Source organism: Pollachius pollachius, assembly GCF_949987615.1.
Source record: "Pollachius pollachius genome assembly, chromosome: 3".
In the NCBI taxonomy this organism is placed as follows: domain Eukaryota; kingdom Metazoa; phylum Chordata; class Actinopteri; order Gadiformes; family Gadidae; genus Pollachius; species Pollachius pollachius.
In genome coordinates, this window is record NC_136936.1 from 28,029,927 (window position 1) to 28,102,015 (window position 72,089).

At 42.4% G+C, this 72,089-nt stretch overlaps 1 protein-coding gene across 1 annotated transcript; it reads left to right on the plus strand.

Annotated features, from left to right (window-relative positions):
• Positions 1–4,296: 4,296 nt before the first annotated feature.
• On the plus strand, positions 4,297–35,282 carry cwc22 (CWC22 spliceosome associated protein homolog). The gene is made up of 20 exons (XM_079731338.1): positions 4,297–4,387; positions 4,757–4,811; positions 5,430–5,749; positions 5,833–5,996; positions 10,527–10,784; positions 12,184–12,312; positions 13,783–13,951; positions 18,733–18,786; positions 19,253–19,388; positions 20,512–20,718; positions 21,256–21,318; positions 21,699–21,779; positions 21,854–21,938; positions 22,025–22,085; positions 23,365–23,442; positions 32,114–32,266; positions 32,457–32,584; positions 32,867–32,968; positions 33,066–33,235; positions 33,583–35,282. The coding sequence occupies exons 1-20, from the start codon at positions 4,385–4,387 to the stop codon at positions 34,212–34,214; spliced, it is 3,048 nt and encodes a 1,015-aa protein (XP_079587464.1). The 5' UTR covers positions 4,297–4,384; the 3' UTR covers positions 34,215–35,282.
• The last annotated feature ends 36,807 nt before the right edge of the window (positions 35,283–72,089 follow it).

Sequence of the window (72,089 nt, forward strand, 5' to 3'; positions counted from 1 at the left end):
TCACACATATTCAATTAATTGTTTCAAATAACCCTGTCTCGTTAAATCAATGAGCTTGGTGTTTTGCTTTCAAGAAAAGGTTATAGGCTATGTCACTATAAAATGTGTCCATGCTCTCATCCTCTCAGAGTGACGTAACAAACCACCAGACAGCGATTTAAAAAAAAACTATTCAAGTTCATTAAAAAAGTAACTTATTAATTAATAACTAATTAATAAGTCTAAACTGCGGCAAATAACATATTCCAAGGTGCCTTATGAAGTAAACCTTGGAATATCTGTCTATTTCCTAACCAGCGAACCCTAGGTCACGTGACGTTGACGCAGGCCCATTGAAAAGAAAAGACCAAAAAAACATATGCATGTCACATGTTTAAAGCCGTTATTGTATTCAATTAATTAAATATTAGAATATATATTATATATATACAGAAATATACAATTATTTAGTTATAATATTATAAGTAGACCATAGCTTTTATTCAATTATCGTTATAACAAAATCTGTATCATGACCATTGAACAGCCTGAATGAAATTCATATTGACGGTATGGCACTATATCCCTATTCTCGCACACCCATCTTGAATTTAATAGACCATTCTCGTTGCTTCGAGGAAGTCTGGTGGTCTCCGTAGCCTATATAATAAATAAATATCCTAAAAACGATCCAATAGGAAAGATGCTCACGGCGTCTTAGAGCCGTAGTCGGGTTAATAGGGCTACAGGAGTCAATGGGCTGCTGGAGCACCCACTCTGAACGTCAAACATCGCCGGGGATGCCATAACATTGTAGTGAACTGAACCCTCTCTCCGTCTGCAGACGACGCCAAAGGGTACTTTTCCCATCAGCGAACGACGGTAAAGTGCCCTTGCCAACAGTTGGTATACGTTCTCGGAATGAGACTGTGTTGTCAATGCACACCCAGTACACACTAAGGAGGACGAATGACCTCTCACACATGATAACTTAATGAATTATTTTAAACAACCCTGCCTCGTTAAATGTGCCAATGCACATCTCTCAGAGTGACGTTATAGCCTAGGCCTACTAGCCACCAGACATTGATAAAAAAAAAGAAAGGAGTCATGTTGAACACAAAAGAAACACATTAATTACAAGTCTAAACTGTGGGAAATAGAACGATATGGGGGGCGAGAGCGTGCACTGCGCAGCCCTTCTGAAGTCGAAAAAATTATTGAAATGCATTGGTTTAATATTGAATTAATTAAATATTAAAATATATATTATATAGACCTATATATATTTTTTATATATAAAATGATGTAGTAATAATGTTATAAGTAGACATGTAGGCCTAGCTTGTATTCAATTATCGTTATAACAAGATGATGCTTAAGCGTGCACTGCGCAGCCCGCCCTCCCTTCTGAAGTCAAAAAAAATCTGAAGTTGAAAAAAAAAAAAAGAAAATCTGAAATGCATTGGTTTAATAATGAATTAATTTAATATTAAAATATATATTATATATATATAAATATACAAATATTTGGTTAGCCTCTAATATTTAGACCATGTAGGTCTAAATATTATGTAGACCATGTAGGTTTTATTCAATTATCGTCATAACAAGATCTGTAGCCTAATTGACCGTTGAAAATCCACTTCCACCAATTTGTAAGTGTGGTTCAGGTATACCAGAAAATATGAAACTATTCATAATATAAAAACGATGTAGAAAATAAGGATATGGGCCGAATTCGGTTAAAATTCAGCCTCTGCTGGCCCACAACTAGATGACAACGAGAATGTATGTTTAGTTTATTTTATGAACCTCGACATATTAGATGACATATTAGATGATTGTATATTGTATAATTTATATGTTATTATTGTTTTTATAGTTTGTCCGCTAGCAACACAAGTGTTTTGTTTTACTCGTGCAGATCCTGCTGTACAAATCACAAATATACCTTTGAAAGAGACCAATGTGTTTGTCCTGTCTTTCAGTCCTTTAGACCCAATCACAACCGTTACATATACTTACTCAAAAAGGGCATTCAAATGTTAACAGGTTCCATATTAACCTATGAGTGACGGCTATACTTGTATGAAAGTTGAATTAAATTGATGACAGAGTCTAATAACTTTTGGATATTCAATGTCTTCGTTAATTGTTTATTTTGCATATGGCCTAATGTTGAGAAAGTACCACATTATAAAGGGGCATGCCATAGAGCAGAATCCTTTCACAAAATCATATTATGTTCACATCTGTTATCTCAGTGAACACAGTAAGCGTGTTATAAAGACGTTATAGGCTCACAGGATATGGCATTCCCTCTTTAGCTCCTTCCCAGTCTCTGACTTCTCAAGTCAGAGACTTCTGAAGTCTGTTACTTAGGTCATAGGCAGCTGGGCCTGTAACTCTCACAGACAGACGGGTACAGGAGTTCTATTAAGCACACGTTGCGTTGTTAACAGTGCACACTTAATCGTTTTACAGACATAGATACTGGCTTTAATTTGTCTGTATAGATCTCAGTGCTGACCCTTGGGAGACCCAAGACTATTTTACCACTCACAGGATCATCTATGACCTCATAAGGAAACTGTTACAAGATAGCATAAGCAATCAACATAGTAGGTAGGGATGTCCATTGTTAACCTGTTGACCGTTAAGAAGATCTTTAACCGGTTAATACTAAAGGTTAAACATTAAATAATCTAAATGTTTCTTATATCTAGTTATTACTCCAAGTGTGCTACTGCTGCGTGCAGGACTCTTATTTTGATATCAGTAAACCGGATGTAAGAATGCGTACTTCAGGCAAATAATTAAACAAGTCGTTTAGGCTGTGCTTAACTTTATAATAGGTCCATAGTACGCAGCAAGAAAGATAGCTAGTCATAATACTCCCGTACCATCTGTTTGTATAATTTAATTAACAGCGTGGGCTCCTGCTAGCTTCACATAGTATTACCATTACTCTTGCATTAACAAGAGCATTAGCCTACGGCGGCAGCAGAAATCTGCTCAATCCTCAATGTGGACTGAGTGCCCGCCCCTCAATGTTGGCTCCGTCTGCGGGCTGCATGGACATGTTATAGAATGGGACACCGGATTCCAAAATGGCGCCCATTCATTCCTATGTAAACTGCTCAATGGCGCAGGGCAACGTCAAGGACAGGCATGCTTCCGCATCATGGGAGCCCAGCTACGCCCTAGTTCATGACGTACCGGATGCAGAAATATTCTTGTTTTTTAGCATTGTTAGCATTGTAGCATCATAAGCGAGAGGTCTGAGCGATCGCAGTTGCATTGTTGACCAACCATGGAAGTATAAGTTAACTTCATAAATATGAAAGATTGCTCCATACAACATTTAATACCAACAACATAGTAAATGTATGTTGGCCTAGAAAACAATACAGTTCAATGTTATCGCTTAAGAAACAGATTCCATCCAACTATTTACGAAAAATGCTATCAATAATTTATATACAAATAAATGGTTACATATCGATCAGCAACGAGGTTGGAGTAACCTACCCACATGAATATTTGCAAAAGGCTTACACAGACATTGTTAACTGTCATACATACCTAAACAAGCAAATGAAAAAATAAATACTAACACAACTGAAATGTTTATTAGGCTATTAACAATATTGAAAAATGATACCGTAATGCACCCGTTCTTTGTCTTGGATCTTTTGGATAAATGGATCAATAAATGGAACGTGAGAGTCATTGAGCAGCAGCTGAACCAGTCTAAAAATCCCTTTATCACTAAAACACTTTTGGTGATTAAAAGTCACCACAGCGCCTAAAAACCATCAACGTCATTCATGTTAAGTAAAAGGAAAAACCTCGGACACGAGAAGTTAACGGAGCCGTGCACTAGGCCCTCTCGAATGCCGGGCCGAACAACATTTGTTTCACTACGACTCCTTTCAGCTGCCTATCCCTTCTTCTCCAGCAAAAAATAATAACATAAAACGGCTAATAAAACGCTTGAGGTGGCATTTTGAAAAGAGAAAACTTATATATTTTTTAGTACATGGCATAAAGATAATTATGAGCCTTGGATTGATATCCAGTCATTTTTTTGCGGAGACACATTCCTGTTCCACATTTGTATTGGAGTGAACGGAGATATCTACTTCTGGTCCCCTTGAATCGGGGGACCCGTCCACAGACCGCTTAAACAGCTGCAATACCAGGCTTGGCCGCTTGGCACTGGTGGATTGCGGAAGTATGCAACTGTTCCTGGGGGCTTGGCGGGCTGCAGTCAGGGGCTTCTCGAGCAGGAAGCTACGGCCCCGCTCGGGTCACAGTGAACCCGGAAGTACTTCAACACTTAGTTTCCTTCTCAGGAGCCAGCATTGTTTTGGCGCCGTAGCTAAGCATCAATAAAGTAATGGTAAGAGGCAAGACTAACATATATCAATCCCTTGAATAACAGGTCAAACGAGCAGGATGGTGGTGGTGGTTACAGCTGAATTTATGGAGTTATTTATGGTGGGTCAGAATCAGAGAGCTAACTTTAGTTAGCATTGGAGAGCTAACGTATGAAGGAGCCCCGCGCCGCAGGAGGAACGACCTGATTAAAGTTCACTTTACATTAGTCATAGAATCATAACCACAATAATAAACATATCTCGTGGTTGCCCTATGATATAACATTTATAATAATATAGCCTTGGTGGTTGTGCTATATGTGTTTAAACAATTCTGACGATGTTCTGAATATGTATATATAATATAATATTAATATCTAAATCTTGCCCAGATGGCGTCATCGGAGAAAGGTCCGCCGTCCGTGTCTGAGGAGAAAGATTCCAACGGTCAGTCCTCATGTGTTCATGTTGAAGTGTTGGTCCTTATGTGTACATGTTGTTGGTACCCGTGTTCGTGTTAGTGTTCATGTTTTTGGTCCTCATTGTGTTCATGTGCTGGTCTCATGTTTTCATTTGCTGGTGCTCATGTGTTTATGTGCTGGTCCTCATGTGTTCATGTTGAAGTCACATGTTCTAGATTTTTTTATGTTTTCAGGTTTGGCCTGTTGAGCACTGCTATAGAGACCTGAACATGTGTTCATGTTAAAGTTTTGGCAATTATGTTATCATTCCTCACATATTGTGTTCATACTCGTATTACTGTTGTAGATGTGTTAAACTGAATTATGTATATACTCGTGTCTGGCGAAAACACTACACTACTCCAATCCCTGCTCAACCAATCAGAGTTGACTTGAAACCCCCGCAGAGAAAGGGGACGCGATGGAGAGCTCTGGGGTGCGCTTTCGCTGACGCGTCGGCCATTGTCCAGCAAGCAGCAGGATTTCAAACTTCAATAACGTTTAAAGGGATTGTGTTAGTCCTTGTGTGTTAATGTTAATTTGCAGCTCTAATCTGTAACCACAATGTTGTGTACTGATAGTGTCAAACCTCTTACCTCTGCAGCCTTGGTGGACGATCAGTGTAGTCCTCAATATCGCCAGGCGTCACCAGCCAACAGCCCCACAGAGGAGGCCCTGATCCTGGTCTCCGGCTCTAGGGGGTCTACTGGGGGATCCAGCCCCAAAGAGATGGCCCCTATGGGCAGGTCCAGCCCCAAGGAGGGGGGGTCTACTGGGGGATTCAGCCCCAAGAAGGGGGAGTCTACTGGTGGATCCAGCCCCAAGGAGGGGGGGCTTATTACAGACAGCTCCTCAGACAGTAGCAGTGATGAAGAAGAACTGGGCATCAAGAGGAAGATTAGGAGCTGTGTTGCTCAGATCAAGGTAGAAACTTCAAGGTGATAATAGCTAACCTACAACCTTTTAATGTCTCCTTCAAGCTGACAACTGTATACTTGTTCTTCCAGAGAGCAGAGCATGACACCTTCCTACCCAGCAACCGCTCTCGGTCCCAAGGGAGAGACCGCTCTCGGTCCCAAGAGAGAGGCCGCTCTAGGTCCCGAGAGAGAGACCAGTCTAGGTCCAGGTCCAGAGAAAGAGACCGGAGTAGAGACCGAGGACGCCACATAAGGTGCAGTCACTGCATACAGTAGGGTCCATATAGTAGGCTGCATACAGTACAGACGCTGCATACAGTAGGGTCCATACAGTATAGACGCTGCATACAGTAGGGTCTATACAGTAGTAGTGCTGCCACTAACGACAAATTTTCTAACGACTAATCTTTCGACAAATTTCTCGATTAGTCGACTAAACGACTTATAAAAATAATAATAATAATTACACGCTGAAAGCAGGTAGGCGGCAGCTATATTGCTCGTGTTTATACTTGCATGCATGGGGTTTAAAACATTACTGCCAAAGTCATTAAGTCATCTAACGCAGGTGCGCAGCGCACAGATGTGAATTACCGTGAGCCGTTTGAGACAGAAGAACAAAAGCAAATAGGCGGTCAATAGTAAAACGACTCTTCAACTAAAGAAATTGCCATCTGCTAAATTTCATTGTCGATCACGTCAACTAAGTCGACTAAACGCGGCAGCCCTATACAGTAGACGCTGCATACAGTAGGGTCCATACAGTACTGACGCTACATACAGTAGGGTCCATACTAGGGATGCACCGATATGAAAATTTTGGTCGATACCGATATCCGATATTAATTTTGCTGTTATGGCCGATATATCGATATGTTTTTTAACAAAAGTTTCTGAGATGATACAATCTTGATACAATCAATCCCAGTCTTCCTTTATTTTCAGTACGTATTTAACTTCCAAATAACAAGGTTACAGGGCTACCATAAAACATAAGTAACCAACCAACCTATACTCTAGGGTCTATAGCATATAACCGCGTTGTCTGATTTCAGTTTAATTCATTTTTCACAATTTACCAGCTCTCGTTTTGAGAATAATCACTGCGCCATTTGTTTCAATGGGAATCGCGACGGTCTATACTTTCAACATAAAGTGTACATATTTATAATTTGAAATTCGTCCCAACCTTTATACTAGTGATCGACCGATATATCGTCTGGCCGATATTATCGGCCGATATTTGTGTTTTTTACGTGTATCGGTAGTACATGAAGGTCTATAGCATATAACCACATTTTCTGATTACAGTTTAATGCAACAGTAAGCTGACAACATCGCTAATTAACACCGCAACCACACGGAGATAACCATGGCAACTGATCAAACAAATTTTCTTTTTGCAATCATTCTGCACGCGCATCCGCCGTGTTGATAAACAAATAATCCCCCTATACACATGGCCAAATCCCCCTCCCCCTCCTGACACACAAACAGCAACTAGAGGATATCGGTTGTGGATATCGGCCCAATTTTACTCATTGGACCGATGCCGATATGTTAAAAAATTACGAACATCGGCCGATACCGATATTAATGCCAATATATTGTGCATCCCTAGTCTATATAGTAGGCTATATACCACACTGCATACAGTAGGCTGTATACAGTACAGACACTACATACAGTATGGTACATACAGTAGGCTGTATACAGTACGGGCACTGCATACAGTAGGGTACATAGAGTTAGGGGTGTACGGTATAAACGGTATAGACCGTACACCGGTGTGAATTTGCACCACGGTATGGATTTTGACGTTGCCGTTTGACCGGTAGACAGTGTTGTGTGTAACGCGTTATAAAGTAAGTAACGCGTTAATACAGTAACATAACTACTTTCCATGTAAAAAGTTAAGTTACGTGCCACTACTGAATATATGGTAGCGAAACGTAGTTCCTTTTTCAATACGGCGCAACATTGCTTTTCCAAGGGACAGATTTGACAGCGATACTGCCTCCTCAGGCAGTATGCTATTGCGCAAGCTCGCAGGCGCGCTTGCTGCGTGCCTGCACAATAGTCCCTTCACTAGCTCTCATTCCACAACGTACGAGACAGACGCTGGTAGCGTGAAGCTGTCTCTGCATCTCAGGCATCGCTTCCGCAGGCATTTTCCAAAGCCAGTCCTTATGACAAAAAAAGCCAGCGGTGGAACGAGATAACAAACGCCGTCACTGTTTACCTGTGTAAGGACATGGTTCCCTTTCAAAATGTCGATAGGGCTTTAAAGAGATGGTCAAAACACTTGATCCTACCTGCCCGCACACATTTCAGCCAAATTGAGACCCTAAAACTATATGGCAAGGTCCGCAAGCAAGTGGAGAAATCAATCAATACTATTAAACATTAGTGTTTTTCAGAGATGGAAGTAACTTGAGAAAATTTTTAAATTTTTTTTATGCCGTTTTGCTGTCTTCACAGTATTTTACCCCTTCAGAAGCATTTATATCGAAATTAGAAGATACAATTAACATACCGTGATATAATACCGTTACCGTCTATGCCTCAAATCATACCGTGATATATATTGTAGTCCATACCGTACAGCCCTAATTTAGAGGAACAATCTTATGTTGAATTCGAGGTAAGTCAAGCTTTTTGGCGCAAAAACAGCTATTTGTTTGCTTGATTCAACTAACGTTAGCTTCCGCTTTTTTGATGTGATATAATTTGCAATAATATTGTATTTTTAGGACTGAGTCAACGCAGAGTACTGCACAAACTAGGGGTGTAACGGTACACAAAAGTCACGGTTTGGTACGTACCTCGGTTTTTGAGTCAGGGTACGGTATGGTTCATAGTTAAGGGGACAATTTAAAAAAACTGCTTGTTTGTCAACAACGGAGAATGGCCATAGATCAGCAGCAATGAAAACACCAATACACTTGGTTATGGCATTTGCATTTCTGAATTCCCAGACAGGGGTTGTTGAAATAGTGTCGTGAGCTGGGTTTCCACAGTTTTTTTGTTTTTCCACAACAACAGTGATATTAACACCTGGATGGGGCCTTTTCAAATGCGTGTGCTAGGGATGTGCATTTCTGGCAAAAATACAATTCGATATTCGCTGAGAAGTATTTCAATAATATTCGAAAATCGCTCAATCAAGAACCCCCCACGCACGCACGCACTTCGGATACACGCACACACAATGACACAGGAAGTGGCTTTTATGATTTGTATGAAATCAATCTGTTTATTTCAACATCAACGCCATCAACATTCAACATCAAAATTATTTCAACGTGGGCGTAGGCAGATAGACCTACATGCGCCAAAAACTGATCGCTATTTAATAATTTATTTATTTTACTGAACACAGCCTGCACGACGGTGAACTAGACGCGTCAAAAATATAACTTCACACGGTGTGTCTTTTTACAATTTATTTGTTACCAGCATTCGTAGTGTTGATCAGCAGAGAAATAGTCCGCCAAAGACGTTGACGTCGCTTAGCAACCGAGGACGCTATTCACCACCGGTAGTTGTGAAGGCCCATGCGAGTCACGGAGCCTTCAACAGCATTGACAAGAGCCGTATAATAAATAGCGATAGTCCCATTCATTATTCAATATTCTACGTGACTCCCGACTATTCGACGATCGTTGCCCGCTATGTACGCCACATTTACGTACTGCGGTACACCTCTGTAACCGCTCCGAAGTGCCTGTACCGTGAAGGTTCGGTACAAATACGTGTACCGTTACAACCTTAGCAAGAACGTAGACCTTGCATAGTTAGTAAGTTAGTAAATTCTAACAACATAGGGCTATTTAGATAAATAATCTGGCAAGGGTGTTGTCCTAGGCTAATGCACCAACAGCAAATTTCTGTATAATAAAGGGCTACAATTTGCATCCAAGTCTTTCATTTGAAATCTTTCCATTGTATTGTGTACTACAACCACCGTAATGAATATTCATGCTAAATCCCGCCCAGGGTAGCTCAGATATTGAGTAGCCGTATATCTCGAAACACCGATCAGTCCTTGGACCGATGATTTTCACTTTCCTCCCCCCCCCGGTCTGAGTACACACTAGGGACGTTGAGATTGAATGATTTCACAGATCAAGTGATCACATTATGTAATCTATTTCAAATCATTTACTCGCATTGGAAAGAATCTGTTTTTTACTTGCACACATAACGTCCTTTTGTCAACAACCCGTTTAGTTTTGCAAGGGAATACTGTTAAACTTATCACAGCGGTGCACTTCCATCTTAACCTTGTTAGTTCTAAAGTAATAGAAACAAACTATATAATACCAACGAATCAAGCTGTAGCCATACTCTATAGGTAAAGCGGGGTTAAGGTGGTGCTAATGCAGAACCCCAGGCTGGTTCTCTGGGCATTTCACTCGCTATCTGGTACAACAAATTGCACCAGTCCATACAGTTGAGAAGCCCGCGTTCAAAGTCAAACTACAAGCTTTTGATCGCTAATTGGCATTTTGGTTTTTGGTGATAATTGCCTAACCGCTGCGAAGCATTTATTTTTCACTGGGTTAAGAAAACATCCATACCGCTAAAGCAATGACATGCACGAGACTAAATGTACTCCTTACATTACGGTACAAACAGTACATGCAATAGGGTACATTACAGACAAAATATCTTCCTTGTTTGTCCAGCTCCACTCAACTAGTGTTGTCCCCTGTGTAAGGGACAACACGCGCTATGCTACTACTGCTCACCTCGTTTCTCCTCCCTGCTGCTCTCCACAGACGTCGATATGACGACCACCACAATGATGGCGACAGGAGTGGGCGGTCTGATCGGTGGTCCAATAGAAACGCAGAGACAGACCACAGGAGGAGGGGTCGATCCTCTAGCCCAGCCAATCAGGAGCCAGCAGCAGGAGAGGAGCCTCCAGTGAAGAAGAAGAAGGAGGAGCTAGATCCCATCCTGAGCCGGACGGGAGGAGCTTACATCCCCCCCGCCAAGCTGCGCATGATGCAGGCCCAGATCACGGACAAGACCAGGTAAGACAACTGACTAGACCAGGTTAGACCCAGACAACTGACTAGATCAGGTAAGACCCGGACAACTCACTAAACCGGGTTAGACCCTGATCACTGACTAGACCAGATTAGACCTGATCACTGACTGGACCAGGTTAGACATGTTCACTGACTAGACCAGGTAAGACCAGACCACTAACTAGAACAGGTTAGAACTGACCCCAGACTAGACCAGGTTAGGCCAAGGTCACTGACTAGACCATGTTAGACCTGTTCACTGACTCCACCAGGTTAGACCAGACCACTGACTCGACCCGGTTAGACCTTGGTCACTGATTAGACCAGGTTAGACCTAATCACTGACTAGACCAGGGTAGAACTGACCACTGACTAGACCAGGTTAGAACTGACCACTGAATAGACCAGGTTCAACCTGATCATTGACTAGACCAGGTTAGTTAGAGAGACTAGGGCAGGTGGGTTAGAAACTACTCCAGGTGGGCTAGAGAGACCTTGTGGCTAGACCAGTCAGTCGTTCTCTTGGTCTAATTGTATCACTGTTATTAATGTTGAAACCAGCTTTGGATAGCTTTAACGGTCCCAAGGTGTTACTGCCCCTTTATACAGTATTTGAAGACTCTTTCCCGAAATTCAGCCGTGGTGCAGAATTATAGCCACTACGAGCCAGTCCCTCAATAAGTTTACATTCTCTGCCTGAGCCAGACCCGACCCGCGTGCCGGGTTGGGCCGATATTTCCCACCACCATCCGCGGGCAGGGCCTTTGATCGAGCGTTTGTGGGGTTTTTTTGTTTTGTTTTTTTATCATTGCTTTATTGGCTTAATCTGAGGAGAAATCCATGCCATAAACAGAAATATTATAGGCCTATATATATTTAGGAGAGTAGGCCTAAGTAACAAATGTGTACCAAGTTACACAAAGTAAAAAATAAAACGCCACGCATGTTGCAGCTCACGTGTCTCCTCCATTCGCACACGTCCCATGTATTAAACAAAATGGGTTGAAATCTTGCTCAGGCTCATAATTACAGTTAATGTGTTGGGCCGGGCTCGGACAGAACGTGCACGGTCTCGGGTCGGGTCGGGCTAGATTTTCTGGGCCCTATCCAAGCTCTACCCTCAATGAGCTTTCCTTTCTGTGTCTGTAGCTTTAAATGTCTCTCATTGTCTTATTGGCTGCCCAAATTCTCTGGGTGTGCAAAGCAGAGAAAGGGGAGGTAACCTTGCCCCTTATGACGACATATGGGGCAAATTCCAAATCTGCCCGTCTGGGCTTTATATTTTTCAAAGGCGGAGCCAGATACCTAGTGCTCATGTGGAACTCATAGAAAACCCTCACAAAGTGACATTTTTATACCTTTAAGTATGACTAACTTATTATGTCCCGCCCCCTGGCTATAGCCTGGCCTATCAGAGGATGAGCTGGGAGGCTTTGAAGAAGTCCATCAATGGTCTGATCAACAAGGTCAACGTGTCCAACATTGCCATGATCATCCAGGAGCTGCTTCAGGAGAACATCGTCAGGGGACGGTAAGGCTCTGTGCTTACTAGGCCTGATACGTTATCATGTGTGCATTATCATACACACATTATCATACATGCATTATCATACATTATCAAACAGACCTTATCAACATGCATTATCATACATACATTATCATAAACACATTATCAAACATTGTCATACAGGCAGTGTTATACATGGATTATTATGCAGGCATTATCATAAAGACATTACCATACATTATCATACATGCATTATTATACATTATCATACATTTATTATTAAACATGCATTATGTAAGGGACAATGTATAGAACGTCGGTCATTATCGGGAAAATAAGCCCCTTCAGAGTGAAGCAAGACGGTTCGCCCTGAAGGGGCTTATTTTTGATAATGACCGGCGGTTAATACATTATCCCGCTTATTACACGGCTACTTGCCAAAGCGAAAAAATATATTCACACAGTGTCTTTTAGAATTGATTTATCTTTCGTAGTGTTGGCAGAGAAATAATTTGCCAAAGATGTTGATTTCGCTTAGCAACCGAATCCGCTGCCGTTGATAAATTTGCAGACTACTTGGAGTGATACGAAAGAAGTGAATTAGAGGCAATAAATCCACTTTCCTTGACAGCGGTCAATTATGCTTAGCAACGGTCAATTATGCAAAGATAATTGACCGACAAGCGTTGGGAAACGTTAAGAAAAGTCACCTTCCAGTGCGTATCTGTCCATGCCTGGACCAGATGCCGGCGGAGACCACTGCTGCTTCGGCTCGGATTTTAATTACGCAAAAAGTAAAATTACAACTTCATGGAGGGTAGCTTCATGGATCCATTCACATTCCGAGGCTGACTGGGTTCCTGAGGGCTTCCAGGTTTAGAAGACACACAGCCTCCATAGAATGAGAGGATTTACCACAACGCAAATGAGGAATAGCAAGGAAGTTTCAACGCCTTGCAATGTTTGCATGACAACCGCCTGGACCGGCGTGGTTTATCCCAAGAGGAACCCAAAAGCGCTTCTCAAAACCCAAAAACAGCACCGTGCACTAGGGGGTCCCCCGGATACTATTGCCTTTTCCTTGACTTTCCCTGCTGAGTTTGAGCACGGCCAGAGTTACAAAACCTAAATTTTGGATGGTTCTTTAGATTTGACCTCCATAGCTCCACAGCTGCTGAGGGGTCTGCCCCATACCCAAGGGTTTAACTGGACCAATTGGCTAAATAAAGCTCACTGCAATAATTCATGCTGAAAAATGTCACACTTTTATGCCTCCTTTATAAGGCTTTTGTTATGAAAACATGACATTAACATTTCAAATGGTTCTTATAATACCATGTTGTTTGGCCCCAGACTACTGTGATAAATCTTGTCTTGTTTCTAGAATTTTCCATTTGTTTTGACTAGATTACTAGTGGTCTGTATTAACTCTATTGTGGATAGATTTGTATTTAATCCTGATGTAGTAAAGCGTGACGTGTATGTTCTGTTCAGGGGTCTCCTGTCCCGCTCCGTGCTCCAGGCCCAGAGCGCATCCCCAATCTTCACCCACGTGTACTCGGCCGTGGTCGCCATTATCAATTCAAAGTTCCCTCAGATCGGAGAACTAATGCTCAAACGCCTGGTCCTCAGCTTCAGGAAGGGCTACCGGAGGAACGACAAGGTACGTGTCTGGCTGCCTTTAGGACGGGTCAGGCTCTAGGCCTAGTCCTTGTGCAACCCCTCAAACGACCAAATACGGTGGCAGTTCTCTCTGGGGTGTAATAATTACTCAACCTGGTAGGCCTAATGGGCGACAGAAATAATACAGAGGATAGAGGTAGTACCACTGGCTCACATGTCTGTGTTATTCATTCTTCAATTCCTATCAAATCAGGCACTGAATGAATAAATAACACAGAAAAGCAAGAAAAACAGAAAAATCTGACAAACTGAATCGTGTAAACTTTTGACATTACCACACAAATATGCTGCATTTTCAATAAGATTCATTCTGGTGAAGAGACACCCCTCAACCTCATGTAGACTAGACCAGTTTTTGCTCCTTCCTTTCAACAAAATATACTATGTATTCAAGGAATCCAATTATACTGGAGTTTCACTTTTAATACAAGAGGGTTATGATGGAGGCATGTCGGCGCCTCCATCATAAAAAGGAACTTTGGAGGCGTTCCCGTGTAAATTAGTTTAGAGACTTTAATTTTGGATGTGGTTTCCCTGTTCGATAATTAAAAGTAGGTTATCGTTCTTTCTGAGAAAGTTGGAATCCAACACTAAACTGTTGCAGTACAACTGCACACCTTCATGTTTTCGAAAGCAACCGATATTCACGTACCGCAGTGCAAGTAAACCTTGCTTTTAGCACAGGCTGCTATCGAGATGAATGATCAATGCATCTAACAGATAGCTATAATTATAGATCTTTGACGGTACTTTACTACTATGGATGATCAATATATATAACAGATAGGAATATTTATAGGTGATTGATGGTAGTTTACCACTATGTATGATCATTAGTTAAATGGATATTCATCAAACTTGGTGCCTTTTAAAATACATTTTTCTTAAAGCCAAAATATTGTCATGAACAGCATCTATGATGTCGCCATGTTCTTTTATTATTTTATTGACATGTTAAATAATTGCGTGGAACAATCTTGTTGTAAAGTACCTTAATGAAAATAACAATAATGCAATGTCGAGTGTATATGTGGCAGGATATTCACTGCTAGATGCCCCTCAATCCTACGCACTGCACCTTGAATTAGGAATGCGCGATATAAACCATATACGATATAAACGATAAAAAATGGCCTACGATAGAGATTTTAGTTATATTGCTCTATCGCGATAATGCATGTTTGACGCAGTTTATCCATGACCCGCGAAATATAAAGAGCCACGAGCTGCAAGCGGCTTCAACGCATCATCGTCATCTAAGTAAATATGGCTGAAAGCGAAACGGAGGAGCTCGTGAAAAAGAAAGGTGCAACTTCCATAATTTGGAATTGGTTCGGATTTAAGCGGACTGACGAGCAGCAGCAAGCTATACTCTGTAGAGTGTGTGGGGCAACAATTCTGGCTAAGAGCGGTAACACGACTAACCTGTTTTACCACCTCAAAACGAAACATGTCGTTGAATACCATGAGTGCCAGGCAATGCAGCCAACCCCAAGCTCAAGTCGGAAGAACGCAGGAAAGAAAAAACAGGAACCGATCCAGTCCTCCATCCAACAATCATTTTCAAAGGGAACAAATTACAATAGGAAGAGCCCGCGATGGATGGAAATTACAAGGGCCATAATTGTTTACTTGTGTAAGGACATGGTCCCCTTTCAAGCGGTAGAGAGGCGCGGCTTTAACGCCATGATCAGAGCTATTGATCCAGGATACGAGGTGCCTAGCCCCAAATACTTTACAGAAACAGAGATGCCAAAATTGTATGCCGAGCTCCGCGAAAAGGTTGAAAAAGAGCTGTGTGACTTGAAATACTTTGCCACTACAACAGACCTGTGGTTGAGCCGTACCATGGAGCCTTACCTCAGCCTGACCATTCACTATATAACGGACGATTGGAATCTTGGCAGCCGGTGTTTGCAGACGTCGTACTTCCCCGCTGAACATACGGCCGAGGAGATAGCACAAGGACTCAAGGAAGCGCTTGAGTCATGGGGTTTTAAAGAAGAACGCCAAGTGTGCATCACTACAGATAATGGATCGAACGTGGTCAAGGCAGCGTCTCTGAATGATTTGACCAGGCTGCAATGCTTCGGACACAGGTTGCACCTCGCCATTGGAAGGTTAAAACATTTTGTCCATAATATAATAATATTTTAACATTAGATAGCAGCATTTAAATGGACCCTTCTGATCCGATTAGATTTCTAATCGGAATAGATATATTCCTATCATGCAATCTTAATGTACTGTAGGCCTATATATGGCATTTACATAAGTGGTAAGCGTACGTTCGTATGTCTCTCGCGCTGTTATGTTGGTCTTGACTTGTACGATATATGTAAGGGATAATGTTGTATAGAACGCCGGTCATTATCGGGAAAATGAGCCCCGACAGAGCGAACCGCACCCCGACGCGCAGCGGAGGTGCGCTTCGCCCTGAAGGGTATTATTTTCGATAAAGACAGGCGACGTTCTATATATTATCCTGCTTATTACAAGGCTAATTGCCGAAACGAAAAAATATCTTCACAAGGTGTGTCTTTTTACAATTACCATTCGTAGTGTTGATCAGCAGAGAAATAGTCCGCAAATAGCGTGTGTTCTCCACCGCAGCTAACATCATGAATAAAAAAAGAGAGCCGCAATTTTTCTCAAAAGTTATAGCCCTAATAGAAATGTTGCATTTGCGTTGAGAGATGTAGACTATTCCTCTGTTCAGTTGTATATAGCCAATGCTATTTTAATGTTGCATTTGTGTTAAGTAATGTTCATTCAATTCTTATCAAGCATTACTGTGTGTGTGTGTGTGTGTGTGTGTGTGTGTGTGTGTGTGTGTGTGTGGATATGAAGATTATAGATTAAATTAACTAATAATATCTTAGAAATTTGTCAACAGAAAAAAGCGCGAAAGACCCCCAAATCAACCGCGCGGTTGCCTTGTGCAAGAAGATTGTGAGTTCCTTTTCACACTTGGAATAGAAGAAAAGAGTTAAAGAAAGCCCAGGCAGAGCACAATCTTCCCTTACATCGACTCATCACAGAAACACCAACAAGGTGGGGTTCACGCCAGATGATGATCCAGAGGGTGCTTGAACAAGAGAAGGCCCTATCACAGGTACTGAGAGCAAACAGGAAAACCAGACACCTGGTACCCACTTGGCAAGATACATATGTCTTGGAATCTGTAAGCAAGACCCTCGGCCCACTGCTGGAATTCACAGACGCGCTGTCTGGAGAACAGTATGTCAGTGTGTCCTACATCAAACCGGTTCTCCATCTTTTTAACAACACTGTTCTTGCTGCAGCTGATGATGACAATGAGCTGACCAAGGACGTGAAAAAAATCATCCTGGAGTACTTAAACGAGAAGTACTCGGACCCAGAAACGGTTGACCTGCTGGATATGGCTTCCTTGGTCGACCCACGGTTCAAAGATACATATATAGCTGATGACTGCCAGGAGTTCATGAAGACCAGAGCGGTGGCAGAAATTCAGTCACTGTTGGAGGTGCAAGCTGCAATGGTCACAGAGCCACACACAAGCACAGAAGTGGCAGCTGACGGTGCTGAAGCTGCTGATGTACCTGTTGAGAGGCAAGCCAAGAGGGTGAAACAGAGCCTGGGAAGCTTTTTCAAAAAGGCCTCCGATGGCACATCCGCTCTCGCTGACAGAAAGGCCATCAAAGTGGAGCTAAAAATTCACCTGCAGACAATGCAGGGTGATGGAGAGACTGACCCACTGGACTGGTGGCGGCTGTACCAAACTAATTTTCCAAGGTTGGCAAGACTAGCCCAGAAATATCTTTGTATCCCGGCCACAAGTGCTCCTTCTGAAAGGGCATTTAGCATTGGTGGTAACATAGTTACATGCCATCGGTCTCTGTTGAAGCCAGAGACTGTGGACAAGCTTGTGTTCCTGGCGAATAATCTTTAGGTAACAACTGACAAATGGTGTAAACACAAAATCTCAGTGGGTTCCCAATCCTAAGATTTGTTGTTGTGTTGCTTTTTTAACTGAGAAGACACCAGTTCTTCTGTTCTTTGCATCTTTTTTTACCTACATTTGGTGCGTTCTGCACGGTTTTTGCACTTTTTACTGTCTATGGCACTACTGTTAAGAAACTTTTATACTTGAAAGTAAACATGTTCTTTAGTTGATATGTGCCGTATACTGGAAGTGTATTCTTTATTCAAAAAATGTATTGCGCTCATTTCATGTTAATTTCAAAATTGTATGTGTTCATTTTGCACTTTTATGTTTTAATATCAAGTATCTTTGCACACACTTGGAAGATTTTTCTTTATTTAAAATAGCCATGCCTAATACTGGACGTATTTCCCTAATTCACAGTATCCGTTTCTTTATTAACAAGACACCACCAGTTTTAATTTCATTAAGAGAAGTATACGTCATTACACAGAAGATTTTTTTCTTTGTTAAAGTCTGTGCAGCTACAACATTATGTTGTATGATTACAGTTTTGCACAATAAATGTTCTGAAAGCGACATACTAAGTTTCTTCTTTTGTTTTATACATTTAGCAGTTTGGCTTTCCTTAGAGTCTATGTAATCTGTTCTGAAATGGTTCTATTATGATTTATATATCGTGATATATATCGTTATCGCAATAGGTTGCAATGTATATCGCAATATGGATTGTAGGCCATATCGCCCATCCCTACCTTGAATGTAGTGTTTGATAGTACAGTGCTCCAAAAAGAGTTTGTTCATGTTGGATAAATACTTTGTTTATTTTACAGCAACAGTGTCTGACCGCCTCCAAGTTTGTGGCTCACCTCATCAACCAGAATGTGGTAAGATCTCATGACTGACAAGACCGCTCCAGTCACATGACCTGACCATACATGACCGGCTCCATCTCCATCCTCTGTTCTTGTCCTCTCTACTTCCTGCTGGCTGTCTGAAAGCTTTTATGTATTTCATCTGGTCTCCTCTACCTCCTACATCTCGCAAGGTGTACTGTATCTACATCTTGTCTGTTGTCCTCTTTCACCTTTACCTCCTACATCTGATCTGGTCCCCTCTACCTCCTACATCTGATCTGGTCTCCTCTACCTCCTACATCTGATCTGGTCTCCTCTACCCCCTACATCTGATCTGGTCTCCTCTACCCCCTACATCTGATCTGGTGTCCTCTACTTCTTACATCTGATCTTGTCTGGTGTCCACTATCTCATTGACCATGTGTGCTCTATCCTCTACATCTTACCCATGGTCTTCTATCTCCTCTACCTCCTCAATCGTATCTGTTGTCCACAGGCTCATGAGGTTCTGAGCCTGGAGATGTTGACTCTTCTGTTGGAGAGACCGACAGACGACAGCGTAGAGGTGTCCATCGCCTTCCTGAAGGAGTGCGGTCTCAAGCTCACAGAGGTGTCGCCGCGGGGGATCAACGGTACTGGAACTATTACTAGTGGTCGTAGTTGTCGTTACAGATGTTGGACTTCCAGCCCAAGGGTTCTTGGTCCAAACCCCAATGTCCACTGTCTATCAGTAGGCATCCTTGAGCAGGATGTCTAGCCCCTACCTGCTCCTTAATGACATGTTTTAACAGAATCCAATAATCATTGTGAGTCGTTTTGGTTAACCTCTTCCGCCCAAGAGGGCCCGTGTTGGGCTAGACATGAGATAGCAGTCATGCGACACACTCCTAAAGATCTTAATCATTAATCGATCATAACCATTGTTAGCTAAACGCTACTGCTGTGACAAGCAGAGCAGTAGCGATCTTTTTCACATTATGTGAAGTACAAAAACTATATCAAATCTTAAAAGCTGAGACTCCACTGATTCCAACCGTCCAAAACGTATCTATCTGTCACAAACCTCGCCGAACTAGAGGCCATTAACAATCCTTTATTTTGGTGATGTCAAAGTGCCTTTTAGTATACTCTTATAGAGACCAGCAGCCATGTGTGTGTCGACGTCTGTCTGGACAGCCTTGGACTGCGGCGCCCGAGAGAGGGTTCAGCATTTTGAAGACTTGTAGTGTAGTGCCACTGTGAGTGTGGATGCTGGAGCTAGATCTGAACATCTCTGATTTGGATGTTCACTCCCGAGAGACGTTCAGGTTTCCCGGACCCGTCCAGTTTAACGCTACGGTGTGTGTTGAGGGTGAAGCGCCGTCCGAGCAGAGGTTTATTGAGATGTCTCTGAGTGAGGGTTAGGTGTCTCGGGACACTTATAGTGCGACACTACGGTGTGTGTGAAGCAATTTATGTACCACATCGCATATTGTAACGATCATACTCAACGACGGTACTGAAAAAGTATTACGAAGTTGCCGTGGGTCGTCAGCATGGGATAACGACCCACGGCAGTGTTTTGGGCTTAGAACTCTTAAGCCCAAAACACTTTTTTAAATCTGTGTTTGAATTTAAGCCGAAACAGCGAGCTCACCTACACTTTAGGAGAAGTTATTTGTATTTTATTTTTGTTATAAATGATCATCACAAAGTTCTCATGTTCCTTATATTTAATAAACCCTGAAATGTAGTTCCTAATATTTCCGCCCACAGCCATCTTTGAGCGTCTGCGGAACATCCTTCACGAATCTGCCATCGACAAGCGCGTCCAGTACATGATCGAGGTGATGTTTGCCATCCGCAAGGACGGCTTCAAAGATCACCCGGTGATCCCGGACGGCCTGGACCTGGTGGATGAGGAGGACCAGTTCACCCACATGATGCCCCTTGAGGACGAGTACAACACCGAAGACCTCCTCAGTGAGTCCTACTGCTGATGCCTGAGGGCCCAGAGGCCAGTCTGACTCTGGGCCAGGGGAGGCTGCTTCACAAGCTGTCCACCACACATACTGAATCGATGTATTAAAACATTACACATGTCAAAATAAATTGATCTTATAATGGTTATCATGCCTACCAATTTTAGTCAAATTTAGGCCCACGCCCATATCACATACACAACCGCTGCTGTGCTACGCTCGATGTGCAGACACAAGAAGACACACAATTACTGTATTCAGTTGTATACACTGCCAAACGTCGACCACACAAGCTTTATTATTATATAAACATAAATGTATGATGAAAGGAGTTGAGAACTGTGCTCTGCTGTACTCTGAGATGTGGTTCAGACAACACATTATTGGACCTGGTTTTATATATATTTTGTGTTTGTTGAGCCCGCCAGCTTCATCAAATATGATGGGGGCTCACATCGCCGATCCTGCCAGGGGCCTCTATCAGAGGATGGAGACTGCATCCCTGACATGTTGATGAACCTCTACTTTATCCATACAGACGTCTTCAAGTTGGATCCAGATTTCCTGGAAAATGAGGAAAAATACAAAACCATCAAGAAAGGTGTGTTACCATGAATCAGCCAATACACTGAACTATACGAACCCAATGACTGTTATAGCGCTCATTGGGGTAATGACTTTCACCCTCCAGGTCGCCTTACAGCCAGAATCTCATTATTTCACATTGTTCTAGTGTAATAAAGTATAATAAAATAGATTTGTATAGATATATATTTATATATAAATATCTATCACTTTAACATACGTTTCACATAGTAATAACAATAATGAATAGTTAAAGTATATATTGATTTATCGTGTGTATATCGAGTGTATGTACAATAGTGTGGTCTATGTGTATGCTGTTGTCATGTTGCAGACATCAATACATTAGTGTATAGTGTAGTGTGGTCTGTATGAATGCATGCTGTTGCATTGCAGAGATCCTGGATGAGGGAAGCAGTGACTCCGAGGGGGAGGGAGATGACAGCGATGACGATGAGGACGAGGCGGAGGTGGAAGGTAATATGAGAGAAGAAGGAGGAGCAGCACCAGGCAGCTGACCCCAGGGCTCTTAGTAACTCGTGTGTGTGTAGGACAGGAGAAGATGACCATCTTTGACGAGACGGAGGTCAACCTGGTCAGTTTCAGAAGGACAATCTACCTGGCCATCCAGTCCAGGTATGTACACAGACTCAGTCAGTCAGTCAGTCCGTCTCACGCTCACTCACTCACTGGCTCACTCACGGCGTTCTGCTTGTTTTCAGTCTGGACTTTGAGGAGTGTGCTCACAAGCTGATCCGGATGGAGTTCCCTGACAGCCAGACTGTGAGCTCTCACACACACTGTTGGGTCTCTTAGTCTGGGGGACAACTATCCCGTTGGTGATGGACGCTGAGAGGATCCCGTCTTCAGTTCCATGTTCAGAGCGCTGGAATCCAGAGAATGGATATCTGTTGGATATCAAAGTTCTTTCCTACTTAAAATAACTCTTTCAAACCATGAAGTGCTCTTGAGATTTTTGGTTACTTACAATGCCACCGCAGTATTGATGCTGGTTAATTCACTTTCAGTGTGGATGTTGTTCCTGGTAGGCAGCCGTTTATTTAAGCTGGGGCCACTTAATTTATTTTAGTCTCCACACCAACATGCAACATCCTTAGACCAAAAAAAATAAATTGTTTGGTTCCGGTTTACGACTGACCCCCATTTATGTGCGACCCAAATTACCCCCAAAAAATTATAATTAAATACACAATTTAACATTTTTGAGGTTAACTATAATTACGTTTTTGTACAGCACCTCTTCATCCTGTACAGGGATGAGCGCATTCTATTTTTTAAATGAAAACAACGGCTTCACGTGGGATCTGCATGTATAGCGATTTCCAATAATCCTCATGCAGTAGACTGGATATCGTTTGTGCTTGTTATATGGTCGTGGGAGAAATATGGACATATGTATTGTCTCCATTGTTTGCCCATGCCACAGCGTGATAAACAAAATTGTTAGATTCGGTTTGAAATCTTTCGAGAACGTCCTTGAAGAAGTCAAGCAGTGCACTTGTTCATTCGTGTCAGTAGCCGGCAAAGTGGACCGAGCTGACAGATGGACTGACATCGCCAGCGATGTGGTGTCGACTTCGCTTGTCAGTAGCATCGTATCTTTATTTCAGTTCAGATATTTAGCACTGAAGTGCGCCCCAGAGCCAATCGGCTGCCGGGCTGATTACTGCGGGTCATACAGGCCAGGTGGGCCTTGAACTGCGATTGGTCAGAAAGACGTTATATATAAACATTGCTGGAGTTATCCTATTCTAGATAGATCTAAAAATGATAATGATTATGTTACGATATGAAAAATATTTGTCTCATAAAATATTTTTCATATCATACTATCATTATCATTTTTTTATATTTTGTTCATATGAAAACGTGTGTGTGTAACATGCTCGGACACACAAGCTGGTAGACTACATGTAGTACATGTGATGTACTACATGTACGTGACATGTACATGTAGAGTATCCATTGCTGCTGTAAAGGAAAATAAAAACATTACTATTACAGTCTGTAAAAGTGTGCATATATGTTGTGTATCTTGCAGAAGGAGTTGTGCAACATGATCCTGGACTGCTGTGCCCAGCAGAGAACATACGAGAAGTTTTTTGGTCTGCTGGCCGGGGTGAGTTGTGTGTGTTAAAGGTGACATATTATGATATTTTTTTAACGTACCGTTTTTATCTAAACAGAGTATAGGAGTTCCAGAAAACATGTTTTTGGAGCTGTTACATAATTTTTTTTTAGGAGAAATTCTCGCCTACCGCTATTCCCCTCCGTTTCAGTCCCTTTCAGAATGTGTTATTTCTGGTGTCTGTAGCTTTAAATGCAAATGAACTGCTGCCCATTGCATACAAATGAGCTGTCAGAGTGAACCGCAGCATGATTATTGCCGTTTGCGGCGGCGGAGCAAGACAAATGGCAAACAAACAATGAGATATCTATTTTTGTACGTAATCCCCCTGCTGCTGAAATGTCCAAAAGGTTTTCATCTGTCACTTTTAATACAAAAAAAACAAAATGATTAAATTGACATAACCTAAATAAAACGGTATGGTCTTTCTCAATGTCCCAGTGATGGGGATATTCTAAGGCAGTGATTCTCAAGCCCGGTGCGTGGAGCCGTTAGTACCGGGCCATATATTATAATAAGCCCCGGTAAATTTTCCAGAAAAAGATAAATCTATATTATTCCTTTTTTTATAACTTAGGCTACACAAATCATGTTTTTTCCTCCAACACATAGACATAAAATCGATCAATATGTAACTAAACCAATGTAAATTAAGCACTTTTAATGTGTCTTTGCACGTCTTTTGTGTTCATTGAAGTCTTGGGTGATTTTTTTATTCCTCTTATAAATTGTATTATTTAAGCAATATCACACTAGAGGGAGTGCTGTTGTACTGAATGTTATTTCCTGAATGTGTTCATCCAAACACAATTATATTTTTAAATACTCAGACGACTCTGCAATTCTTAGCCTACTTAATAGATCAGATGACCTGATTAGCTATCACTCAGAAGCGAAGCAGTTTATTGAGTGGTGTGATGTCAGTCATCTGATTTTAAATGTAAAAAAGATGGCAGTCGTTCGCAAGTCATCATACATAACCATGCAATCACACAAGTACAGTCCTACAAATACCTTGGGGTTCACATTGACAGCACTTTAACATGGAACACTCAGGTAGATTGAATATGCTCCCGACTAGCGTATGTGCTTTTTGCGCAGACTGCGCCTATATGATGTAGAGCAGAGGATTATGCTCATGTTTTACCAGGCTGCCCTAGAGAGCATCCTCAGATACGGCATGATGGCCTGGTTTGACAATCTCCCTGTGGCTCTAAGAGCAAAGCTAGCGCACTTAATAAAATAATCGGATAGAAACAATACAAAAACAATCAATCCATCTTCGATCAGTGCGTGCAAAACAGATAGACAGAATACTCTTTGACCCCACCCATGTCCTGTTTTCACAATATGAGTTGGTACCATCGGGTAGACGATACAGGGTTCCTCATTGTAGACTGATTTTTATTGTTTGTTAACTTATGCATTTACATTTTTATCTGCCATGCTAATTCTATCCATGTATTCTGTATTCTTGTCAATGAATGTATACTTCTGAGCAACACTTTGAGTCCAAGACAAATTTCCCCATGGGGACATTAAAGTATACTCTATTCTATATCAGCATGGCTGTGATTCGGTCGTAGGTACGAGGCCGTAGGCCGCGGCCAAAGATAATCACAGCCGTGCTGATATTCAAGGCAAGGCATGGCAACTTTATTTGTATAGCACTTTTCATACACAAGGCAGACTCAAAGTGCTTCACATATAATCATTGTCATACAATAAAATTAAATAATAGAAAAGACAAGATATGCAAAAAATTTGTAAAATAGATAGAAAATAAAGGCAAAGTTAAAAAAGCATTTTAGAAAGTGCAATGTGTTTAAGGTCAGATCAACATTCTCTCTGGTACTCCAACCCGACCTAAAGGAACTTGGTTCTTTCTCTGGGACTCCAACCCGGATTCTAGGACTCTAACCCAGACAGAACTCGGGTCTCAAACCCTTATCCTTTCTCAGGTCATGTATCTCTATGGTAAAAATAGAAAATAAAGGTAAAGTTAAAAGTTTTTTTTTATTTTTTTTAGAAAGTGCAATGTATTTAAGATTTAGCAGAAAGCTTAAGCAAACATAAAAGTCTTCAGTCTTGTTTTAAAAGTGGTCAGAGTTGGGGCAAGTCTTAAATCCTCAGGGAGTTTATTCCAGCTATTTGTTGCATAGTAACTAAATCCTGCTTTCCCATGTTTCGTGTTTACTCTGGGGATAATTAACAGATTGGTCTCAGAAGATCTTAGTGGTCTAGAAGGCCTATGTAATGGAAGCATATCAGTTAAATATTTTGGCCCTAAACCAGGGCTATAGTATACTTCAATAGCAAGTGGGCCAAATATGAAAATCACTGGGGGTTTGTGGGCCGCACAGAATATTTGTAAACTAATGGCTAAAAAATAACTCTTGATAATAGAGAACGAATGACACATACAGTATCCACTTTTTCCCCCACTTTAATACTTTCACAAAAGGGCTTTTATAACCAAGGTCCATATTTATATGAATGCTACATTCAAGATTAACAAAGCAAAGCCATCTGACCATAGATGGGACTGTTCACAACATAGATAGAGATAAACAATTTCAAACATAGCAGTCCATACTCACAGTTAAAATTTGAGCTGGACAGTAAAACAGACAAAATAATGAACATAAAACTGAACTGTTTTCACAGAGACTGATATTGTTTTTTAACATGTTTTGACCAAAAGTTTTCCCTCAGACTGCAAGTTTTTAACACAAAGTAATTGCACATTCATCATTTAAAGGAGACATATTATGCCACCAGGTGTGAGTGTGATTAGCCTTACAAGCCATTTCGAAAATCTGCCCCATGTGACATCACTAGGGGGCGTGTCCACCTAGATCCGTGCTGGATAGATCAGTCTACCAGCCTACCCAGTGGACTGAAGTAAATGTTGCTCATCTATCCAGCACAGATCTAGGTGGACACGCCCCCTAGTGATGTCACATGGGGCAGATTTTAGAAACGGCTTGTAAGGCTAATCACACTCACACCTGGTGGTATAATATGTCCCCTTTAAGTCTGAGAGATGCTGTCATAGAAGACATTACCATTAGCATCACACTGCTGTCATTCTGAGCCTTTTCAGGTTAATGTGAAAAATTGCACTGCCTTGACCTTGCTATTTCAACATAGTTTGGCTCATATGTAGTCAGGGCAATCCTCAGACACTCGTGCAACTTTTCATTGGTCATGGAGCAACGTGCCCTTGTTTTTATGGCATTCATATGTGAAAAACTTGACTCGCATGTATAAGTGGACCCAAACATTGTCAGTATTAGCAAGGCCACTTTCCTCATTGTGGGGTACTGGTATTGGTTCACATGGTTAGACCAAAAGCTCTCTGCACCCTCAGACTGCAAGTACTGTTTTGAAGCAAAGGAGGATTGCACATCAACCATTTCCAACTGAAAGATGCTCTCATCAATAGAAGACATTACCTCTTTTACTTTTGCACAAAAGTCTGCCTCAGGTTTGATAGAAAAGGGGTCACGAGCAAAGTGCAATACCTCAATGGGAATGTTGAACCCTTTGAATCTCTCAGTAAAGTTCTCAGTCAGTTTTGTCATGAAATCTGTCATGACGGGCGTTATCCGTGCCTCCGGTGCTGTGTTCATGAATCCACGCAGTCTTGGAAAGTGCAGCAGTCCTGTTGCTGATAAGTCTGTTGTGAAAATGGTTAGCTTTGTTTTGAAAGCACAAAGCTTCTCAACCAAATCAGCAATAGACTTTTCTCGTCCCTGCAGTTCAAGATTCAGGGTGTTCAAGTGTTTGAAAATGTCACACAGAAAGTACACTTCTGCCATGAACTGTTCATCCAGCATGCGCTCCAGGAGGTTTGCTGCCCGTTTGTGTTTACACACGCGAAGGAAAGACACAATCTCCTGGTGGAGCTCACAGAAACGGTCCAAAACATTCCCCTTGCTAAGCCACCTGACATCGTTATGAACAAGCAAGTCCTTGTGTTCCGCAAACATGTCGGCAAGCATCATACGGAAAAGGCGGTGTTGTAGGCTGGAGGTTGAGCGGATGAAATTCACAATATTCATGACAGTGTCCATGGTGTTTTTCAGATCACCGCTCAACTCTGCACACAACACAGACTGATGAACGATGCAGTGTAAAAACTGCATATGTGGAGCTATGGTTGATAGCCTCGCTGTCAGCCCTTGTAATCTACCAATCATTGCTGGAGCGCCATCGGTGACCAAAAGGCAAACTTTCTGTAAATCCAGTTCACGCTCGTCAAAAAATGCGACAATCTTTTGAAATATCGCCTCACCTGTGGTGTGTCCCTCCATCGGAATAAGCCCCACAAGTTCTTCTCTAAAGCGCACTCCATCATGAAATCTGACATAAATGCATAGCTGAGCCATGTCAGTACAGTCGGTTGATTCATCCACAGCGATGCTCATAACATCAGTTTTTTTTAGGTTATCCAAAAGCTGCCTTGATACATCCTTTGCGAGTAATTCCACTCTGCGAAGAGTTGATGTATCCGAGAGAGGCACTTTTTTAATGGATGAGGTGACGCTTTCCCGCACTTTTTCATCAGCAACCACTTCGTCAATGACAGCCAGCATACAATCTTTAACCGTCTCCGCCTCGGTAAAAGGCCTCTTCTGTCTGGTTAGTGTCCAGGCTACACGAAGGGATGCTATCATAGCCCTCTCCTGCTCCGTGCAAAAGCGACCAAGGGCGGCCTGACCGTGTTGAAATGATGTTAGCAGACACTGTATTTTGCTTCGCCGTTCATCCGAGCCCTCCGGGAAACGAGCCGAAAACGAGCCGTGGTTTGACTTGTAGTGCCGCTTCAAGTTGTATTCTTTCATCACAGACATGCATTCGTTGCACAGTAAACAGACCGGTTTCGTACTGGTCACGGCAGGCAAAATAAATAAATATTTGTCCGTCCATTCGCTCTGGAACTGGCGGTTTTCCGAGTCAATTTTCCGTTTCTTCGGTTTAGAGAGCGCCATGCTGGTGCCGAACCCTGTCACCCATGAGCTCAGGCAACTGCAGAGCAGCGCGGCAACTGCAGAGCAGCGCGGCAACTGCAGAGCAGCGCGGCAACTGCAGAGCAGCGCGGCAACTGCAGAGCAGCGCGGCAACTGCAGAGCAGCGCTGTGATTGGTGCGATTGGCTGCATTTGGCTGCGTGATTGGCTACGCATCACACGCCTAGTTCACGTGCGTGACATAGATATTTATGAGTTAGATCCGGTTAGATCCAGATCAGAGCCGTTGTTGATGTAATAATTTTAAGAAAATTAAAAAAATAAATAAATTTAATATTTTAATTTTTTAATTTTTTTTTTTTTATATTTTGTAATAATTTTCATCACTGTTATTTACTGGCAGTCTCGCGGGCCAGAAAATTTTAGGAAGCCAATGCAATGATTTAAGAATTGGTGTAATAGGTTTAAATTTGTTAGGTCTTTGTTAGAACTCTAGCAGCAGCATTCTGAACAAGCTGAAGGTTTTTTTGGGAGACCTGTAAAGTTTTGTAAGTCTTCGGTTGACATGAGCCCTCTAAGTCTTGCTACATTTTTAAGGTGATAATACGCAGATTTTGTAACTGATTTGATGTGACTGTCGAAATGTAAATCTGAATCCATGATAAACCCTAGATTTCTGGCTTTGATTGAGGTTTTCAGGGACAGAGATTGAAGGTGTTGGGTTACTTTAAGCCTTTCCGTTTTAGTACCAAATACAATTATCTCGGTTTTTTCCTCATTAAGTTGAAGGAATTTCGGCACATCCAGTCCTTGACTCTTGGACTGGTACAGCAGATCTATGGGCCGATAGTCATTTGGTGATAGCGATACATAGTTTTGCGTGTCATCGGCATAGCAATGATGGTCAATATTGTTATTTTGCATGATTTGCCCTAGTGGGAGCATGTAGATGTTGAATAAAGAGGGTCCCAAGATCTAACCTTGTGGGCCTCCACATGTCACGTTGGTTGATTCCGATACAAAGTCGCTAATGGAAATAAAGTAGTTCCTATTTTGTAGGTAGGTCCTAAACCAACACTGTGCCTGAAAGCCCCACCCAGTTTTCTAACCTGTCCAAAAGTATTGTATTGTCTACAGCAGGGGTCAGCAACCTTTTCAACTTGCAGTGCCAGTTTTACATTTTCTCGTTAATGAGTGTGCCCTAGCAACAATATTTTAAAAATTAAGCTGAATTATGACACAGCGACCAAAAACATTTCCAGAAGACCTGGAATTGTACTATTTCCATATAGTCCACAATCATGCATCAACATTTTAAATGTTTTTTTGGTTGTTATATTTGCAACATGGGCTTACAAATTATAATTACATATGTCCCATCTTAAAACACCATTTTTAGAAACTCATTCAGAAACATATTTGCACTGTGAGAAATGTAAAAAACGAGAATATATGCGAATGTTTGAACCATCCACATCAATATCTTAACGACATGTACAGCTTTGCAAAACCATGTAAAGGCGATGCATAAAGGCCACTTGCAACAATATTTTAAATATTTTCTTCTCTTTTACTCACAACATAGGTTTAAAAACTATTAATTGATCCCATTTCAGAACACTGGTTTCTGTAACTAATTTATACATATTTGCACTGGGAGGAAATGCCCAAAACAGAATAAAGTGCAAAAAAAATCAGTAGTAATGATTATGCTGCCCCATTGTGCTGTGATTTTTCTTTTTTAATAATAATAATAATAAAATTAAAAAAAATAAATAGATATATATATATATCTATTTATTTTTTTTTGTTTAAGTGTGCCAATGATTATGCTGCCCCGTGCCAGTGGTGGCACGCGTGCCTAGGGTTGCCGACCCCTGGTCTACAGTGTCGAATGCAGCACTGAGGTCTAGTAGCATTAGTATTGAGGTTTTGCCAGAGTCTGTGTTAAGACAGATGTCGCTTACAACTTTAATAAGGGCGGTCTCAGTGCTGTGTAGGGGCCGAAATCCTGATTGGAAGGTGTCATAGCAACCAGTTGATGCCAGGAAGTGATTAAGTTGCTGGAGGACAACTTTCTCAATGATTTTACTTTTGAAGGGTAGATTTGATATTGGTCTGTAGTTGTTAATAATAGAGGCATCTAGGCTCTGCTTTTTTAAAAGGGGTTTAATAACTGCAGTTTTCAAGGCTTTTGGGATATTGCCTGATTGTTGAGAGTTGTTAACTACTTGCAATATGTCTATTGCTAGGCAGTCAAAAACATTCTTACAGAGGTTGGTAGGTAAAGTATCAAGGCAACAGGTGGATGGCTTTAGTTGTGTCACTGTTTCCACAAGAGTTCTAGAGTCTACGACATTAAAGCATGTCATCATTGCCACGTTACTTTTGCCTGAACCATTTTTGTTTGAAGTAGGGATATTGATGGCGCGTCTGATGCCTTAAATTTTATCAGTATGAAATTCTGCAAACTCACTGCATTTCTGCTTGGAATGGAGATCAAGTGGAATTTGTGTTGGGGGGGGGGTTAGTCAGCTTGTCAACAGTTGCAAATAGGGTTTTTGCATTCTTAGTATTGGTTTTAATGATATTGGAGAAAAATGTTTCTCTAGCACTTTTAAGTCTAAATTGTAGGCACGAAGGCTCTCTTTATAGATGTCATGGTGAATAGGAAGTTTTGTTTTACGCCAGATGGCTTCAACCTTTCTGCATTCTTTTTTCTGGGCTGTTACAGAAGCAGCTTCAGTAGAACAGCACGACCTCGAGTGTGATATTGTTTTCATACAACAGTTCTACAAGCACCATTTATTAGTTAACAATAATGAGCAACACCAGATTATGATTTGTTTGTTTATTTAATGATTTATTTGGCTCCGCCAACACAAATAGATCCGCAACTGGACTTGGACTGAACTGTTGCCAAGCAACACAAACACACTAGCTAGTTAACAACATTAACGGTTATGAGAACACCGGTAAAGCGGAGTGATACATGTATAGTTAAAAGTCCCAGTGCTGCTGGGACTTTGAACAATAAAATGACTTGGTTGGAACTAACTGTTGTATCATTTAAATGATTGCATTGTTTAAGGGAGCCTGAGACTGCTCTAATTGTTGTGAATAAGATAAATAGACCATTGTGAAATACAGCCACACCCGTTGCTTAAAAATTAGAAAATGAAGGCATTCAAATTGACTAGCGGTCCTCCACATTTTTTCATGAATATGCTGGTCCTTGGAATAATAAAAGGTTGGGAACCACTGATTTAAGGGATAGGGTTATTACTAATAATGATTTGTTGGTTCTTTTACACCAGTAGAACACTCAACAGTGTTTTGCTTCCTGGGGTTTATTCAAAATTACCAACCCCTTTTTTACTTTGTGGTAACTGGAAGTAGGCCTGCTCTATACTATGGAAGCTTTGAGGTTGCAGTGAAGATCTGCCGTAAACCAGTCAAACTTGGACCGATGAGTGGACTCCAAGCAATAGTACTCATATTCCAGTACTTAGTATTGTAGTACTGCTTTCTCTATATTTAAATACGATTAGAACATAAAAGGAATAACCAAGTGTTGACAAAAAGGTGATTCTGCAGCCTGGGTCAAGACCCTTTTAGAGGAAGTAGTGGATCTGTTTCTCTTTTAAACGTGTTTACGTAATCTTAAACTTGTGTGTGTTTGTGTAGAGGTTCTGTGTGTTGAAGAAGGACTACATGGAGGCATTTGAGGGGATCTTCAATGAGCAGTACGAGACCATCCACCGTCTGGAAACCAATAAGCTACGCAACGTAGCACGGCTCTTCGCTCACCTGCTCTATACAGACTCTGTTCCCTGGAGCGTATGTACACAAACACACTGAGTCAGTCATATATATTGTCTCTACTATAATACAGCATATTTCTCTAGTATAATATAGTGTGTCTCTAGTATAATATATTGTCTCTAGTGTAATAGGAACATGCTCTTTCTCTCAGGTGTTGGAGTGTATCTGTGTCTGTAGTATAATAGGTACATGCTCTCTTTCCCAGGTGATGGAGTGTATCAAGGTGAGTGAGGACACCACCACCTCGTCCAGTCGTATCTTCGTGAAGATCCTCTTCCAGGAGCTGTGTGCCTACATGGGCCTGCCCCGCCTCAACCAGCGCCTCAAAGACATGTACGACCTCAATACTCCTATGTTATCAGTCACAAAACCATAATCAAACAGATATACGTATCGGCATCAATGTTATTACAGTTTGTAAGATTTTTTAATATATACGGCTGGAATCATGTATGCACTGCAAATCAATACAATCAGCCCATACGTATTTACCTGGAGTATGTTATTTACCAGAGATACAGGGATTTTTAGGAGCTAAATACCACATCAGCATCTAAAGTACTTCAGATGTGTGCAGGATGTGCATTGTCTTAAAGTGTTTGTTTGTGTGCGTAGTTCTCTGCAGGTGTTCTTTGAGGGTCTGTTTCCTCGTGATAACCCCCGCAACACTCGCTTTGCCATCAACTTCTTCACCTCCATTGGCCTGGGAGGCCTAACGTAATACACCCTACTCGACATGCACACCTAGAACCTTTAGCAATAGGTCGTTAGCATGGGACACTCATTGTGTGTGTGTGTGTGTGTGTGTGTATAGGGATGAGTTGCGGGACCATCTGAAGAACGCTCCTAAGATTATCATGACTCAGAAGCAGGAAGTGGAATCTTCTGACTCCTCGGACGACTCGTCCAGCCAATCGGATTCCGACTCCAGCCAATCAGACTCCTCCAGCGACTCTTCCAGCAGTACCAGCAGCTCTAGCTCAGGTTAATATCTATAAACATGACTGGTTGTAATGGACACTATGGGGATAGCTATGGTAACCATGGTGATATTGTCTCTAGACCAGTAACTACGGTAAGCATGGTAGGTCTCTCTAAAATGGTTGCTATGGTGATGATGTCCTTTGCTAGACTCTAGACATGTTGCTCTGTAGATGTTAATCTATACAGATTTTTTTGGTTACAATGTTGATTTTGTCTCTGGATATGTCTCTAGACCCGTTTCTATGGTAACTAGGGTGATGCACTGTCTCTAGACAGACTGGTTGCTGTTTCACTGAAGTGACTCTAGACAAATTGCTGGTGTAACTATGGTGACGTTGTGTTTCTAGACTCGGACTCCAAGCAAAAGAAGAAGAAGAAGAAAGACAAGACAAGCTCCTCCCACAAAAAAGCCTCCAAAAAAGCGTCCAATAAGGAACCAAAACAGAAGAAAGTGGTCAATAAGAAAGCGAGTGCCACCAGCAGCAGTGACGAGGAGGAGGAGGCGGCTTGGGGGATGAGCCGTCGCAGGGTCTCACCACCCGCACACATGAAGCAACGTGCACGTGAGCTGGAGGAGCGGGAGCGTGCACGTGACAGAGGGGAGGCGATGCCAGTGGTGGGGCGAGGCAGACAGGGACCGGGGGAGGGAGAGGGAGAAAGATGGAGGCAGAGAGAGAAAGATGGAGAGCGGGCAGCCGAGGGGAGCAAGGGGGGAGAGAGGGGTGTGGAGGGGGAGAGGAGAGGGAGGAAGGAGAGAGAGAGGAGTGAGGAGGGAGCGAGGGAGAGGAGGAAGGAGGGAGAGAGGAGTATGGAGGGAGATAGGGAGAGGAGGAAGGAGAGAGATAGGAGCATGGAGGGGGAGAGGAGAGGGAGGAAGGAGAGAGAGAGAAATGCGGAGGGGGAGAGGAGAGGGAGAGACGAGCAGGAGAAGAATAAAGAGAACAGAGACAGAAACCGCCACAGAGAGGAGAGGAGGTAAATACCCTAACCTTTTACCCCAGACTGCCATCCCTTTGTATTCGTTATGATCACATGTATTATTATTAAAATGAACTCACTGTCTGTACTGCGGCCCTGTTTACACACACGCTACACAACCAGGGGAGTTCTTACGAAATCCATAGTGTTAATGCAGTCCATAGATTCCCATTTGGAGACGGGAGAGACAATGATGAACCAAATCTTCATTAATCAGACCCACAATAACCTAGGTGTGTTCCTTGCGGGATGATGGCATCAGAAGGTGTTTGATATGAGTGATCTTTCTGCATTTCTCAAATTGATGTCCTCACGGTCTGACTCCAGTGTGGAGTGGCAGCCTGTGCCCTGCAGCAGGTCGGCTCCGACGGATAGCACTGGATCACGTGGAGTAGGAGACGGCAGGGCGACCGTCCAGGTGTCTGGAGGGGGCTAGTTATATTATCTATAATGAAGATGGTTGGGATAAAGAAAGTGAGCCTGTTCTCTTGTGTACACCACTGAGATAAGGACATAACTCCCATGCTCGGAGTGGAACAGTACACAAGGTGCTGAAAGTAAGACATCAGATGAAAAATAAGTTGACTCCAACGTAAATGATTTACCTGTAAATTATGTCTAATTACTCATTTGTTAATCAGTCAGCAAATCTTATTGCTAAATTATTTTTTTACGTCCTATGTTAACATTTGTCAATCATGAGGAACAACAATGCTCAGATTAAAAAATAAGGATAATGCAATGCTGATAAAATCATATTAATAAGGTTAATATGTTAAAGTATATTGACTATGTTGGTCTTTATGATAATTGAATATTATACCAATAATATTATTAGTACAGTTTAGTATTGATCATGAGCTTATATAAATGCTTGACCACAACCAGAATAAATAGTCATATCGCAACAAGGACCGCCCCATTTTTCAACGGCTCGGGCTCTGGAAGTATATTTAGTATTAATTTTCCCCTTTGACTTCAGAAAATCGCAATATAAATAATTTCCATCCTTGAACCAAGCAACATAACCCAAAAATTTGTTGTGATCATACATTTGATTTGGAGCAAAAGGAAATCTCGAAAGCGGAAAAAAAGGCGAAAGTACAAGACTACATTATTTTCTGAACGAGTGAAGGAACTACTTTGCATAAACCATTGCAAACCTTTTCGACGCGATCCAACCTGAGCGCGCTGCTTGAATCTTTGAACCTTTGTCATAGTTTTAACATTGTTAATAGTTTTGAAATATGTTGTGTGTTTGTGTGTTGTGTTTCATATAGTGTATGTCTTCATCAGCATGGTACATTCCATCGTTCCTAACTGCAATCACCGCTCGCGTGAAATGTTGTGCGAGCCCTATATCCAAAATGGCTGATGTCAGCCAACTTCTTAATGGTTATGCCCACAGTGCTGCATAATACATGGTTTCGGAAACTATTTGGGTCAAGAAATTCATAAATTATGTCTTTTTTTTTTTTGATTTGACCTATTTTTGAGCTTCAAATTCATGATGGGTGCCAATTTTTGGCTCTTTAAATGTCAATTTTTCAAAATTCTCATAGAGCCTTAATATTAGGCTCAAATGAAAGCTCTGCTTATGCTGAGTTCTGTTATGGGCAGTACAATTACATCGTACAAATAGGTCATCAGATGTCTGGGGTGGAACCAATGAAAGCAGGGAGACAGAAGATTCTATAACTAAAAAGACTCCTTCTGAATCAGTTGAATCTCCACACTGACTTCCCTCATCACTGCTACTCTCATCTGAGCAGTCATGAGGTGTGAGCTGCTGGGGGAAGGGGGGCAGGGTCTGACGCACTGGTTGACACATTCCGTTCACTAGTTCCAAGCCGTGACCAATGGGAGAAGGATGCTCTTGCAGGTTCTACTGGAGCTGGCAATATGTAAGGTAGTTTGACCTTCCCATATGAAGATTCAATGAGTCATCAGGTGGGAGACGAATGTACACTTATTCAGTTTGTGCAATGGCCTGCCCGTAGCTCCCATCTGCACTCACCATAAATGATGGAGAGGACAAATGCCTTCATATCCGCTCTGACTTCATGTTTTAATACCAGACTCGTCCCAGGAGCTTTCGCTTCAAAATTGATCTTCACCTTCTCGAACCCCTTCTTCCCATGCCAATAGAACCCTGAGGTGTGGTCACTGCCAGTGATCACATGGAGAGGTATGATATCTGCAGCCTCTTCCGAGAGCATGGGACAGCAGTTGTTTAATCAGCAGATCACCTCTGACTTGCTGCGAGATGTAAGCTGCTTGGACATACACATGTGTCCTCGCAGTCTAGAACAACAGGTCCAGTGTACTTACTGGCTATCACCTTTGCACAGGCAGAGAGCAGCATTGTATCTGCTTCTGGATGTCTGAAGACATAGTCCCCATTAGCCACGCCAGTGCTCAGGTTGTTTGACGTTTTTCCCTCGCAGTATATCATGTCACCCTGCACCTGACCCACTTGTCTTTTCAGCTGTTCCTTAACAAGTTTTTGTAGTCTGACCTTGTTTCCTGAATTAACCATGAGTTGGTTGAACTCAGCGGCACCTGGGAAACCCGTCTTCAGGCTTGAGGAAAACATTTGGGCCTTTTTGATCTTTTGCTGCCAGACGATCATGCTTATCATCCTTGATGCTGAAAGAAAGGTCATGTATGTCATTGACAAGGATGTTGAGGTTTACGCTGGTGTGGCTTGAGAAGATGATGGCACAGATTTTATCCAAGTAGTCACCCCAGTGGTACTTTGAACCGTCACACTTCCAGCTTTAAGAGCTCTAATAACTTGCTCTTCAAGGTCTTGTGCATTGACCCATCTACATTGTAGAGTGAAAGGCACACCTGAGTCACTCTCCTCTCAAGTGCTGACTCAAGTTGGATCATTCTTGAACACACTATTGCCAGACTACGCTCAATCGTAGATTGCACGTTGGTCTGGGGAAGCTGCTGTCATTTTCTTCAGCTCAAGAGGCATGATCATCTGGCCTAGTTTAACTGACTCTGTACGCAATTAGCTGCTTGCCGCTGCTTCCCTGTCGTCATTGTGTTAAACCAGCCAATAGTGCGCCGGGGGGGGGGAGAAGCCAGCTTAGTGTTTGGCTCGGAAGCAGAAAGAAATGTATTGCTCTCCTCCAGACCCTTCTGCAGAGAGAATTAAAATCGCCGGCAGAATGGGCGGGGCTACCCAGTCTAATGAGCACCAGAAGGTGTACAGAACATTTCGCTTCCAGTGAAATTTCTCCTTTTATTCCTGTGGATTGTTGACTGGATGCAGATTTTCCCACACATTGACGAGACTGGCGCAACGCCATAGTCTAATTTCTTTATAGTTTCACTATAAAAAAAATAAACTCAACATATCTGTGTTGCTTTGTTTGGGTTATGCCCAGCAGTCGGTATTGATGGCAGCTGTGTGTGTAAGAGTGTGTGTAGTATTATTAATACTAGTTTAATAGTTTTAATAATAGTAATATATTAATAGTATAAAGGCTTAGCACTGTGTTTTATTCATTTTTGTTTTCATCTTTTCTTAAATGCTTTCTGAAACTCAACCCCATTTAGTATGAACCTTTACATTGTGTCATCAACATCCATATCAGTACCAGCAGTTTGTAAGTAGTTTGTCATTTATTGATATGTCATATTTTAGTTCTCAAAATTCACCAGATTGATGCATTTTAATAAAAACTATTCAATTTTTTCGCCCGGGGGGATGCAGCTGGTCCCTGGCGCCATATTGACTGTGTGTTGATTCTGAACAGCTTGCTTCGCACTCTATTTGGGTGCCTCATGTCCTCACCTTGCATGCACCACACACTTTGTCTTGTCATGAAGAGGCCGACCCACATGTGAACACAGGCGCTTTGATGATGGTCCCTCTGACTCTTTGTTACACAGAGCCTTCCGAACTTGAATACTGAGCAATGTCACTTTCATTGTTTGTGCGCCGTCTGGCTTTTTCAAGTTTGTCTGAAGATGATATGGAGATATAACATGACATGTTGTATGTATTATTCCCTTGCCACGAAGTGGTGTAAACGTGACCACATTTTTCAAGTCCTGACCAGTTTTTGGCTTTGGATTGGAAGCTGTCCCATTTTTCTTTGTTGATTTATCAGATGACTCAAGGCTTTTTCCACATTTCAGCACACATTCATAGGACATTGTGCCTTGTTTTTCATGCTACATTCACATAAACCTAAAAAAGCGAAAAAAAACTACTGTAGAGTGCCGTGTTCTTGAAGAAAGAAGTCTAAACCGGATCGCTTTTAACTCACTTTATTTGTTAAAGTATTTCGGTATGGTAACTGAAGCAAAAGGAGGGGAATTGTATTTAACACGGGTGGCGCGACAAACGGCTGGACCTCGTATCTAACTCGGGACTGCCCTATTCTGACTAGAGGTGGTTCGGTCGCGAACTGATTCGTTCGAACGAACGAATCGTTAGAACGAACGATCCGAACTGGTTCTTCTCTCTCGTTCGCGTCGAACGCGTCGGTCGCGTCGATCGCGTCGGTCGTCTCGTTCGCGTCGGTCGTCTCGTTCGCGTCGTTCGTGACTCAGAATTGACTCCTCCCAGACCCACGACTCGCAGACAGTTCGTTCAGGACGACGAGGGACCGAGGCGACTCACGGCACACACTGTTGCTTGCACTGCACCAGGAGCAGGTTATAGTTATAACTAGGCTTTACTTAGTTAGCTTCAACGATACATGAAGTAAACATACTTGGAACGTCCATGTAGGCCTACGCAGCAGCACTATGCGCAGGTGATGCCGCGGCATATCATTATTAACTAACGCATTATCTCTGAGGTGAAGTAAAGCCTCAGGTGGTCCGTTACATTTTCTTGTCAAGTAGCCTGGTGTTTACATTTTAGGGTTAGGGTTTCACATTGTTCCTTTATCTCGGGTATTTTTTTAATATATAAAATTAACGATATTGACTCAATTTTCAGGATAAAGTGATTCGATTCGCCATTCGATTCACCGGAAACTCGACTGAACCAGTTCAGTCGAGTTTCCGGTAGCACTGAGTCTGACTGACTCAGCTGAGAACCATGCAATGGGTGCATTGCATGATGCGATTCACCGCTACCGGAAACTGGACTGAACCGGAAACTGGGCTGAACGAACGAACGAACGATTCGCGAACGACTCATCTTGGCGAACTGACTGACGCGAACTGGTTCACGTAAACGAATCATTGAATCCACCTCTAATTCTGACCTCGTCTGGCTCCAGGCGCTGCGTTAGTATCGAGTAGGCGTGGCCTATGTGACGTATTGGCTCCGGCTTCCGCGTCTGTGTTAAAGATGCTGCCTTCTGTGGCTGGAGTAGTTATTACAGCTTGTATGTTTGATCCTGCTCCCTTGTGGCTGTGTGTAGTAATTACGGCTTATATGTTTGATCTTGCTCCTATGTGGCTATGGGGGGGTATTGCAGCTTATGTGCTTAATTTACGTAACATCCCCTCCTTGGTCATCTCAGAAGACCATTCTGTAAGATATTAAGGCATAAGCTCAATTGACCACACCGAAAACATAGTCAAAATAGGAAAAAATTATCAACACCACCGACCGAAGTGGAAAAAACTCCATAGGGGAGATAAAACCACAAGGCGTCTCCTTAATTCTGAAACGGCATTCACCTTGGTGGGTCTCAAAGGCAATACAGGTCATTGTCAACAACACAACAATAAACGTATACCCTGGTTATCATACAATCATATAGTAAAAAAGGCACATGGATAAATGCATTCATACAAATTCAAACTAATACTTCTGGTCATATGTGACAAAGTTATGGGTTTCAGCACGCATTAAAGTGAAAGGTAAGGTACAAAAATAAGTGACATAAAGTTATACATTTTCAACACGCAATAAAGTGAAAGGTACAAAAATAGGTGACATAGTTATACATTCTCTGCATGTGTAAAGTGAAAAGTACAGAAATAAGTGACATAACAATCAACATTAAAAGTCAAGATTGTCTGTAGGCTCGAATGGAATGGGATGGCTCAGGTGATCTTCATGTATTGGTGCGCTGGTACATGTGGGGGGTTTTGGGCATTGTAGTCGCAGCTCTCGTTTCCTTAGTCGTCCTCAGGACCTGTAATTCATGAACCCAACGTTCGTCCCTCCTTGTCAAGGGCGCGGCTCACATAGAGAGGTTACTAGCACATCATGTAAGCCTCCTTTAGGTGTCCAATCGTCCACTCGGCCGTGTCAGCAACAAGAAACATGTGAGCAACTGGCTCAAAGAAATCCAACAGTCCCATTATCAGTGCAGTGATACAGAAATAGCATGTTACACTTGCAACCAAACAATACTATACAATAACAAACATAACCCGCATTGGTTGTTTAATAATTCATCATTCAAGTAAGTTTGGGATATTGATTATCTCATATATAGCATTACTACTAGTGTTGGCTATTCTACATGCAGCAGCTGGATAGGGTCGGGCCCCTCAGGTGATATCTCGTCCATGTTCACCGGATCATACCTGATCCCCACGTAAGCCTGAATGGTACCTGGCGCTTCTGTAGTGCCCACTGCTGTGGTGATCAGCTGATTCAGTAGCCCTCGTGTGCAGGGAATACAACATCAGCCGACCGCAATTAACACGGTTACTGCCACTATTCCCGCGACGAGCACTGACTGGATCATGCCTTTCCACCTACCAAACATGTTCTCCATCCATCCTGTGAGAGGGTCATTAATGCCAGAGTTTTCTGCCAATTCTATCTTGAGGGATCATAATCCTGCCAGCGTGTTATTGGGGATAAAAGTACAACATGTTGTCCCTATCATCCCGCACACCCAGGGTGCGATTTGTGAAAAAACCAGAGGGGGGGATAATTTTGAGAAACATTTTAAAATGTTTCAAAATGAAGACGGACCCTGTGTATTTTGGTTGTTAATTATAACGATGTAATGGTGAAAATACTTTGGGTGGGGGGGATAATTTTTATCCCCACCGAGGATAAAAATAATTCAGCAGAGGGTAGGACGTGTAAACCAGAGGGGGGATAATCCCCACCATCCCCACCGGCAAATCGCACCCTGCGCACACCCCACCTCGTTCTGCTAATAACATATCTAAGGCTAGCCTATTTTGATATGTCATCCTGAAGGTGGCATCTAATTGTTCGGACAGTCCTTTGACTGCCTCCTCTGTGAAATTAAAAAACCGTTGCTGATTATAGTATATGTAATTTATCCAATCAACATTTTTATTATTGGTGGACCACCAAAACAGAACCGATTCAAATCCTGCCGCTACCTGATTGCGGGCCTTATGTTTGTTAGGGACCCCTCGAGATACTCCTATTGAATCTATGTATCTATTTTTATCAAAACCACCCGGGACTGGTGCATACTCCCGTTTCCGACGGGTCAAATCCGGGGAATCATCAACCTTGGATAATTTGAGATCCATCACCGTCTTGCTGTCGGGTAAAATGTAGATGGGCATTACCAATTGTATTATGGCGCATGTACCTGAGAATTTTAAGGGGAGAACTCCCCTGAGGATTGGTCCTCCACAGAACCACCATATATCACTACGGGCACGGGTCATATTGGACAACAATTCTATTTCCCTAGTGGTATTACATGCCCCAGGGGGAAGGGATCCTACCTTCCCCTCTGTTCCCTTTCCCGTGATAGTGATAGTCCGGGGTTAGATTAACCTTGAATCTGGGGGGTATGGCCCTAATCGGGGTCTGGGGATACATGACATGTAATCGAGCACCCTGGGATGTGGCCTTCTACGAACAGCTCCAATAGACATGCAAAACATTGTGGTGAATTATGAGGGGTGATCCTAGCAGGGGCTGTGGTCGAGGTGGGTCACCCAGCGGCACAGATAATGCAGTTGGTTTTGCCCTGAGCCCTGGCCGTGTAGTTCATCCATTTTACCCACATATTCTGATGAAGCTCGCCCATCTTTACCTCCCAATATCCCTCAAGCCACGCGATACGGGGGGTAGGTGAGAGAGGTGGCGCTTCTAAGAACCCACGCATCCCGTTAGGTACCAATTCAGTGGGCCCACATGCATATCCCAATAGAAAGATCACCATCCATGGGTCGTCTCCCGCCTTATCCGCCCTTAGTATTAGATAGACCAGGCCTTTGTCTTTCTTCTGTGACCTATTCACAGGCACGGTTAAATCTGCTTTTACCCTTATGAACATTGTCTCTCCCTTGACTGTTAGGCCACCAGTGGTCCATTTTTCCTTATACCTATACATCCTTCTGGTGAGGGAAATTCCCTTTTGGAGTGCTTTCTAGCTGGACGTCAGAGGGTAATATCCCTCCTTGTACCCAGGCTGGGTAAGCCATGACGCCTGTGACCACACCCGGCAGGCATGGATCCCTAGGAAGTCTCCACCTGGTCCGGTTCCTACAAACATGTATTTTTCTGCCAAGTAGACCGGGTCTGTCCATCCTCCACAGGATAGTATCCGACTTTCTACTCTATGGCAGTATTTCAGCAAGACACGCCGTGGTACCGTAGTCTTGTGTGGTGGGTACCTGATGGTGCCCTTGCGTATGACGGGATTATCTCCTGTTGCCTTCTGGAACAGGGCCACCAGTAGGAGGGCTACCAGGTACATCCCTAGGTGCACACTCTGACCCATCGTCTTGGGGTGGGGCGTGTTTGTCCTTGGTTTCGAGTGCAGCTAGATCGGTCAAAGTCTCTGTCCATTATCTGCCGGGGGCATCTGCTTTGCGGCACCGGCGCAGGTGGTGCCACTGGGCTCCACGTTGGTCCTCTACGGAAACAGAAAAGAGTGTTGCCAAGAGTACCTTGTTTGGTCCCTCCCACCGGTCCTCTAGGTCCTTTCGGTGATGTTTTTTCACCCTGATCCACTCGCCAGGCGTCACCAATCAAACCTGTCTGATGGGGGTCCTTTGGATGGTGGGCTGTATGGTCCCTGCATGGGACGTCCTGTGACAAGTTCATGGGGGCTGAGAAGGGTGGTGCTCGAGGGGGAGGATCGCATGGCCATTAATGCTAATGGAGGAGCTGTCATCCTGGTCATCTTTTTTCCTGCTGTCCTTTCTCTAACTTTCCCTGTCAACTGGTTCACCTGCATGCGACCTAAGGTTCGGGTTTCTACCTCCTCTATGCTGTCCCTAGGTTTCTTCTGTCGGTTGCCCCTGAGTATCTTGGTCACCTGATTCTTAATTGTCTGGTTTGCTCGCTCTACCAGGCCTTGTGATTGGGGGTCATATACTGAGTCAAACCGGTGTTTTAGTCCTAAGTACGTTTCCACCTACTGAAGGTGGGCATTGGCGAAGTGGCTACCATTGTCAGAGCAGATTAGCTTGGGATATCCCCAGCGGGGAATTAGTTCCTGTGTTAACCATTTGATCACTGTGGCCCCATCTTTCCTCCTAGCCGGGATAGCTTCTACCCATCTAGAGAACCTGTCGACGGCTACTAGCATAAACCGTTTTCCATCTACCCTGTTCTGTTGTCCCATATCTGTGAAATCTAGGTAGATTTCTTGAAACGGGAGCTTGGGCACGGGAAATTGTCCTTGGGTTAACTTGAATCCCTGTCTTTGGTTACAGGCTTGGCACGTCTGGCACTCCTGTACAGGTCGCACACAGCTTTGAGCTCTGGATGCCACCAGTATCTTTCGATCCTTTCCCTGGTCTTGGCCTTTCCTTCGTGTGCCAATCCATGTTCTTTTCTTAGGAGGAACAGCAGGGCCTTGGAGGAGACAACCGGCTTTCCAGTGGAGGAGTATATTCCATCTGGGCTCTCTCTGGCCCATTTTCTCATAAGGTGCTGCTCCTCCTTGCATCTCTTTGACCATCTCTTCGTCTGGGTCCAGGGTTGTTTCCTCGTTGACCATCATCAGGTGTACCACTGGGGTGTATCCTCCTTCCTTCAGATTTTCTACTGGGACGTATCCGCCTGCCTTCTTAGCTGCTTCATCCGCCGCGTGGTTTCCTCTTGCCTCTGCTGTTTATGTCTTCCGATGTCCTTGACAGTGCATGATGGCTACTTCTCGAGGTAGTTGGGCTGTTTTGGCCAACAGCAGGATCAGGTCTGTGTGCTTCGCTTTGGTATTAGCACTGGTGATCATCTGTATGTCCATCATTTGTCGTCCGTTTAGGTGGGCCAGCTCGTATGCATAGTTGGAATCGGTGTAAAGATTTAGCGTTTGCCCCTTGGCTAGCCGTAGCCCTTCACACATGGCATACAGCTCGGCTCTTTGTGCTGAAGCGGGCTGTTCTAATATGCCACTAGCCAGAGTGCTGCATATTCCTTGCTTGGTTTGTTCCACTACAGCCCATGAAGCAGGGCTGTACAGTGCAACAGTTTTGATCACATTTGCTGTTAAAATATAGAACGTGCGAAGATAAATACAAGTCCACTCGCACCGGTGCGAAAGGGTGAGAAGGACCCGTGCCGAAAAAAATACGCCTTTCTGTACGGCTTTCAATGGCACTGCTAAGCGCGAGTGTGGGAGCATGATGGGAGCGATGCATGTAGAGAAATGTATTTCGGATTATAGGCTCGCCAGTTCCGCTCAACTACTAAAAAACGGCATTTCCCGAACATTCGCACGTTGAGGAAGAGTCTTTGTAACGGTCGCGGGAAATTCACTTTTTAAGCAAAACAGAAAAATTAAAAGGTATTTCTCTGTATTGTCAAGTTCTTCTTCATCAAATAAAGATGGAAACTTGGAAAAAAATCCACGTATGGAAGAGATTGACTCGGCGAGCACAAGCACGGAACCGGCACCTTCGGACGATGCCGCCTCCACCCATGACTCCGTCTCGGCCAACGGGAAAACGTACAGGTTTAACCCCCAGTGGTTAAATACTTTCAATTGGCTGGTCTACGACGAATCCAAGAAGTCTATGTTTTGTAAATATTGCTTCGAGGCAGGGGAAAGGACATCTGGGAAGACACCCTACATTACAGGGAACACTATTTTCAAGAGGGACAACGTCACTAAGCACAACTTGTCAAAGCGACACATCGCTTGCCGGGAGGCTTTTTTGGCAAAAACCCAGGTTAACCGTGCTGGTTCAATCACCGCTGCTGTGAGCAAACAAAACCAAAGCATGAACGAGGACATAATTAGGGGAATCAAAATTAAAATGAATATTGCGTACTGCATCGCCAAGGAGGAGCTCCCGTTCACTAAATTCGCTTCGTTAATTCTTCTACGTAAAAAGAATGGTGTACAAGTAAATCCAACGTATGACAATCATGTGCGTTGCGTTGAAATGATAGGATAGATAGCGGATGACATGAAAAGAGAACTCGGGGTCGAAGTAAGAGACACAAATTACCTTTCATTCATGATCGACGGGGACACGGACATATCCCCCACAGAGTGTAAGATTGTGTACGTCAGACTGCTTGAGGATGGGAAGCCGGTGAACAAGCTTGTTGGACAGCAAGCGGTTCAGCACGCTAATGCAACTGGTAAGTGAATTAATTTCCACAAAATTATGATGTTTCACATAGCCTTCTTTGTTTCATTAGCCTACTTAAATAAATTCCAAAGTTGTCATATCATAATTCTTGTTTAATGTGAGGTACACCAGAAGTCTGGTCCTTTCCCTGGGTTGCCTGGGTCCTAGTGCCAGACTCCCTGTGTAACTCTCTGTCACATTAACAGTAGCATTATTTATATTCGTTATTTTTCTCCATTAAAACCATGTTTTTTATGCTCATTAAATTATTAAAGGTGTACTGGAAGCAACCAAAGCAGCATTTGAGCACCCCAGCTGGGTGCAGACACCAATGGCTGGCAGAACAAATTTAAAGGTTTCGGCGCTGACATCAGTCAATGTGGGGCATCGCGGAGGAGTTATTTCTCTTTTAAAAGGAGAAATTGGGGACCATGTGATTCCCTTTCACTTAATGCCTCACAGGTAGTTATATTTAACATTATTTTATGGATCCTGCTTTCCCATATCTTTTCTTTTAAGCCTTTTCTTCTAATTCATTTTTAGATTGGAGCTTGCAATCCTCACCCTCCAGAAGAAGGAGCCCATGGTGGCAAAGGTATATGACCTCCTGCACCTGGTGTGGAAAACATACCACTTCAGCCCCAAGTAACGGAGGGAGCTGCAGGCCTTGGGAGAAGAGCTTGGGGTGAACGTGTGTAGTCCATCGAGTGTGAAAGAAACACGCTGGGTTCCACACGTTCAGCGAGCCCTGCATGTACTTCTCAAGCAATCTAAGCTGGGGGATCTTGCAGAGGACAGTGGACAGTATGCTGCCACCTTGCAGCAGATGGACCACCTTGCTGTGGCAGCTAACAGTCCTGATGTGCAAGGCAGGGCAAGAAAGGTAACCTATCATATTTTCTTATTTGTGTTATAAAAACTGTACTAACTGAATTATTATTATAACAATAATAATGATAATTCTGAATTTTCTGCTTGTTCTTTAGATCAAGAATGAGATGGAGAGTTCAGACTTTTGTGCCTTCAGCCATTTTTTGGCAGACATGTTCTATGAGCTAGGAAGTCTGAGTCGAATCCTTCAAAGCAACGACCTGATTCTCCCGAAGGTTACATCTGAGCTGAAAAGAACAGTGCTGAAGAACAGAACTGCTCTGGAGAACATGAAGTTGAGACCAAAGCATGGTGGCATGCTACAGAAGTGCATGGGGTGTATTCAGGAGACAGTCAAATTTCAGGTTAGTTATGAAGGAACATAATTCTAACAAAAATACAATGCTAATCTAAAATAATTATTGGTTTGTTACTCAAGTGACTGATAGATGCCATCATTAATTTTAATTCCTTGATGTCAACTGTAAACTTGCTGATGTGACAGTAAACTTGAAGTTGGAAGTTAGTTTGCTTCAGTAATTAATTAATATTTTCTTTTTCACAGTTGTATTGTCAATAGGCAAACAATGAAAACGTTATTAATTGTTACATTTCATCTTCAGGGTTTGGAGTTGAAAGGAAAAGTGTTAGGTGCAAACCCTGCCACACTTAATGATGATTACAACAGCTGTTGATTACAACAGCTGAACCTCTTTCTTATCATTTCCACTCATTGTAGGGGAGGTTGCGACTTCAACAAAGTCCAGTATGAGTGTCAGGCGCTGAAGGTCCTTGCTGCCAACACCTTCAGTGACAAAAGTTACCTAGCCCTTTGGCAGACACTCCTTACCAAAGAGCCATACAATCATGACTTTGAAGTATGTCATTAATATCTGTAGAATATCTTGAAAAAAATATACATTTTTCAAATTTATTCAAAAATAACAAATAGTATGTTTTTCTAGAACATCCTGCACCTAGTGGAGATCATGCTGCTGCTGCCAATTTCTTCAGCTCAATGTGAGCGAGGATTCTCTGCACAGAACAGAATAAAAAATTCGGTTCGAAGCAGTCTCCATGACAGAAGACCTGATAAGGATCAGCACAGAGGGATGTTCATTGGAGAGTTTTGATCCTTCGACCTCCGCAATGCAGTGGCTCTCCTCTAAACGGTCCAGGAGGCCTAACTACAAAGAGTGGCCACAGTTTATTTCAGAGGTATAAAATGTTGAAAGACTAAACGATTAGATAGATTATAGATAAAGACAGTTATTGATATAGAGGTTAACAAATAAGTGTTTGTTAAATTTGTAATAATTACTTAATTTTGTTGAATGTGTTCACCACTTCTGGCTGCTGATGTTTTAAAAAAGGCTCTCATTATCACTTTACTGTTGTTGGATTTGTTCATCTTGTGTTACTTTTGTATATACATCCTATTCTGTTCATATAGTTATATCTGAATGAAATATTTTTTTGACTATAGTATGTGTGCTACCAAAATTATTTTTGTGCTACTGAATTTTTTTGCTTGCTAGCACCAGTGCTACCACTTTAAAAAGTAAGCGTACAGCCCTGCCATGAAGCCAGATTTTCTCCATTGGCGGCTCTGTAGCAGCATCCGTCGGTGTACAAGGTCACGTCCACCGGATCAAGGGGTTCTGCTCGCAGTCCTGGTCAGATCTTCACTGCCTTCTTTATTTCTTCTGAGCATACGTGGGATTCTCCATCGTTGGGTCCGGGCATGGTGTCTGTCATGTTGACTCCTTGGGTCGTGAAGGTGACAATGGGATCCCCCAATATTCTCTGGAGTTTCGCGTTCCTGGTGGCTGTGGTGATTGTGTACTGTTACGGTTGCGAGAGGAGGTTGTCCACATATTGTATCAGGACTGTTTTAGAAGGAAAGTCCAGTTCTGCTAGGTCCTTCTCTAGGCAGACGTTGAAGATGGTGGGGGTGCATCGGAATCCTTGTGGCATTCTCGTGTAGGTGTATTGTTGTCCTCTATACATAAAAGTGAAGAATGGTCTTGACTCAGTTGCTAGGGGGAGGCAGAAGAATGCATTGGCGAGATCCACCACCGTGAACCGTCGATGTTCAGAGGTCACGAGATTCAGGGCCACGTATGGGTTTGGGACCTCTTCCGGAGGGGCTACGGTCCGCGTGTTGATGGCCCTCAAATCATGTACCATCCTCCAGGTCAGTCCATCAGCTTTTTTTACTAGTAGGATCGGTGTGTTCCATTCCGAGGTGGTCTTCTCCAGCACTCCCGCCTCCAGCAGGCCCGTTATGGTGTCGCTGATTCCCTCCTCAGCATCTTCCTTTATTCTGTGTTGATGTCTCCATTCTGGTCGATGGGGGTTCTCAACGTTCACCACAATGTTGTGTTGTGGGGTGTGTCCCACATCATATGGACCTTTAGCCCAAGCCTTCTCTTTTATACGAGTGAGTATGTTGGTCACTTCTGGGTCGTTGTTTCTTGTGTTGTCTTCCTTGATCACCATCTGATGTCCATCCACTTTTTTACCGATCGCCTTGTCTGTGGTTCATGAGGATATTATCCAGAACTCCGCATTCGGGCTCCTGGAAAGATATTTGTTGTCCGTAGTGTGCCACTCACGGACAGCCTGTGCTCTCTTCACCATTGGTCCGAGTTGTTTTGGTTGGTGGTCGGTGCTGACTAAAAGGGAGACATGAGGGACACTCTCCGGGTCCAGCTGGAACCACGATCGGTGTTCTGGTGCGAGGTCGACTTCTGCCGCCACTCCTTCGGGTCCCAGGAATATATCTCCACATCTCAGGTCCTCCAGTTTCCCATTCTTCTGGTCGTACCATGGTTCGTCGTAGGTCAGATCTTGCTCGTGGGTGATGTTGAGTGTGCAGTGTAATGGGTCTCTGTTGAGTGTGCAGTGTAAAACAGCTCATTGTATTCCCCGATCTCCTGGATCCACATTTTCCATTCTCGATATGTGCTGTCCAGTCCTGGAGTCGTCTGTGCTGCTCCTGTCAGTTCCTGCCAGTAGATGGTGGTATCTTCTTGTCTGTGTCCTCCCTCTTCCCTAGCATCTCCGGTGTCGTGTGTTGATCCGCGTTTGGTCTGACCGTAGGGGTCTTGTCTTGACTTCGGTCCGGTGGCTCCTTTGTGAGGGTTGGGTTTCTTCCGTATGGCTCCTGTACTTGTTTCATTCTTCAAGGGGTCTTCTGTTCTGTCTTGTGTGGTTCCTCTCTTTTCCACTCCTTGTTGTCCTCGGTCGTAACAGGGTTCTTGGCTTCCCTGATGTACTTGTCTTTGTTGTCCGTGGTTGGAATAGGGTTGTTGGCTTCTTTGGTTGGAATAGGGTTGTTGGCTTCCCTGGTTGGGGGTGGGGTAGGGGTTGGTGTGGAGGCAGGTCTGGTTACCCTCTCCACACGGTGTTCCTGTTACCTCCATGGCTGCTCCTTTCAGGGTGAGTGGGGCTGGAGGTTCCTTGGCGTGAGACGGGTAAGACGGCCCCCCAGGTGGTGGGGGGGAACCTCGGCTGGTCGTCCTTCCCTCTTTCGTGTTTCCATGTCGATTGCCGCATTGTAGGCGTTGAGCAGGGTGAAGGTGTACTTCTCTCTTTTCTTCCTTTTCTCAAGTGAATCCTTCTTCTGCTCCTTCGTTGCGGTTTAGCTACCGAGACTAGGAAGAACACCAAATATGGCGATGAGGAAAACTACAAACTTATCAATCAATAAAATAAACTCCTGAGTTCTATCTGTCTGGCTGAAAAATGTGTTATTTTATGGCATAAGGCCACCACTTAATCACAATTTACACCCTCAGAGGAGATTTACGGTCTGGGCCCAGATGGCAAGGAGAGGGGAGTGGGTTCCCGAAGAGAGAAAGGTGAGGATGAGTTTTACGACTTCGGTCTGGATTGAGAGGAGAGGGAAGGATGAAGAGGAGATTTATGGTCTGGTCCCGGATGGCAAGGAGAGGGGAGTGGGTTCACGAAGGGAGGAAAGGGGAAAGGTGAAGAGAGTTTTACGACTTCGGTCTGGATTGAGAGGAGAGGGAAGGGTGAAGAGGAGATTTAAGGTCTATGCCCGGATGGCGAGGAGAGGGGAGTTGGTTCACGAAGAGAGTATGGAGTGAGGCGGGGAAAGATGAAGATAAGATTTACGACTTGGGTCTGGATTGAGAGGAGAGGTGGGAGAGAGAGAGATAGGGAGAAAGGGGGCGGGGGGGGGGGGGTAAGGGTATCAACACCTCAACAGGGTTGCCTGCTTCTATTGTTCCAGATAAGAGACCATGTGGTCTTTACAGAAAGCAAGATGGCGCCTATCACCCTACAGAACGGTACCACAGGCACCCAAGTTACAAGATGGCGCTGTCACTTTAAACAAAGAGATCACATACGTCCCTTTAAACACAGAGATCACACCCGTACAGAATGACGCTGTCCATTTAAACACAGAGACCGCGGTGCTTCACTCTAAACAGGATGGCGCCTATGGACAAATCTGAGTACTTTGTAGATATTTTGGTTGGTACTTAGACAGTTAGTACTCTGATCATTAACTTAAATGATCACAGCAGTAATGTATTCGTGGTTGCTATATCTCCTCACGATACAATATAGTCGTGGTTGCAATATCTCCTCACGACAAAAAGACATAAAAAACTGGTCGTGGTTGTAATATCTCCTCACGATCCAAATGATTTGTGCGGCTTGTGGAAGAGCTGCTGAGCGCCGCGGTGGCCACGCGTCTCAAATCATCATGGAAACATTAGAGAGATAACATAAGCGTGTTTGCACATCACTTAGATGTGGGCCTGACTGATTGGGAGTGAGGTATGTTTTATTGAATTACTGCAGAAGACAACTTTAGAGATATTTTATGCCATTGAGAAGTGTTAAATTATTTTCCGGGTCATAATGAAATGATTGGACAGATTTGATCAACATAGTTTATGCCCCTAATAACATCAGCAAAGTTTATTTCTCATCAACCACAAACCTTGATCTTTTTTTAGCTTTGAGAGGACTTCTGCGTAGCCTACTTGTAATTGTACTGTCCATAACTGAACTCTATGAGCAGAGCTGACATTTGAGCCTAATAAGGCTCTATGACGATTTTGAAGTAGCTAGCTAGTTACTTGTCAGACCTGCTGGTTATGATGTTAATGCTAGATAAAACAAATTAGAGATGTTGCTATGTTCTGCTTTTTTCCATGACAAGCAGCTGGATTCTGTCAGTCGACATAAATTGAGAGACAGCTAAGCTAACATTAGCTAGCTATCTAACTTAGCTAACACTAATTATGCATGATAATTTCTGCACATAACATTATCTCTTTGCTTTCATACATTCATAATGATACAATTATCTTTGGACTACTGAATCATTTCTAGTATATAATAACTTACCTCAAACAAAGTGTTTCAATGCACCAAGGGATTTTCCAGTGACAAAAAATCATGGAAACATTAGAGAGATAACATAAGCGTGTTTGCACATCACTTAGATGTGGGTCTGACTGATTGGGAGTGAGGTATGTTTTATTGAATTACTGCAGAAGACAACTTTAGAGATATTTTATGCCATTGAGAAGTGTTAAATTATTTTCCGGTTCATAATGAAATGATTGGACCAATTTGATCAACACAGTTTAGGCCCCTAATAACATCAGCAAAGTTTGTTTCTCATCAACCACAAACCTTGATCTTTTTTTTAGCTTTGAGAGGACTTCTGCGTAGCCTACTTGTAATTGTACTGTCCATAACTGAACTCTATGAGCAGAGCTTACATTTGAGCCTAATAAGGCTCTATGACGATTTTGAAAAATGGACATTTAAAGAGCCAAAATTGGTGGCCATCTTGAATTTGAAGGTCCAAAATAGGTCAAATCAATTAATCATTTATGATTTCTTTCTATTTTATCATTTTAATATTCACTGCAGCATGATAACGACATAAGTACAACTCATGTCAGCTACCGAACTAGCCAGCCTTCTAAACTCCCTACAATCCTGTAGTCTCCATACTGGTCCTGAACCCAAAATCCTGTAGTCTTCATACTGGTCCAGAACCCACAACCCTGTAGTGTTCATACTGGTCCAGAACCCACAACCCTTTAGTCTTCATACTGATTCTGAACCCACAACCCTGTAGTCTACATACTGGTCCTGAACCATGAACCCTTCAGTCTTCATACTGGTCCTGAACCCACAACCCTGTAGTCTTCTCCTACATTCTGGTCCTGAACCCACAACCCTGTAGTCTTCTCCTCATTCTGGTCCTGAACCCACAACCCTGAAGTCTTCTCCGTCATACTGGTCCTGAATCCACAACCCTTTAATCTTCTCCTTTGTACTGCTCCTGACAGATCCAACAAGCTGTAAAGCACTTCTAATATAAACTAAATTCTTACCTGTGTTCGAGAGATGCTTCATGAACAACCTCCAGAATGAAAGCTTGTTTACCTTGTGTCTTTACCACTCTCCAAGTCATACCTAGCCAAAACGACGACCACAAAGGCAGTGGCGTATTAAGGTGGTCATTGGCCTCTACGCTACTATTTGTTTGAGCCCCCCTTACTGATCACGCAGAAAAAACTAATTTAGTGCCATGTATAAAATAATTGAGACACCCTTAACTAAAACAGCACTGCTACACTACTAGCCTAGGCCAGCCTGTGCATTTTATAACATTTTTGTTACTCTCAAGAAATGCTATAAATCTATTGCGCGGCTTGACCTTTTCAGCGTGGGCGCCGGAACCTATGAGGCCGCGGGGCCAATGGCCACCCCACTTTTCGAAAAAAAATAAAATAAAAAATATTTTTTTAGCCTGTATTGAACTATTTAGTTTCTAAGTAATGTTTTGGCCTAATATTGTTACTATACAAACGAACAGAGCTTTGTCTCCCCACAACCTTATATTGATTGAGTCTAAAACTTTCTCAATGATTCAGCCAATGAGAGTACTACAGCAGGTAGCAATCGCGTTGCCATGGCCCATGGGTAAACAAATGATAAGGCACCACCACACAAGTTAACTAACGATCGCTGTAGGCTTCAATGTCATGCAAGCACTTTGTTTGTTTGTTTTTTTCTACATCACAATTGCATTCCTTGATAAACTATTGTTTTTACCTACCATTACGAGTCTCGTTTGGTCTAGTAGGAAATTCGCACGATGGCGCTGCTGCTGCTTGCTTATGGCTGGTTCAGACTACCCGATTTCCGCCCGATATTGCCCCGATTTGTTCGTCGCAGACACATTTAAATAAATAAAATAAATAATAAGTAGGTTAACATATTGACTAGACAAGCGGCAAACTGACAAATTATATTTTTCTATAATCTCTCTGCTTCTGAAATCTCCGCCCAGCGCTCGTCTGCTGGTTTTCCATAAGAAAATGGATGTGCCCTCACACAAGGTTGAAATCATATGCTGGATGATTTATTCTTTCTATGTGGCTTTTAGTTAATGATCGGGCTATAATAAGACCACGTCGGCTATGTTCGCTGACAACAGGGGACATTTCATAGTGGTTGGACATTTTAGCGAGCCGACAGGCTTTTTGTCGGGACGTGGAACACGCAACTCAAAATCGGGATGACATTACAGCTCATCCGCGCATCTCTACTAACTAGACTTCACTGCACTACGCAGAGGACCGCCATCATAATGTCTAGTATAGGAACTCTGAATCCATTGTTATTTACACTTTGTTGCTGCGTTGATGCTGCGTGAAGCACTGCATAAACACAACCAAAGTTCTACAGTCAAATCCAAAAGCCATCTATAATGATTGCGATGATGATGAGGATTATGATGACAATGAAGAAGGTTATTATGATGATTCAGTGTTTACTTTGCGGTGACGACATTACTTGGATCACAATGGTGCTGCAGCGTGCCACTTCCTATTGGTGCTGGGGGCGGCAACTGACGCGCGTGAAATGCGCACCTCTGTGCTTTGGCGTCAGTGTGTGGCAGGCTTTAGGATGATGAGGTGTCACGCGTTGTTCGACACATGCATGCGCATTTGGCCTAGGGCTGGGCGATATGGGCCAAAATGAATATCTCAATATTTTTTTACTATATCTCGATACACAATATATATCTCGATATATTTTGAATCTCCTCTAGAGCACATCATAAATGCTCGATTCAACCATGTCTGGCATAATGTTACTACATGTTATAATAATTTGAGTATTCCTGAAACATAAGTCTGCATGTAGATTACATGAAACAACATATTGTTTAAACTCATTAGTGCTTTCTATTGGGAGAATTTAGAACTTGCACATAAGAAAAGGAAAATCACAGCAAGTTAGATTTACCAACAGCATTTATTCAAACCGTTAATTATTTTCGAGCAAAAACAGCTCAAAGCCGTTTTTTGTTCCACATCTTCCTTTCGGTAGCCAAACCACTGCCAGACGACGGATCCTGTACCATTCTTTTTTGAAACCAAATCCTCCGTTTCCATCATCTTTTCTCTCTCTCTCGCTGTTCTCACTCAACGGTAGGAGATAAGTGACCGGTCGCGTGTGTGACGTCACACACGCGACCGTCACACACGCGCGTAGAATCCTAGAATCTCGCGGGGGGAGTGAGTGTGTTTAATGCATATCAGTCTGTGAGGCAGAGAGCCACAGGAAAGAGCGAGAGAAGGGAACACAACGAGTATGCCGGCGGCGGAAAAAAGAAACATTGCGTGCCAATTTGTATTCGATGTTCGCGACAGGGGCATTTTATACATCGCCTGGAGAACATCTCGTGATACATCGCATATATTCGATATATCGCCCAGCCCTAATTTGGCCCCCCCAGCACTGAAATCATACCGGCGCCACTGCTTTTCACCTACCCATGTCAAAACTGATGAAGCCAGCTAACTGCCCCACACATAACACAATGCTTATTTTTGTCCAAATACCCACCTTTTGATTTTATAAAAAAAAAAGTTGAAAAAGGCTATACATCTATTATGCGGCTTGATCTTTTCACCTACCCATATCAAAACACATTTGGTGAACTCAGCTAACTGCCCCACACATAACAAAGCTTATTCTTTCAAAAAACGCATCCTTTGATTTTATAAATATTTTTTACTCTCAAAAAATGCTATAAATCTATTACGCGGCTTGTCCTTTTCACCTACCCATATCAAAACACATCTGGTAAACCCAGCTAAGTGCCCCACACATAACACAAAGCTTTTTTTTTTCCCAAAACACCTTTTGATTTTATAAAAAAAGAAATGTAAAAAAAAAGCTATAAATCTATTATGCGGCTTGACCTTTTCCCCTACCCATATCAAAACACATCTGGTGAACTCATCTAACTGCCCCACACATAACACAAAGCTTATTTTTTCAAAGAACCCACCCTTTGATTGTATAAATAGTTTTTACCCTCAAAAACTGATATTAATCTATTATGTGGCTTGACCTTTTCACCTACCCTTATCAAAACACATCTGGTGAACTCAGCTAACTGCCCTACACATAAAACAAAGCTTATTTTTTTTACCAAAAACCCACCTTTTGATTTTATAAAAAAAAATATGTTAAAAATGGCTATAAATCTATTATGCGGCTTGACCTTTTCACCTACCCATATCAAAACATACCTGTGAACTATATACTATATAAGTTTGCATACAAAAAATGTGTGCAGGCTATACTTGATTCATGTGTACTTTTTACACACACTAAGTAATTAAATAATACATACACAGACACTGATTTCCTGTTCATATGTAAATATTTGACAATGTTGTAAGTTGTATTTATTTAATTACTTAGTGTGCGTAAAAAGTATGCATAAATCAAGTATAGCCTGCATACATTTTTTTATTTTTTTTTTTACTTTAGTTTTTATTGAGTTTTTAGCACATCTCAACTACACATATTAAGATCAACTTGCAGATGTCAATTCAGTGCAGATAAAACAAACATACAATAATGAACAAACAATTATTACAAAAACTAACAAAAACGGAGCCTGTGGGAAAACGTGGCGTAGATAAAAAGATGAAATACATACCTATGTAAAGATTAAGCGCAGCTCAAGTAGCTGCCTTACACTTGAATGCAAACAGACTGTGAGCCAGTGTCCTTACAGTTCGTCTAAGTAAAGTATCCACTTCTGCCATCTCTTAGCATACAAATCTAACCTCAAACGTATCACACAAGTCAGTCGTTCCATTGACCTTATTTCCTGAATGACATCAAACCATTGTTGCTGTTTAGGTGAATCAGGTTTATACCAGCTTCTAGTTATGGTTTTCCTTGCTGCTGTAAGGAGTACTTTTACCAAGTATCTGTCCCTCTGTAGAGTAACCAGTGAAATGTGACCAAAGTACAAGACAGTGCATGACAAAGGAATCTTATATCCAAGCACATTAATTAAGATTAAATGTACATCTTTCCAAAATGACTTCAGTTTTTCACAACTCCAGATAATATGCGTGTTGTGTGCTTCTAAGCAGCCACACTGTCTGATTTTAGGTGTAATAAAAAAACGCACCAAATTTTTCCAGTTGAAAACCCTCAGTTGTTGTGAACTTGTGGAAGCATGTTGAGTTTCACACATATCGTACCATGCATCTGATGAAATGTCTACATTTAATTATTTTTCCCACCTTAATTTTAGATACAATGTTGAGTTGCCCTTACATTCCATAATACTGTCATAAAGCATGGAGATTACTTTTACACTTTTACTATTTGGTTTATATGCATTGATCATATTCTTTATAACCGGGTTTATTTCGTGAGAAATTTCCATCTTCATTTCTTTATTATAATAATCTCTAAATTGTATATACCTAAATAAGTCCCGATTATGAAGAGAAAAGGTTTCTTTTAGTTTTTGGAAAGTCTGTAATTCTTTGTTTTTTTCCATCAGTGTGCACACTGCCTTAATACCTTTTACTCCCCATTGCTTAAATATGGCATCATTTTCTCCTGGTTTAAATTGAGTGTCAAAGGCTAACCATCTAAGTGCTTTCTGGTCTTTCCTTAGTTTGAATTGCCTTACAAAATCAAGCCAAAACTCCAGTGAGCCAGAGGTTATTGAATCTATTTGACTTTTGACTAATAGGGGGATTTCTTTTTCTCCTAAAACCGACTGGATCTGATAACCCTCAACATATGTCTCAATTTCCTTCCATCTAGCAAAATAGTTATCATTACACCACAGAAAAAGGGGACGGAACTGAGCTGCATAAAAGCAATCTTTGAGATTTGGGAGTGCCATTCCTCCTTTATGCTTGGCCAACTGCAGTGTTGTGTATCTTATTCTAGGCTTCTTTCCATCCCAGATAAACCTAGAAATAAGTCTATCCCAGGTAAAGAACTGGTGTTTAGGAACCCCTACTGGCAAAGCTTGAAACAGGTATAGCAATCTAGGCAACATGTTCATCTTAATTACATTTATCTTACTGCCAAAATCCAATGGATAGGTGGACCATCGTTCAATATCCTTTTTAATATTCTGATTAATCAAATTATAGTTTGCCTCGTATAATCCGTTCAAATTTTTTGTAATGATTACCCCTAAATATTTTATTTCTTCCATATCCCATTTTAAATCATGCCTATGTTTTATTTATTCTGAAGGCTTGTAATTAAATGACAAAAGTTGTGTCTTTGTAATATTTAGTTTGTAACCAGCATAATAATTAAATTCTACGAGGATGTCCATCAATATGGGGAACGACTTCTCAGGATCCACTAAATCAGTGGTTCCCAAACTGTGTGCCGCGGCACACTGGTGTGCCGTGAGGCAAGTCCAAGTGTGCCGTGGGATTTTGTGACAACCATAGCCTACTGCAATATAGTATACAACTAGACAAAAATAATTATTTTAATTTACTATATACTACTTTGAATGCACTCATTCCATAATACAGAGGCAAACTTTTTAACTAAAAACTATTTAAAAAATCCTCAAAGAGGATCCCACATTTCGCTGTTTCGCGCAGTTGCGCAGGTGGGAATTTAATTTAGACTGTGACACATCAAAGGCGGTAGGTCAACACAACATTAAAACATAAACAAGAGGGAAAATGGAGCGCTTTATCGTGCGGTGCAAACCACCAACCACTAGTGCAGAGACTGCCGAGTCCGACAACCCACCAAAAGAAAAGAGGAAAAAAACTGTCAGCCGACAGTATCATGAAAGTTACCTGTCTCATGGCTTCAGTTGGACCGGGGATGTCAACATTCCTCAGCCGGAGTGCGTCCTCTGTCGGGAGAAGTTAGCTAATGCTAATATGGTTCCAAGCAAGCTGAAGAGGCACTTGGAAACCAAACATCCCTTCCACGCTGAGAGAAACCTGGCCTATTTCAAAAGAGCGCGGGATCTGAACCAGAGGCAGCAAGACCGTTTGTTGGATTGTGTGAAAGTGTCTGAAAAGGCAATGGAGGCTAGTTACATGCTAGCGGAGCTTATTGCAAAGCAAAAGAAGCCTCACACAATAGCGGAGACACTCATCCTCCCTGTTTGCAAAATAATTGCAGGTGTCATGCTGGGTCCAGATGCCGCAAATGAGCTATCCAAGGTGCCGGCATCTGATAACACAATCAAAAGAAGAATAGATGACATGTCAGAAGACATTGAACAACATTTAACAGAGAAACTCCAGGCGAGCGGCAGATTTTCTCTTCAAATAGATGAATCGACCGACATAAGTGGGGCTGCCCTGCTCCTGGCAAACGTCAGGTATGTTGACGGTGACTCTATTAAAGAGACTTTTTTCTTCTGTAAAGAAATGGCAAGCCGTACAACGGGAGAATAAATATTCAAGGTAACTGATAACTACTTAAAAGAAAACAATCTGTGCTGGAGTATGTGCGTCAGTCTGTGCACGGATGGTGCGGCATGCATGACGGGGAGAGTGAGAGGCTTTATTGCAAAGGTAAAAGCACAAAATCCACAGATAGTGACCAACCACTGCATTTTGCACCGAGAGGCATTAGTTGCCAAAACCATGCCCCCGGAGTTGACTGAGGTGCTGAATCAGGCTGTGCAGATGGTGAATTACATCAAATCAAGGCCCCTGAAATCTCGCCTTTTCTCCCAGCTGTGCGCTGAGATGGGAGCCAAAACCAAAGCCTGATCCTCCACACAGAGGTACGATGGTTGTCTCGGGGGAAAGTCTTATCCCGTTTTTACGAGCTTCGGGAAGAGCTTTTGGAATTTTCACGTGAACACACTGTCCCACATAAGGACAGGCTCGCGGATGAGAGCTGGTGCGCCAGGCTGGCTTACCTTGCAGACATATTTGGGCATCTCAATGAGTTAAACGCCAAGCTTCAGGGCAGGAATGAAAACATTTTATCATCCACAGACAAGATTCAGGGCTTTATGGGCAAATTGACCCTGTGGCGCGAGGATTTGGAACAGGGCTCCATGAACATGTTCCCGCTGGCATCAGCTGCGCCACAGGCAGCCAGTGAGCGCGCTATATAAGCCGAACACCTTCAGACCTTAAAAGAGAGGTTTGAGCGCTATTTTCCACGTGTGGCGGACATCGAGGACAATGACTGGATCCGAGACCCATTCAACCAGGAGTCCGAGTCCTCAACCTGAGGACTGAAATTTAGTGAGCTCACACTCGATCAGTTTTGGTTGGTTTGTGCATCAGAATATCCAACCATCTCCCACCACGCTATCGACCAACTTCTTCATTTCCCCACCACCTACCTGTGTGAGTTGGCGTTCTCCACTCTTGTTTACACGAAGAACAAGACCAGGTCACGGCTCTCTGTTGAGCAGGACTTGCGAGTGGCCCTCTCCTCCGTGCCATCAAGGATTAAAAAAATCTGTGCGCCCCGACAGGCACATGTGTCCCACTGATTTGTTAGTAGGCAGAATATTTACAAAAAAAGCCTGATTCTAAATGTTACAGTTGTAATTTGTGGGTCAGATTCAGGACCATGCAGCTTTCTCATGGACAGTTCTCTGCTGAATTTCTGTTTCCTTTGCCTCACCTGTCTGGTTGAAATGGGTGTGTTTGATTAAGCCCAATTTGATAAAGTTAAAATATTTTTGTGAAGTATTTTGTTAATAAATATTTCATGAGTAGAATAGTTGTCTTTGTCACATCTTATTTGGCATTAGTAAATAATTATAAACTTAACAGATAAACAGATGATATTAGTGATAACACGTGTTATAAGGCTATTTTGCACAATAGGTGTGCCTTGAAATTTTTATTTGTCCTTTGGTGTGCCTTGGGCACAAAAAGTTTGGGAACCACTGCACTAAATGGACCAAAATATCGTCCTCGAATAAACTAATTAAATGATCTCTATGTCCAATTGTGATGCCTTGCAGTTGTTCATGTTGACGGATTGTCTGGGCCAGGGGTTCAATATAAAAAGCAAATAATGTGGGGCTGAGACAACAACCTTGTCTAGTTCCTCTTTGTAATATAAATGATGGAGATAATGACCCATTCATTTTAATTTTTGCTGTTGGTTGTTGATAAAGTGTTCTTATTAAATCTACAGATTGCTCATTGAAGCCAAATCTATCTAAAGTTTGATACAGGAATTGCCAATTGACCCGATCAAAAGCCTTTTCGGCGTTGAGGCTTAGCATTACTGCCTTTTTATTTTCCCTTTCTATTCTATCTATCAAATGTAGAGTCCTTCTAATATTGTCATGCGTTTGTCGGCTTTTTACAAATCCTGTTTGGTCCTCGTCTATTAATTCTGGGAGAATATTCTCAAGTCTTTTTGCGATAATGGCTGTGTACATTTTATAATCTACATTGAGAATTGAAATAGGCCTATAATTACTACTATATTCCCTATCTTTGCCCTCCTTTGGGAGTATTGTAATGACGGAAGTTGGAAGATGGAAGTTTACATTCTCTTTTAATCCAATTAAATGTTTTTAGCAGGAGTGGAGCTAGTTCTTCTTTAAAGGTTTTATACCACTCCGCAGGGAAGCCATCACTACCTGGAGTCTTACTTGATTTTAAGTTGCCAATTGCATTATTTATTTCTTCTAGTGTAAAATCTGCTATAATGAAATCATTTTGTACTTTGCCAATACAAGGCAAATCAAGTTCATTAAGAAACATTTGCATGGCTTCCACTTTGGTATTAGAGGTCTCTGTATACAATTGTTTATAATAATTTAGAAAAATGGCCTCTATTTCCTGTGGTTGATATTTCAAATGATTTGTTTCTGGGTCCCGTATCTTATGGATGGAACTATCCACTTGTTGTTTACGCAAGCGTCGGGCAAGTAATTTGGCTGCTTTAGGACCTGATTCATAATAGGTCTGCTTATAGAATCGGGCCGTCTTCTCAACTTCTTGTTCTAATAGATCATTCATCTGTTTCCTTAATTGTTTTATATGCACCAGCAGTTCTGGGTCTCTGTTTTTTTTATGTTGTTGCTCCACATTTGATAAATCTAATACCAGGTTATTATATTCCATGATTTTCTTTTTTTTGTTTAATGCTGTTAAAGCAATCAAATTCCCACACATCACCGCCTTCAATGAGTCCCACAGTATAGATGGGTCCACCTCTCCATTGTCATTTATCTTCAGATAATCTTTTTTTATCTGTTCTACAGCTGCTTTGTTATTTAACATACCTACATTTAACCTCCAACCCGTCTTCCTCTTCCTTCCTTCTATTTGAACCGTCAAGTACACAGCACTGTGGTCAGAGACATCAGCTACCCCAATTCTACATTCTTTCACCCTATAACAGTCACTTTTTGGCATAAAAAAGTAGTCTATCTTGGAGTAAGTACAATGTGGAGCTGAGTAGTGAGTGTAGTTTGTGTCAAATGGATTAATATGTCTCCAGACATCCCAAAACCCGATATCATCCCAGGCTGTGTTAATCAATTTTGATAATTTATTTCTATTTTTTGTTAAGCTAGTTGTGTCTAAATGTTGATTTAATACTACATTAAAATCTCCACCACATATACAGACACCCTCAGCTTACAGTGCAATCACATCCATTAATGATTTGAAAAACAGTTTGTAAGTATCAGGTGGTGCATATACATTTACTAAGGTTACTATATCCTGTTCAATCCTACCCTTAACAATGAGATATCTGCCCTCCTTTTCTTTTATTTCTTTAAAAGATTCAAATTTGAATTTATTAGCGACCAGAATAGCAATCCCTCTTCTATGACTTTGCACAAATGAATTATAGAGAGCATTTTTAAAACCAAATCGTTTCAATTTCTCATGCTCTTGTTGGGAGAGATGGGTTTCTTGCATAAAAATAATATCTGCCTTCTCTTTTTTCAATTTTGCCATTACCTTAGACCTTTTAATCGGGTTTCCCAAACCGTTCACATTTAAGGACATTAGCTTTACCTCATCTGGCTGCATCATAACTTAACTGAGTCAATCTTACAACATTATGTTTCCACAGGCTTACCTTAGTAACCAATGATAACTGGAACACAATAACAAGCCCAGAACGGCTTAGAACAAGCATTATAACTGTAAAGTGAAAGGACTTCCAAAGTCTGAAGAGCATTCTCCAGTTTTCAGCTGAGGGGGAAATAAACCTCTCAAAAGGAAAGGGCCCCCTCCCCAATTAGTCCGCTACAAACTGTCACTTGAACTTGCGTGTGAGTCCGTTGGTAGGGCCGAACTCTCACTGCCCCGCCAGCCAGCGCATGAATACAATGTTTATCTTTATGTTAAGGGTCGCTTGTTTACCATCAGTTTTTTAAACACTACTGTTCTTCCTGGCGTCTACGCTGAAATTTCCGTAGGCACTCTTTAGCGCATCTGGCAGTGCCTACATCTGCATTTGATCCCACTCGCTTCCACGGTGTAACCTGGAGAAGCTCCAACAGGTGACTCCTATTGGGTGGTCTCTCTGGCACCTCCACGCTGTATCCCCGCTGCCGGAGCTCCTGCACTGCCTCCCAGGCACTGCCGTACACCTGCACACCGCTGTCCCAGTCAATGCGCATCCGAGTGAAGGGCGTCTGGAAATGAATGCCCTTTTCCTTGAGAGCCTTTTTGATATTGGTAAACGCCTTGTGCTGTTGTACAACGGTAGCTGTATAGTCATGATCGAAATACAGCGGTTTCATTCCCATTGTGATTTTCTGTCGCCATGCTTTTTGGATAACCATCTCCTTGGTGCTGTATTGCTGGAAATTTATGATAATAGACCTCGGAGGCGAGTTTGGGCCCGGTTTGGGCGCCAGGGCACTGTGTGCGCGTTGTATTTGTAAATCCACATCGTCGTTCAGCTTGAGTTCGGACCGGAGCATTTTTTCGACAAACTCCATCACCGAGCCTTGTTCTGCGTCCTCCGGCACACCGTGGATCCTCAGGTTGTTTCGTCTTGCCCTCGACTCTATGTCATTCAGCTTGTCTTCTAGCTTCTGCTGATCCTGTATGGTTTGCTGAAGGGCTGCGTTAGCCTCCGCACTCCACGTTTCGGTGTCGTCGATCCGCGTAGCCATCTCGTCGATTTTCTCGTTGTGCTCCTGCATGGCTAGCATATTTGTAGCTAACTGCCGGTTAACATCTTGCTTGAACTCGATGAGTTCTTCTCTCATGTCACGTTTAATTTCGTCTTTGAACATTTTTAAGTCTTCCTTCAGTTCAGACTTGAGTTCGCTGATCTGCTTAATTATAGTTTCAAGCCCTGTGCGCACCGCTCCCGGTGTTGAGTCACCGCCATGTTGGCCCTCATCTCCCCGCATGTCGTCCTCGGTTTGTTCTGCACGGTGGGAATCATTCTCCGCTGTATCTTGCGCCCCTCTACCTCTGCCTTTCTTTCCCCCCATCATAATGTGAAAAGAGACCACTTCGTTATATTTTAATTAAGTTAGCGGGGGTTAATAATACGCTGACTCGCGGGAGCAAAGTGCTCAACCTGCCATCTTGTTCTGTAGCCAACCGGAAGTCCCTGCATACATTTTTTGTATGCAAACTTATATAGTTCACACATTCACAGGTATGTTTGATATCGGTATGTCAAAACGTCAAGTCGCATAATAGATTCATAGCCTTTTTTAACATTAAAAAAATAGTATAAAATCAAAATGTTTTTTTTTGGAAAAAATAAGCTTTGTTATGTGTGGGGCAGTTAGCTGAGTTCACCAGATGTGTTTTGATATGGGTAGGTGAAAAGGTCAAGCCGCATAATGGATTCATAGCATTTTTTGAGAGTAAAAAATATTTATAAAATCAATATATTGTTTTTTTTTTACAAAAGAAGCTTTGTGTTATGTAGGCAGGCCTTGTGTTGCAACCCGGTATCACGCCAAAGCGTGAAATAGATACGTTGGTCTCAGTGTGCGAAATACCCGTCCATATTCGGGGGGTCCCAATACCGATCTAAATGTTGTCAGTATGCAGTAGGCCTATCATTACAATATTGTATGAATGCGAGCCAAGACAATCAGTCTATAGCCTACATGACATCACACACTAACACTTTTTGATAATCCGACATAGTATTCATAGCAACACTGACATAGGAGGTTGCATTGGCTAAAGTTGTTTGGATACACTTTGTTTTATAACAAGAGGCAAAGTAGTGCATTAAAATGCAGACACGACAATATTTGGCACCAATCTGGCGCACTTACAGAGCAATCAACTGAATAAATGCAGCTGAATAAATCGGAGACTGGCACGCAATCCGTGCACTTGCAAATGAGAGCCTGCAGTGTATGACCGATAGTGTGACATTATTTAACCATCCATCTACAGCAAATATGATCAGACAGATACGTCATTGAACACATACGTAGGCCTACACAAAGCACATTCGTCTAACTGTGCAAACAGGCCCATCGCTCAAATTGAAAAAAGCACCACGGCGGATGCTGACAGACAGCCCACAAAAAGCACCACGGCGGGTGCTCGCTCGCGCGCTCTCTCTCTCTCTCTCTCTCTCTCTCTCTCTCTCTCTCTCTCTCTCTCTCTCTCTCTCTCTCTCTCTCTCTCTCTCTCTCTCTCTCTCTCTCTCTCTCTCTCTCTCTCTCTCTCTCTCTCTCTCTCTCTCTCTCTCTCTCTCTTACCTTAAGTTAAAATAGACCAAAGATGCCTTGGCTCATCTTCTTGTGGTTGCCATCCAGGTTTCCAGGAAGAAGACAGGCGATGTCCTGCTTTAATCCAGCTTCTGACAAACGGAACTGGGTCGAATTTGTCCATAGGAGGTCCGTTGAGGTCCACAAACAGGAGTGAAGACAGGCTGTCTTCGCGCAACCTGTTGCGCGTCTGGTGGTCCGTGTTATTAACTGCGGAAAAGCCTCGTTCGCACTCAGCTGACGTGGGGAGATACGTGCGACTTGCTATGCGCATACTTTCCAATGTTTTCCCCGGTGCAGTGCCCTGTAATTTCCAGTCTCGAAACTGCTCCACGGCCTCCCTGGTTGGTAATCCAAGTGCTTTTGCCAGGCTGTGTACTTCTGGTTCGCCATGCAAAAGCAGGTCCTCCTGCTCTCTTGGCCAAAAACGCTTGTCAAGAGCTTTGAGCATCATGACCAAATTTGACTCCGGTAATCGCTTAGTTAGAGACGCAATCACTGATTCATAAAACCGTGACCTGTTTATTTTCGCCCTGCCTTCACTCAGCTCTGTGCCCTTAAAAAGGCCAGATGAGACAGACTGTTCGGCCTTCTTGGTTGATTTCCCCCCACCGTCTTCATGGTCGCCAAAACATTAATAGTTTGTTCGATGGCGAGACTTGAATCCACAAGTGACATTTCTCTTTTCTGCAGCTTGAGAGCCCTGGAGTTCACGCAGGATGTCTTTCGTGGCAGCCAAATCTTCCACAAATCCTGAGTTAGCAAGGTGCTTCAGAAGTTCCTTATATTTTTGCATTTCAAGATCATTGCGTGATGTGTCCTCACTGGCTGTTTTGAATTGGTGTGCTAGTGCGGGGAAATCTTTCCATACTGCCTTAACTGTTTTAAAGCTACTGGCAACCCATCTGATGGAGAATATTTGACCTATTTTCAGTATTTCCATGTCGAGCTCGGCCGCTGCTTCTCTAAGCAATCTGGCGTTCCTGGTTGACTGATTGTAAAGGGAGTATAACTTTGAAATAAAGAACTCAAACTGATTAGTGCCAGCCACTTCTTTAAGAGCATCTTTGACAGCCAGTTCTAATCTATGCGCCAGGCAGTGAACAGACTGCACGTTCGAAAACTTTTCCTTGAGTCTAACGACAAGCCCACTGGCTTTTCCTGTCAGCACCGCAGCTCCATCGGTGGCAATGCTCATCATGTGCGTCTTCAAAAATTCATCATCCATTCCCGCTTTAAGTAGACTCGCCATCATCGAGTTAAAAATGGATTCAGCATCGACCCCATCTGTAAGTTCCACTAGATCCAGGAAAACATTCTCTACATTCCCCTTGCCACTGACATCACATCTTATGTAGAGTATTAGATAGGCCCTTCCATGAATGGTGCTTTCGTCAATTGTGATTGACACCCGTGAATCCATTTCTTTCACACTGCAGACAAATTTGCGGCGCATTTCCTTGGCAACGTGACTGATTATTTCTGCGCATGCATGGTCAGATTTGTGGATATTACCAACTTCGGCTCCATTTAGCTCCTGCATTGTCATTAGTGGGTTGAGCTTTTTGTAGGATAGCCTTTCTTTTGCGACGGTGTAAGCTGTTTTGAACGAGACTGTGGCTGTCTTGAGTAACTGGGATTGTATGTCAATGAACGTGTTCGGGAGGGTGTCTTTCCCTTTCATCTGCGCTATTTCTACTGACCTTGTGTGGGCCTGGCTGTCCCTGTGTTTGTTTATTTTCTTCCGTAGCCTCTTTGCTTCAGAGCTCGTAACATCACCATTGATCCATTCTTCTGCGAAGTGTACACCCGGTCCCTTTTCTGACAGTAGCAACGTTTTTGCAATTCTACAGACTAAACACCCAATTTTCCTGCCTTAATGTCAAGCCAAGCGTTGCGATCTTTCCATTCGCCCACCTGCTTCAGTGTCCAACCAGCCGGCAAGTCACTTGTGCTAGCAGCAGTAGTAGGTAAAGTTACCGCAGCACCTGCTGCGTCTTCGGAGCACTTAGCCTCAACTTCACGTTGTTCTTCTTCTGGGAAGCCGGGTGGGAGAGGATCCTCTGTTCTTGCCACTGTGCTAGCTGTACCAGCATCGTCTTTAGGCTCCTCTTTATCTCTGAGTGCCACCTTTTTGGATGTGAATCCAAAGTGTGTGAGTGATACATTCACGCGCTTTCGCTTGCTAGCCATTTTAGTGTAACTCAACATAAGTCTTTATTCTGTTTGGCGCGCATGGCTAATTTGCATAGAGCACAGGACTGGCTGGCTCCGCTTGGCAAAAAATAGCACATTAGTTGTGAATAAATGTTTTGAATTCTGAATACATGGTGAGCATAAAACATTAAAGTGACCATTAATATATTTATAAAATATATTTTTTATTTTTTTTGGACAAAATTTGAGACCCCCCTCAAATTTGCTTTTGAGGCTTTCAGGGGGGCTCATGGGTCAATCGGGGGTTCGAGCCCCCCCGGACCCCCCCGTATTTCGCACACTGGTTGGTCCACCTCGCAAGGCGTGTTCAGTGTCACGCTTTGCCGGACCAAAGCGTCAACAGTACACGCTTTCTTCCACCCATCTAAATGAATGGAGGAATAGCACCAACAGGGGGCGAGACGTTCTCCCAGCATTTGGGGAAATGGTTACGTATATTGCAATATATATATATATATCCAATATTTTAGGACAGATTCACCATTAAAAGTGTTTCTAAAAACATTTCTGGCGAGAAATATACATTTGCCTTGCATAATCTTCAGTCAGTGAATGTGTCTGATCTTTATTAATCTTTCTTATCACAATGGGAAATGCAATATTTTAGGACCGATTCACCATTAAACGTGTTTCAAACAACATTTCTAGTGAGAAATATACCTTTTACTTGCATAATCTTCAGTCAGTGAATGTGTCTGATCTTTAGTTTGATAGTTATTAGGAAGATTTTATGGTCTCGCTCGCATGTTTCAACGACGTCAGGTTGCTAGGGACGCTGCTTTCGCTAAACTAGCAGCTCACGTGTTTTCTGCGGTTGTGTTATTAAACCGTTACTTTATGTCACTCTGCAGTGAGCAGGGATGACGTCTTGTTTAGATTGCTGTCAGGTTAGCCTGCTGCAGCCACATCCCGTCGGTGCAGTTGTTAGCATTTAGCATTGGCCAACCCTGGCCAATGAGATTGTTCAAGTTGATTTTTCTGTTCCTTTCAATGCAAACATGTTATTAGGCTTACAAAAGGGTTATTTAAGTCATACACGACTATTTGGAAGTGAAGTACATTAGTTTTGAGCACAATCAACAATGTAAGGTCAGAATGATATTGTTGCTCAAAAAGTGATTCTCTAGCTCTGAAAAGTATTTTGCACACATAAAAATTAGAAAAGTTGATATTTCTGTTCCTTTCAATGCAAACGCGTTATTGGGCTTACAAAGGGTTATTTAAGAAATACACCACCATTTGGAAGTGAAGTACATTAGTTCTGAGCAATATCAACGATGTAAGGTCAAAATCGCATTGTTGGTCAAAAAGTGATTCTCTCGCTCTGAAAAGCATTTTGCACACATAAAAACTAGAAAAGTTGATATTTCTCTTCCTTTCAATGCAAACGTGTTATTAGGCTTACAAAAGGGTTATTTAAGCAATACACCACCATTTGGAAGTGAAGTACATGAGTTTTGAGCACAATCAACAATGTAAGGTCAGAATGACATTGTTGCTCAAAAAGTGATTCTCTAGCTCTGAAAAGTATTTTGCACACATAAAAATCAGAAAAGTTGATATTTCTGTTCCTTTCAATGCAAACGCGTTATTGGGCTTACAAAAGGGTTATTTAAGCAATACACCACCATTTGGAAATGAAGTCCATAAGTTTTGAGCACAATCAACAATGTAAGGTCATAATCACATTGTTGGTCAAAAAGTGATATTCTCGCTCTGACAAGCATTTTGCACACAAAAAAACTAGAAAAGTTTATATTTCCGTTCCTTTAAATGCAAACGTGTTATTAGGCTTACAAAAGGGTTATTTAAGCAATACACCATCATTTGGAAGTGAAATCCATTAGATTGGAGCAACCACCACTTGGAGCTGAAGTACATTCGTTCTGAGCAATATCAACAGTGTAAGGTCAGAATTACATTGTTGGTCAAAAAGTGATTCTCTCACTCTGAAAAGCATTTTGCAGACATAAAAACCAGAAAAGTTGATATTTCTGTTCCTTTCAATGCAAACGTGTTACCAGGCTTACAAAAGGGTTATTAAGGTGTAATTCCGGCGCAAATTGAACCCAGGGTCTTTGTTTTGGCATGAAAACCCATTAAATAAGCCCTCCAGATACCTTTTTAATTGAAAATCGAGTATTATAGTTTGCCGGGCGCAATGTTTAGCGTCCATGTTGTTGGTTTGGGGCATTGAGTTTCGCTTCTAAATCGTCATTTTTTAAACAATTAATATTGTTAAAAATACCACCAAACCTCTGCGGTAGCATGACTTGGGTCCCTACACATAAAACGAAGCACAAACAACTTAGTTTGCAAACCCAGAGTTTATTTAAAAAAACAGTTTAACAAGCATTACCGGTAGGTCCGTGTTTACAGGAAGTCCACACAAGTCGATTGCCGAATGCGGCGGAGTTCAGTTCAAGGAGGAAAGTTTTGGAATTTATAATTTATATAATTTATATTTATAAATAGTATATAGCAAGTGTTGACACGTAAATTAAAGGACTTGCATATGTAAGTTACAGTTACAAAATATTTGTTTGCTACAATCAAGCATGGCACGTTGTTGACGCAAGTGACTACACAAGTGATTGACGCATAGAGTGATTGAGAGCTCAAGCACCTGAGAAGACGACCCATCTACAGCTTGAAGTCAAGAGAGAGATGGTTCGTGTTTGTGTTTTCCCTGGCTGCGAAAAGAAAATGAAAAGTTACACTCCAGAAACTTTCCATAGACCAGCCATTGCGGTACAATGACCGATCTCTGGTAGACCAGTGGCTTATTGTTCTGAATATGGACATTGAGACGCTAATCAAGACGCAGTCTGCAGTGCTCATTTTGATAAGGACGACTTAATCATTCCCGAAAGAGCTGCTGACCCAAAGAACCCAAAAATAGTTTTATTGAAGAAGAATGAAATTCCTCGAGTGCGGCAAGTGGCTACAGATATACTTGAGGTAATGTTGTTTGCTTATTTGTCGTGTTATATATATATGATTGTTCACAATCGGTGTGGGGGAGGATGCGTCACGAAACAAAGTTATAAGTCCTATAAGCCCTAGCTTCCTTCGAGAAAGTGAAAGATGATCTTGTGAGTTGTCCAGGTGGGCTAACCTCGATTTATTTTGTATAAGGATTTGAGGTGGGAATTTCCGGACCACGTCAATCGTTTCCTGTGTCAACCGGGTTGAATAAAGTCATCAGAACGTTTAACAATTGCAGTCATATGTGTAACAACGGTACAATGACATACAATAAAACAAACTTTGCAAGGAGAAGTCCATTGCATTGGCTAAAGCCAAGAATTAATATATTGCCATTGAATATCAATTGAAGCACCTCGAGGTGTCAAAAAAGGGGGGTCGTGGCCGTCTTGCTGAGATGGATGGGGGCTGAATGGTTGTGAGAGTTGAATGAAGTAGCCTACATGCTGATCCCATTTGTAACAGCAGAGCAAGATCTGTTTATGTTGCTCAAAGACAAATTCTGCATACTAAGCTTTCAGCATTTTACAGTTCAGATATTCCATCATCAGATACAAGATTGAACCTGTATGGCACAGTTAATCCAATTAATCCAATTCTGTAATATTCATAGAAAATGCATCCACTAATTTCATCTAAATGGGTATGCTTCATTTGATACTGATTTTGGTGTTGAATATTCTCCTTCAACATTTAGGATAGTGGTGTTCACTCTTCTGGAACACACATGGACGAAGAGTTAGAAGAGCAAAGACAACAGTGCTGAACAGTCCACATCTAGTCTGCCCTCAGCTTTGATATTATCCCTGACTAGTCCAGAACCAGCTGTGGTCAGGCCACGAACACAGCCCACACTATCTGGCAGATACATGGCACGGCCTACAACGTGGAAACTTCCAGAGGTAAGCATTGCATCACAAGTGTTTTCGTTGATGTTTCAAGCCAACTGACTTGACATTGTGGCATTGTCTATTTATTTATTTTTAATTGCAAGGTATTGGGTGCTACATCTAACTGTATGCTTTGATGTCATTGTTGAACTCTGATTTAAAAACATGCTTTGTTTCATAAAATCCAAAATGTATCCCTGTAAATTCCACAGGAAGATGTAGATGATCCTCTACATGAAATGAGCACAAGCTTTGGTGAATTTGGACTAGACGACCCAGCTGACGATAGCTTCAAGCCACTGAGTGACACCTCCCCATCTAGTCCAGGATCGGGTTCAGGTTCTACATCCAGTAAAGGCTCTGGGAATAGCTCGGCAGACAGGAGGTGGTTGGTGGATGAGGC

Coding starts and splice junctions, on each gene's coding strand:
- cwc22 (XM_079731338.1), top strand. Junction 5,750..5,832: donor GCTGTGTTGCTCAGATCAAG/GTAGAAACTTCA, acceptor TTGTTCTTCCAG/AGAGCAGAGCATGACACCTT. Junction 22,086..23,364: donor AGTTCCCTGACAGCCAGACT/GTGAGCTCTCAC, acceptor TGTATCTTGCAG/AAGGAGTTGTGCAACATGAT.